The following is a 72,089-nucleotide window of genomic DNA, read 5'->3' as shown; positions in this document are numbered from 1 at the left end:
TATATTAAAATATGTTTAAAGACTAAATTTTTTTTTTATATTTTTTCAATTTGTTTACTATTTATTAAGATAGTTTGAAAAATCGCCGATTTTAGTAAACAATAAAAAAAAAACTTCTGAATCATTGAAAACTGTGATTTTCAAATCATTTTAATAAATAAATAAAAATTCAAAAAAAAAGTAAAGTTTGGTTACAAAACACATTTTAATATAGATATCATGTTAAACGCGCAGTTTGAATCAATTATTTGAACTTTGAAAATTGTAAAACCGAATTGATAAGACCACAGTTCAGAAACTGCCATTTTGATCCAAGTTAATCTCTCTATTAATTCCAAATTTAATTCCAAGCTGAGCAATATGAAAATAGTGACAATTTTGTCTTAATGTCACCTCTTTCATCAATTACAAATATCATAAAAAGAGTACAAGAAGGGGGGCACCTGAAACAATAGTCATGTCTTCTTATTCACTCTACAAACAATAAAGACAACGTAAACACCTTCTCTCAACTGTACTTCAATAGTGCTTCATGTTCCCTGAGTCCTCGCTATCACATGAATTGTTAGGAGTTTTCACAAGATACCTAGCAATAACTAGCAAAAAAAATGAGGAGGGATCAAGTTACAATAATTTTTGAGTTACAACAAGTTATAACAAGTATTTTTTACATTTTAAAAGTCCAAATCGTCGATCCAAATCGTTAGATGTGATCTCTACAATAAAATGTGCTTGGAGACCAAATTTTACATTTTTTGAAATTTTTTTACTATTTATTAAGATGGGTACAAAATTCAATGATTTGAATTTGACTAGTTTTTGTACCCATCTTAATAAATAGTAAAAAAATTTCAAAAAAATGTAAAATTTGGTCTCCAGGTACATTTTATTGTAGAGATCACATCTAACGGTTTGGATCGACGATTTGGACTTTAAAAATGTAGAAAATACTTCTTGTAACTCAAAAATTGTTGTAATTTGATCCCTTCTCAAAAAAAATATCAATTATAGCGAGAATCAAGTTTAACTCGGTGGCCAAGGCAAAAAAAATTAATACAAATGTCACATATTTGAGAATCGAATCTTAATCTAGTGACAAAAATAATGAGACTCTGAGTAAAAGATCACATGTTAGAAATCCCAATGAAAAATTCAGATATTAAATAATTAAATGACTTTGATTTTCAATTTTTACTAAAATAAAAATCTTGCATGTTGGAAATTCAACAATAGACGGGCTTATGAAAAATGAAGAAGCATAAAAGAAATTAATAAAAAAAATTTTATAATCATAGCAACCATTACAAATATGTCACTATCAGCAAGGATAAAAAGTAACTATTATTGAAGCTACATCAACAAAAATTGTTATTTCTGAGCTTATCGATCGGTATTACTGACAGTTGTATGTGCGAAGATATCATCAATAAAAATCACTTTTAATTAATTAACACGACATTGTATTAATAAATGTGAGTCATCAATTAGGTGTTGTTAAACTCACAGAGACTTTTGATGAGCTTAATTTTAAAAATTATCGAATTAATTTCAAATAATAAATTTAAAATGTTGAAATCGATCTATTTCATGAGTGAGGTGTTTACATACATATTTATAAATTTTCGAATTAAATTAGTATAAAGTTGAGCAATAAAAAAATAATAAAAAATAAAAACACTAAAATATATTTATAAATCTTTTTTGTTTTGTTTTTAAAGCTTGATTTGATATCAAATAAATTCCAAAATTTACGTGAAGAAGATCGATTTCAGTTGTTTAGATTTATTTTTTTAAATTAATAAGATAAATTTTAGAATTAAGTTTACATAAAGAAAGAGTCAGCCATTTTTCACACTTCGATTAGTTATGGACACATTAACAGCGTTTATAGCAAATATTTGTATTATTCTGTTGATAAATATTTTAGAACAAACATACAATTACTGTCTAATAATAATAGAATGGGGGTTTGCTATTATATTCAATTAATTGCCAGACAAAATCTCTGAGATGTTATTTCAGCCTAGCTTTAATATCTGACAATAGTTCCCACAGCATAAGTCTGAACAAGAATAGTTATTATTTGTCTTATTAGAATAGTTAAATCTCAAGATTCTTAGAAATAGTCTATTCTAATAAAACAAAAAATTTGAATTCACTATTTTACCTATTCTAACCCAATCAAACACCAAAACAGACTATTATGAATAGCCTAATCTCAAAAATAACATATTCTCTGTCCAACCAAATATATCCTATATTAAAAACTTAAGGACACACATTGATGAGGTTGGACTTCAAAATTACTTGTAGGTAATATTTACTATTGGGATGTATATAAGAATAGAGGAGGGTTCAAATGCCTCCATTTTTTGTGTCTCCATTATGCCTCTATTTTTAAAAACTTTAATAATTCAAAATTTAAACCTTAAATGTCAAAATAAAACCGTTAGATGTGATCTATGTTATTTTCTTTATGTGCCAATAAAAAAATTATCACATTTTGATTTTGCTTTTATGTGAATCAGTAAGTTAAAAAAATCAACATCTATAAATTATCCATATTAGTATACATTTTTACAAGCTCAAGATGACAACCAAAACAAAGTTGAAATGCCATAATTTTTTACACGTGCATAGATAAAATGATGTAGTTTATATCCAACGGTTTTATTTTGAATTTTAAGTTTAAACTTTGACTTATTAAAGTTTTAAAAATGGAGGCATAATGGAAGCACAAAAAATGGAGGCATTTGAACCCTCCTCGTAAGAATAATAGTGTAAGAATAGAGTAATTGAAAATAGTAGATATGAATAGAGATAAAATAGTGATTTTCGGATTAGTGTGAAAATAATATTAATATTATGTTATTCATATTAGTAAAAATAATTTTTTTAATTTACATTTGGAATAGTGAATAGTAGTGACCGGCAAATAATAATGTTAAGGTGGTACTAAAGAAGATGAAAGATAAACAAGTTGAAGTGAAGTTTTAGATAAATTGTCATGATGTGAAAGTTAAAGTAGCAGTTTCAATTTCATCAAATTAAAACTTTAGTAGTGAAAATTTGATAAAGAAGTATTTTTTTTCTCTTCACACAAATATATAGTTGTTATTCCACAATTTACAAGTAACAACATAATAGCGATGTTTCAATTGCTTTGAATCCAAACGTACACAAAATAGATTTCTGCTCGACATGATAATACATGAATATGATGTTTGGGTTGGTATTTATGAGGTTGGTACATATAATAATAATAATAATAATAATAATAATAATAATAATAATAATAATAATAATAATAATAATAATAAAAGAGATTATTATATTACGTTGATACACAACTATATACTATTTGATTTCTAACCAGGGTTCTAAATAGCGTGCTATAGCGTTTTTGGATCATAAAAGCCATGATGCCATCAGCGCTATAGCAGTACAATATGATAATAACGTCATTTTTTCGACTGTTCCACTATGATGCAATAAACGTTATTTAAACCTTTGCTCTAATCATCACAGATTGACCGTTATCTAGATATAACCCTGCATCCAAAATAAATTACAAACAATATATATCTTTTTTTAATCTTCCGGGTTTTACAGATATACCAAAAAAAATGGCATTCTTTAACATATTTAAAAAGTTGTTCCTCATATTCTAAAAGTCAGTTAAACTACCAATAAAAATGTAATTGCATATATCTTCTATACACTGGCTTCATCTAGAAAGAAGAAAACAAAAATGATAATGAAGGAAAAATATCTTCTACTTTTCTCAAAAGGAAGGGGCGAACATTATTAGGTCAAAAAGCCCCTTTTTGTTTTCTTAGCTCCATCAAAAAGCTTAAATTCTGATTTGCTTTTCGGCCCCATTTTCTGATTTGATTGATTGTGTATGCTCAGAATCAATTTGGCTGCTCTCCAATTGCTTTAATTCACAATTTCACATTTGAAATTCTTGAATTTTCTATTGAACTATTTTTGTCACAATCCAAGAAGAATGTAGTATACCAATGTGATTGGTAAAGCAATCAACATCCCGAATATAACCCTGCAATTTTATAACAGTTAAAAAAAAAATCCACTGATTAATTACCGAAAATTTTATTTTTACCATCTTATATAAAAAAAAATTAAACAAAATAACCATTATTTGATAAGAATTCCATTTTTTACACGACAACAGTTTCAAACTGCGGAAAAAAATGAAGTATCCGCAGTTTGAAAATGCGGGCGAATTTTTTTTTCTTTGCTTAAAGCCGTTGCCTTGATTTTTATGGGCCCAATAATTTTTGAGCAAAAAGCAAAACGGAAATGTGTCCGCAGTTTTAAACTATAGACACTCAATTTTTGTTTGCAGTTTCAAACTGAAGTCGTCAAAAATGGAATTTATCAGAATTTGTGGTTATTTAGTTTAACTTTTTTTTTAAGATGATAAAAATAAAAATTTCAACATTAAGTACAAATTGATGTTTCTTCTTGAAAAAAGAAAAATATAAATTCATTGCAGCATTTTATTAATGGAAAAATTATATGAAATGGAAAGTATACTTACGCAGTGCTAAGAATGGCTGGATGAACATTGTATTCCTTTGCAAAAACGAATGGCACAATGCCTTGGGGAAGAGCAGCCTAATCAAGGTAATTTTAAATGTCATAAATCAAGTTTATATCTTAATTTGAAAAGTAAAAATATAAGGAGATACATGATAGCAATTGTGTTCTGAAATATCAGATTTGAAAAAACTTAAGAAAATAATATATTTTTAAACAGATATGTAATTTAAGTTGAATTTATTTGTTGAATAATAGATAAAATGGATATAAAAATAAAAAATATAATTCTTCAAGTGTTGTATACAATCGTTTAGACTGATTAATCAGCCGATTAGTCGTTGGCGGTAATCAAACCGTCACGGATTTTTACAAGTAATCGGCCAATTATTTCCATTATTTACAACACTGATTTCTTCTTATAATTTAGATATGTTGTGTATCAAATTTGGTGAAATTAAAAAAAAAATAGTTATCCTTCAAAATAAATATAAAGTATATCTCATTCTATACCAAAAAAAAAATATTTCTCTCTTTATAATGTCTTATCTGATCCCAAAAGACACCTACAGTGGATTACATCTTTCTATGATTTAAAAAGAAAACCAAAAGACAGCAATTACTGCTATTTTAGGAAATAATCAGAAAGTCATTCATGTGATGTGATCATGTCTGAACTTCTGACCGCTAGCGCCCAAACGGTTCGCTAGCGATCACTTATAGCCACACAGCGGCTTAACAGTTACTACCACAAAATGGGGTCTATTAGTCTGATTCGAACCAACTACTCAGACTAAAATTAAATAAAAATTTGCAAAACAATTAAATGTAAAAAAAATATATTTTGCATCCATCCATCCATTATTATTATTGAAAATCGTTGATTTAAAAAAAATTCTAAAAAAACAGTAAAAAAATTGTAGAATTTGTAAAATTTGGTCTCCAAGCACAATTTAATATGTAGATCAACTTCAACGGTTCAGATTGACATTTTGAACTTTGAAATTAAAGATATAGACGTGAAGTACCGTAGCCCCATTATAACAAGTGCAGTTGTGTAGGTCTATAGTTCAAAGATCCATATTATATTTGTAAAAAAATTCCTATACTAAAGATGTACTGTTAATTTTTTTTTTAAAAAGAAAAATTAGTATTTACTAGTTACTATAATACTACTTTAGAGTAGAACTAGGGTGTTCTTAAGTTTACCAAATCCTTTGTGTACTCAATTCTAAAATTTATTGTATTGACTTCAAATAATAAATTTGAACTATTAAAACCCATCTAACCTACCTTATGAATGATGCTCCTACATGTGAAAATTTTAAACTTTCAAATTAATATTGTATAGGATCAAATGGTTAAAAAGATATTTAAAAATAAATACATTAAAATTAATTTATAAACCTTTTAATTTTGACCATTTAAATTTATATTAAATTAATTTGAAAGTTTAAAATTTTCACATATAGACGTATTGTAAGGCATATGGATTTCAATAGCTCAGATTTATTATACGAAGTCACAATAAATTTTAAAATTAAGTGTATAAAAGAAAATTGATGACACCTTAGTTCTACTCCTATTTAGTAGAATTTTTTTTTTAGAAAATATAAATTAAAAAAATAGATTTTATCAAACCAACTTGATTGCTTTGTTTTTTACAAAAATCATAAGAACCAATATGCCATTTCGGTCCTTTTTTTTGGGACCGAAATAGAAATTCGGTCCGAGTCGTTTTCATAGATTTTGAGAAAAAATATGTTGAAAAATTGTGAAAAATATCTTGGACTGAATTGTCATTTTGATTCCGAAAAAAAATTAGACCGAAATGACGCTTCAGTTCTTATAATTTTTATTAAAAAAAAATCATGGGTTTCATAATTTTTTTTTTAATTTTTGAATATAAAAAAAATTCTATTTAGTATCCGATATTATTTTGCAACGAAATGAAATAAAAGAAGAGCTGGCCTTGCGAATAGTACAAGCTACTTAGTCCCCAACCAATAAGCTCTTGCCATGCACCGATGTACCTAAAACCTTGTCGGCTGATCCTTTGGGAATTGGGACACCTTGTAAATATATATATATATATATATTTTCCTTAAAAGCCATTGGATGGTTTATCCGTGACCGTGGCATACAAACAAACATGTAACATAGTAATAAAATCCATGATTTTTTAAAATTTGATAATAAAATTTAAAATTTCTTTTTTATATATAATACAATTATAATTCGGAAATTATTTGTTGTTTATAATAGTAATTACATATTAATATATAAATATGTATAAATAAATAAATTGACGAATAATATGGAACAAATATTGTATTGTTCGAACAATTTATCACATTCAGGACATAAATTTAATTATAATAAAAAAATAATAAACTATATTCTCTGAGAAAGATAGATAGAAGATCATTTAATTATAATAAACTATATTCTTTGAGAAAGAAGAGCGATTTAAATATTTGCGAGCAATATTACATGTATATAAAATATTTTTTTAAATATTATGTATTTACCTGAACAATTGCAATATGTAGCAGCGTTCCGCGTAATCCGATAGCAAGTGAAGCTGCAGCCATGGCAGCCGGGCCGACAAAGAACCGGACTCCCATGGCAAAAGTGGCATTAGAGTTACCACACGCAATGATCTTGGGTTGGAGCGCCATAAACAATCCTACAGAAAAGGAGGGAGAAATCCAACTAATAGTTAGAGAGGTACAAAAGTTGTAAAGGGGCCAAAGGGGACCATGTGTTGAGCATTTTTTTATTTTAACCTTTTATATTAGCCTTTATTCACGGATAAAGTGTGGTGTTCCACTTTTTCGCGTGGCTTAAATAAGGCGGGTAAGGGGTAATTATGGCCATGTCCGGTTAGAACTTAGAAGTGAACATGGATCATTGGAATAGAGAAACAAAATTTGGGACCCACCTAGACTGAACATGGCCATTCCAAGACCAGCGTCGGAGAGTATGGAGATAGACTTCTCAATTATCTTTGGCATTGTAATGTGCCACCTGCCCCATTTCAATCAATATTATACAATGGCATTTAATTAAATTCAAATCCAAATCCAAAAGGAAACAAAACAGCAATCATAAAAAAAATGAAATAAATGGAGCAGTAATTTTACTAACCGGAAGGCAATGAGGGACCAGACAAGGCCAATCAAGCTGGAGTAAGTGTTGGGATTTCGGATCAGTTTACGCCAGACCATGATAAGGATGAGCCTTGTCAGTACACTGGCTGGAGGCATCTGATGCGTCCGATCCTCATCTGACGGTCCTCCTCCTCTTGGGTGTAACTCAGCGGTTGAGCTGGAGCCCAGCTTATACAGTCCCTCAGGTACATTCTCCCTGTCACCTTCCCCCGCCTCTTCTAACCTCTTATCACTTCCTCCGTTAAAACTAAAGTCACCTCCGTTTTCCTCACCGCCCGGTGCTCCCACCCCTATACAAAAGAAAAAAGAAATGCCTCTATTAAAATTCTTAGTTATCTGACGGTTTAGTGCTTTCTCTCCCATCATATTTTATTTTTGTTACTTTTATTGGTAAATATGTTACAATGATGCTCTATATCACATCTAGATGTCGTATCATGCGACCCATGAAGGAAAAGACATTAGGCCAAAATTCCATGAAAGCCGTATCTTGTCAACACAAAAGCCACCGTGAATTTCGCCAAATTGTCAAATTAATTAATTGATAAACAAATAAACAACACAAACACCATGAAAAACAATATAAAAAATTCAAATGGGCATAGTTTAATTAAGAAAAAATCGCAAAAAATGATCAACCAAATCTATGTCGCCTCACAAGTCACAACACATTTTGCAAATTGAACTAGAGAAAAAAAAATGAAGGTTATCACCTTTGTTGGAACCATTAGGAGGGAGCTCAGCCGGGACCACCATGCGGATCTCTTTCGCGCCATCTCGGCCTGACATGGCAAAATCTCGACTGCCAAAAACCGGCAATCCTCCGACTTCTGACACGGGTGAGGTGCTTGAACTCCACACAAACATGTGCAACTCCTTTGTATCATGATTTGTTGGCGCTCCTCCCGGCTTTTGATTGCTCGCAGCAGGCTCCCCCGGCTTTTTCACCGGCGTCGGTGGGCCCAGAATCTCAGGCACTTGTACTTGTTCATCAAAGTTAGATGGCCGTGGTGTGGGCCCGTGTGACGACTGCACAGAGTACAAGTCCGTTGAGCCGAAGTTCGAGTGTCTAAGTTGGCCTGTTGGTGGTGGTGGTGGGCCCCCTACCATGGCGAAAAAATCTGCATGGTTAAAATTTGACCCGCGTGGAGTTGGGTTACGTGACGAGCTTAAAGAGTAGATCTCAGCACCAGTGAGATTCGATGGCCGAGGTGTCATGAGAGAAAGAGACCGGCGTGATGCAGAGGACCGGCGCACCGTGACATGGATCTTTCCGTCGCCTGCTACCTCAGCATCTGTTTGAAGCATATCAAGACCGCCATCTAACGATACCACATCCGGGTCGATTCGAAACGATACAATGGAAGCGGCGGTGTCAGGAAACTGATCAGCTATCAGTAGCTTCGCAGCACGATACTCGAATAAAAATAACAAAAGAGTGTACCAAATAATGCATTGTAGCACCACAATTTGTACCATTAGCGTGCCGCTATACGCGCCGTACATTGCAATTAGCAACGGGATTCCCATGACGAGCGTGTTCGGTAAGGTTGAAAGAGAGAAAATTGTAATCGACCAATCAAGCGAGGTGGCGTACCGTTTCGGCGCGAGGTAGGACCATGCGACTAGACCAACCAACACCATTAGCTTTTGCAATGTGTCGGCGGCCACAAACCGGAGGTTCATAGCATACGGGTCGTTTGTCGAGATGAAATGGAAGGAGAGAAGTGGTACGGCGAATATGGCAACAAAACGGTTGATACCGGAGCATTGGTCGGGTGAGAAGATTCCCCACCACTGTACCGATCCATAAGCGAGAATCATCGCTACATATAGCGGAACCACCGCCGCAAGAACGGTGTACAAGTCGTGCCACGTGATCATTTCCTTCTATGATGGAAGAATTAATATATACTATTTCTCTTAGCTTAATTTCTTCTTCTTTTTTGCCTCTGCTCCTGTGGTGTGTTTTCTTGTGAGTTTAAATGGAGTTACACATATGCTGTAGCTATTTATACACAGAAGCTTGTTGAGAGATACAAACAGGGTTCAGACTTGAGAGTGTCTGAGTGAGTAATTGGAGTGGGGGAGGGGTGCGCCGAATGAAGAGAGAGAAAAAAATTTAACCAATCCTTGAACCGCTAGCTGTATGTATGCACCTCTGCAATTCTCTTTTAATTTCATGGTTATTAAATTGGTAGACTCATATTTAAAAAAAAATAAAAAAAATCATGTTTGGTTGTTACTTACATCTAAATTTAGGAAAAATTATAATACTTATTTATTTAACTCTTTTTTATTTTATATCTTGTTTGATAACTTAAAATTAATCTATTTGAAAGGAATAAGATATTATAAAAATGAATCTATATATATATGACAGTGAAATTTACAGAAAAAAATAAATATGAAATAAGTTAATCTATTTGAAAAGATGATATTATTTATTTTTGACTTTACTTCATCTTAATTACTTCTATATTACTCTTTGTTTAACAAATTAAGTATGAAGCACGAAATTTACTTCACCTGATCTTATTTCACAATCAAACATGATCTAAGTTCCAATTTATGCATTTCCCTTTATTTTCTTATTTGAATATGAACATTGCATTAACTAAAACAAACAGTAACAAATTTGAAGGTCAGAACTATTGACTTGTTACTTTTGAGATTTATTATCAAAATTTACACCAACCAAAACTTCCAATATATATAAAAAAAAATGCAGAATTCAGATCAAGTTCTACTGTTTAGATTTTGAAAAAGAAGCGGATCTGGAGTCTGAACCCAACAATAAAGAAAAAAGGAGCTGGGAATGTTTGGGCTAGAAAAGGTAAATTAATTTGGGGTCTGTAACTTAGATTCTTCATCTTTTATTGCTTTAGGTGAGATATACCTATGATAACTGGGCCCATTTTGTTCGGCTGCCGATTACACAGTAATATACAATGAATTTATATTTTTTATTTGAGAGGGATCAAGTTATAATAATTTACATTTTTTTAGATTGGTAAAAAGACACTTTAGTCAAAAAAATTTAGACCATCGGAAAGTAGTGATTTTTTACTAATTTAAAATAGTTTTTTTAAACATAGAATTGGATGTCCAAGTATATTTTCATATGAAAATTAATTATGTTTAATAGTTCAAATCGACAGTTTGAATTTTACAAATAAAAAATAAATTTGTAGCACAGATCAATCCGTAATTATACAAATTACCATAGCCTCACTCACAATGCTGAGACATTATTTTTTAATCTTATTTGTATAGAAATAATCAATTGACACTCTCTAAAGTAATTTATCAAAATAAAATCTAATGAGATATATTTACAAAGAAGCGTATATATGTATTATTTTAAGAGTAAGGCTACGGTGCTATGTTCATTTTCAAAATCCTAACGGTCGATCTAAACCGTTCATCTTGTTCCCAATATTAATATGTGTTTGGAGACCAAATTTTACATTTTTTGAAAAAAATTTACTATTTTTTTAGATAGGTAGAAAATCACTTGATCTAAAAAATTCTGCACCATTCAGATATTTGATTTTCTACCTATCTAAAAGAATAGTAATTTTTTTTCAAAAAAATGTAAAATCTATTCTCCAAACACATATCAATATGAAGAACAAGATGAATAGTTGGATCGACCATTAGGATTTTAAAAACTCGAATATTGAACTGTAGCACCGTAGCCTTACTCTTATTTTAAATAAGAAAATTCTTACTTATTGAGAGGGTCAATATTTGTTTTTTTTTGAAGAAAATAAGGATATATAAATGCAAATATTCACACCTGAGGGGATCCAGCCGTTAAATATCACTTTTAGGACCCAAATACATTCGTTACCTAAATTACAGTTTTTTATAATTATTATTTATTTCATTTACTTGAATTGGACTTGTACAAAGAAATTATTAATTTTTCAATAGTAAACTCATATATTTCATTATTTTCCAATTAGAGATGAGTAAATCGCTCATAACTCGGGACTCATTTATAACTCGGAACTCGTTCATAATTCGCTCATTAAGAACTGAGTTATATGAATCCTGCCACATTCAATCCCAAACTGTATCAAACTCAAATATATTGATGTTGTTCTAGTTTCTAGGAAGATCAGGGTGTATAGTTTTTGTGGAGAACAGGGGTTGCAGGCTCTTTTTCTTTCAATAATTTTGTGGATTTCTTTTGGGGGAATTTGTATCAGATAAACTTTATCATACTGCCTGAATGTGAGGTATGTATAACACAAACCAGAGTTTTTTTTTGGAGAATTTGTAGTCTTGCAACAACACTAAACACTCATGTATTTATTAATGATAATCTACAGTTTTTTATTGTAAAAAAAAACAGAAGATTAAATAGTTTATGACAATTTGTTAAATTCTATAACTCATAACTCGTGACTTGTTCGCTAAAAGTTGGTTAACAACTTACTCATTAACTTAATGAACCAAGCATGAGCATACCCCAATTTACTCATGCTCGCTCATTAATCACCCCTATTTCCAATGTCTAGCTTGTTAAATTAATACATGTTGTTGTCAAAACAAATGGTGTTAATTTTACAGCATAATTTTACTGAACTTTTGAACAGATTTACCGAAATTAGTAATGATTTTTTTTTTTTTACAAAATAGAGAATCCAACAGGTATATGAGTGCAAATTTTAACAGCTAATTTTTTACTCCAGCAGAGTTGAGGTGAGAGATTTTATTTATTTATTTAGACTATATTGACCTTGCTTCAGAAGGGAAGCTGCTTTGAATCTTTCAAATTTGGAAAATTATGTACAATAATACCAGTGAACATTAATTACTTGAAAGTTCCATTAATGATTTGACCCCATAAGGTAACATATTTGTGCATTTGTTTTGACTTTTGAGTCACAGCGTGTCAAAATCATGTAAAGATACTAACAGAGGATTTTTGGCTTAATGCAGCGCTTATAATATAGAATCAAAACAATGCTGCATATTGTTCATGAGCTGTATGAAGCCAAAACTACTCTGTTAGAATATTTACCCTCAAAATCATGGTCCATTGTTGATATTTCTGAAATAATATTTGATTTTTCTACTTTGTCATAGAAAGGTAAATTTTTGTTCACAATTTTCTTGTTATATTCCTCCTCATCTAGTGTTTAAATAGAAAAACTAGACGTGTCGTGCTGTACTCGTGTTGTGTCACGCTCATAACCAGACGTGTTGTGTTTAAACATGTCGATTTCAGAAAAAAGTAGAGTAAAATGACGAATATTACGAAAACTACACATCAAACAGATATTGTGTTGTGCCATATACTTAACCGTGCGTATTGACATATATATTCCACTACAATTTTAAGCATTTTTATCTCAAAAATTGATTGTAGACAATAAATAGGGTGCGGATTAATATTCAATGATATACGCACAATTTTTCTAATTTGAAAGATTCAAAACAGTCTCTTTATTAACCCTTCTTTTGAAAACAATAGTCTAAAAAAAAAATCTCTCATCTCAACGCTGTTTGAATAAAAAAATAGCTGTTAAAATCTGCACCCAAATATATTGACCAAGATAACAAACAAAATGAAAGTTCCAATGAATTACTAGTAACTGCAATATGACCCCACAAAATTTACCGAAATAACATGGCATGAAAAATATAAATCAGGACCTTAGAAAGGCTTTGTAAGAAAAAAAAAAAAATCAGGACCTTAGAATTGGTAATTTGTTAATATGAAAATATTTACTAATGTCCACAAAATCTAAAAAACAAAATCAAAACTTCGGAAATAAAAAAAATTACACTTTGTGTATGTTTCAGTATTCTATCAAAATATTTTTAAGTATTTTTATGTTTTAACAAATTTTAGAGAATATTTGTAAGTAGCAAACAAAAACTGAAAACATAATTTTGAAAAAAAAAACATAGGAAAATTAGATGTCGTGCTCATAATCAGATGTGCTGTGTTTAAACATGTCGATTTCAGAAAAAAGTAGAGTAGAATACAACTAATATTATAAAAACTACAAATCTAACAGATATTGTGTTGTGCTATGTACTTAACTGTGCGTGTTGACATATATATATATGTCCCACTCGCCGTGCTCTGACAGTACACTACAATTATGTTTTAGGTATTTTTATCTCAAAAATTGATTGTAGACAATTAATGGGGATACGAAATTGCGGATTAATATTTGATGAAATGCGCACAATTTTCTTAATTTGAAAGATTCAAAACAGTCTCTTTATTATATTTTTTTTTGAAACAAAGACAATATAGTCTAAACTCTAAATAAATAAAAAATCTCTCACCTCAACGCTGCTTGAGTCAAAAACTAGTTATTAACAAAACATCCAATGACTAATCGGCCGATTAATCGACCTAAATAGCCGTTTTTTACAACACTGATTAAGATAACTAACAAAATAAAAGTTCCAATGAATAACTAATAACTGCAATACGGCCCCACAAAATTTTCCGAAATGATATTGCATGAAAAATATAAATCAGGACCGCAGAAAAGCTCTATAAGAAAATTAAAAAGAAAAAGAAAAATAATGTAAATTAAGATGGCCATGCAGATATAACAAGCAAATATGTTGGTTTTTTGTTTTTTTAAAGTAGAACTAATTTTTGTGATTTAACGGAACAAGCACGGCTCTGTTGGATTTTACAAAAAAAAAACTCCACCGATTTCCTGAATTGGTAGAGGGGAAAACCAATTCATCATATTTCACAAAGATGTTGGAATTTTCTTCCTCTCTGAATCGGTGAAATTTTTTTTTTTATAAAATCAACTGCTTTGTGCTTTGTTGTTTCGAAAACAGAACTTTTAAGCTTCCATCATCAAATTCTAACTTTGTTTTCACTTGTATCTATTAATTATAGTTAATTTCTGTATTAACTGAAAAATTATTTACCAACAATAAAAAAATTTAGAAAATTTACATAAATCTATACGAATAAACAGTTTTATTTAATGGGATCGACTAACAGTCCCCCTACTTCAGTCCCCTATCTGTCCCCCGCACTAAAAGACAAAAAAAATAGTTAAAACGTGTTAACTACCACTAAAGAGCAAGATTAATGCTATCTTATTAATAGTCAAAACGTATAGTATTCATACCTACGAATTTATAGTATTCATACTTATTATCATAACTATTTGTCATATGTAAACACAAGCTGGAGGGGACCAGTAACAACCAGGGGGACCGCTGACGTCTTGTGACAGCCTGGATTGGGGACCGCAATCGTCTGAAAGCGACATTTGCCAAGATTGGAGACCACTACAGTGAAACTATATATCATTCATATCTAAATATAGAAGTATTCATATCTAAACAAATGAAGTATTCATACTGACGATTATGAAGTATTCATACATGTTTGAAATAATTTATACAATTCAAAATTCAAAGTCAGATTCATCTCTCACCCCACCTCTTTCAAGAAGTATTCATACTGACGATTACGAAGTATTCATACATGTTCAAAATAATTTATACAATTCAAAATTCATTATCAAATTCATCCCTCACCCACATCTTCCAAGAAGTATTTATATCTAACATGAAGTATGCATATATAACAAATGAAGTATTCATATTTAACTAATGAAGTACTCAATATATAACAAATGAAATATTCATATATATAACTATTCATATCTAACTAATAAAATATTTACACATGACACTAACAATATTCACATCTGACACTAATAATATTCACACTTGCCCAGATTGGGACCAAGAAATATTCTCAACATACTAGTATGCATATCTAAAACAATGAAGTATTCATATCTAACTAAAGAATTATTCATACTGACGATTACGAAGTATTCATACATGTTCGAAATAATTTATACAATTCAAAATTCAAAGTCAGATTCATCTCTCTCATCCCACCTCTTCCAAGAAGTATTCATATGTAACATGAAGTACGCATATCTAACAACTGAAGTATTCATATCTAACTAATGAAGTATTCATATGTTGCATTGTGACAACCTTCGCTGGGCTAGCATGGACCCTCTCCAATGGTGCACCACGCTCTCCCCGCCGAATCTTGACGGTGCACCATGCTCTCCTCGTCAGATCTCGACGGTGCACCACGCTCTCCTCGCCGGATCTCGACGGTGCACCACGCTCTCCTCACCGGATCTCGACGGTGCACCACGCTCTCCTCGCCACGTGAGAAGATTGAAGATTGAAGAGGGTAGATTTTGACCACGTGAGGGAACAAAAAAGGAAAGTTGTTAGGGGGACAGATAGGGGACAGATTCAAGGGGGACAACATCTTTACTCTTATTTAATAGATAATAAATAATTATAAACTTTTCACTTAACAGTTAACACAGACACAATTTTATTAACCAATAAAAAAACAGAAAAGAAAAAAGTTTCATCCAATGCACAAAAAACCTCAAATTTAAACTGATAATAAAATTCTCTGGAAAAAAAAAATACTGATAGTGACAGTAACAGGCTGATGTCGGATTTCTATTTTGCAAAACCTATACCCGGTTATTCACAGAAATAGTCCAAACATGCTGGTGACCAGGCCTGAATTTAATTTCTTGATTCCACTTTGGTAGAACAGAGTATGTCATTACTCAACCCAACCTGGAAAATTTGGAAAAAAATACAAAATATTCCACATAACATTTCACATTTTAGTATGTTTTTTTGATGAAAAATATTCCGTGTATTATTAGAGAAAAATAATAAAAAAAAGTCAATTTAATATATTATGCATTTTGTTACATACATGAAAATATCGAGGTCTTAACATAAGGGAAAAGAGTGTCTGATGGGCTTCTATGTCGTCCGATTTGCTTCAAGATCCGTGCACATAGTTTTAATATTCATGCGAATTAAACATGTACGGACTTTGAAGCGAATTGGACGGCATAGGAGCCCATCAGATACACTCTTTACACCTTGATATAAAATTGTGTTATTACAACGTTGAGGTCATTTACATTTCCTCAATATCTCTCTCTTTCATTTGATTTGATTTAGTACGTTCGATGGTGTCCTCTGTCGTCCGATTCATTTCAAAATCCGTGCGCATTGTTTCAATATTCGTGTGGATAAAAAAAGTATGGATCTTGAAAAGAATCACACCACAGAGAAGCCCATTAGATACACTCTTTAGTATCCTTAACATAAAACTGTGTTATTACAACGTGGATGTCATTTATATTTTCCCAATAAATCTCTCTTTCATTTGATTTGATTTAGTATGGCTGATGGGCTCCTCTGTCGCTTGATTCGCTTCAAAATCCGTGTGCATTGCTTCAATATTCATGCGGATCACACACGCATGGATCTTGAAGAGAATTGGACAGCAGAGAAGCCCATCAAATGCACTCTTTACTCGATGTCATTTATATTTCCCCAGTAAATCTTTCTTTCATTTGATGTGATTTAGTACGTCCGATGAGCTCCTCTGGCGTTCAATTTGCTTCAAAATCCGTGCAAATTGCTTTAATATTCGTGCAAATCAAACACGTACGGATCTTGAAGAGAATCAGAGAGTAGAGAAGCCCATCGGATACACATTTACTATTAACATAAAATTGTGTTTTTACAACATACGTTGATGCTGTTTACATTTCCCCAACAAATCTCTCTTTCATTTGATTTGATTTCCGTGAACTGATAGAGAATACTAGCTACCAAATTATGATTCTCCCTTCAAATGATCTTGGGCTCCATCTTATTTTGGCAATTTCCTTTTGATCACATCCTCATCTATCAGTTTCAAAGTATGATTTGAAGCCGTATATATTATCTAAATGATTAGCAAGACAGTTATTCCATATCTTGATTGTACATGTAACATGTGGCGCTCTGTCATTGGTTGGTTAATTAGCACTAAAAATGTTTTTTGGGGGAAGAGATATATATATATTGGTCGTGTAATGCTAAAGATTTCTTGCCTAGCTCGGCCACAAATTGAGATATCAGATATGTGGCATTATTGCCAATTATTTAGTTGTGTTTGGAATTGATTTAATACAGAAATTAAAGCAAGTTTGGTGGTCTATCACATGTACATCCAGACCAAACAGATATTTCTAGATTAATAATTCAAATGTTATCCAAATTTATTTTCAATTGTTACCAATAGATTTGTGTCTGTGGCTGAGACTTTTGCTAATTCTTATTTGCAACTTAGTTTTAGAAGACAATTAACTGGTATATATATGAAGGAATGGTTAGCTTTGCAACATAGATCCTTTCATTTTACTCTATCTGACCAATTAGAAAATATGATTATATGGCGATGGTCCACAGATGATAACTTTACCGTTCATTCCTTTTATAAATGGTTATAATATGGGAGAATGCCTAATTATGAATATAACACTATATGAAAATCCCATATTCCATTAAAAATTAAAATATTTTTGTGACTTGTTCGAAATGACAAGATTTTGACTAAGACTAACTTAGTAAATAAATGTTGGTAAGGAGATACAAAATGTGTATTATGTGATTAAATAGAGAGTACAAATCATTTTTTTGTTCAATGTTCTTACATTTGCTTAATATGGAACTGGATAACTGAGCATAATAACTTTAGTTATAATTGTCATACTTTAGAGGATTTATGGTTGATTGATGCTTCTATTCCTTTAAAAGGATAGACTATTAATTGAATTATTACGAGGGGCTGTGCTATGGATTATTTGGTTAGAACGAAATAAATTATGTTTTAACGATAGTTCCCCTTGTTCTATTAGAGTTATAGGTGCTAAGATTATTTCTTTTACTCAATTTTGCTGTCAATCTAGAGGTGATAATTATTTTCTTAAATTAAATCTTATAATGCCTTTTGATGTTAAGGATCACCCAGATCTTCTTCTGTTGGAAGAGGAAAGAAGTCCAGAACCGACCCAAGCTTTGGACCTCCTGGTGCAGGGTTCTGGGGATGGCAACCCCCCATATTCAATGTCTGGAGACGAGGAGGATGAAAACTTATTAGATCTGTAGTACTTAGTTTTATGCATGTTGTGATGTTTTTGTGTTTTCTTCTGATGTTGCCTTAGTTGTGGAAATGTTATGTTTTTTTTGGTTTTTTTTTTAATTACTTTGTTTTTACTTTTGTTTTGAACAGCTGTACAGACTTGCTGTATTTGATTTTGATATCAATTTTAGGTACCAAGTCATATATGCAATGGTTTTTGATTTCAAATGAAATCGGTGGTAAATACAACTATTTTTCAAAAAAAAAAAAATTCAAATGTATTCCAATATATTTCTTTCAAGCATTATTGATCTCCGAAAAAATATTGCACATGTTAATTTTCTTGAATTTATTAATTATATTGTAAATGATAAAAAAATTTGAAAATGTACAAGTTATTTTAATACGTTTATTTTTTTTTATCATTTTTAAAATTTTTGCATGTACATAGATCACTCGTAATGTATATCGGTTTTAATAGTTTTGGTTCGTTATTGCTAATTTTAAGATTTTTTTTCGAACCGACCTCCTTTGAACCATAGATTACAAACTTTTTTTTTAGCCCTGGTTTCAGGGATGGACCCACATATGTCCAGGACGGCAATTTCCACCCCCTGGATTTTCAATTATATAGAAATTTATAGGTCGGGATCGAGTTTGTCCCCCTTTGAATATTTTTTTACCTCACTTTGAAATCCTAATTTGTAATTTGAGTTAAATTTATGATTAAAATAAAAATAAATTTTTTAATTCTGATTGATAATTAAAATTAAAAGTTAGAGCATTATTTTTTTTTATCTAGTATTCAATTAGTTAATAGGTTGAACCCGATTAACTATTTACTTGATTCGTTATTTTTTTACCCTCCGTAACAAAAATTCTAGATTTATTCCTGCTTAGTTCTTTTATTTTTTAAATTTACATAGCCGTACGTTCATAAAACCGCACATGTTGGCAGAAGGAAGGAGAGGTTCGATGAACCTCAACCAAAAATGATAAAAGGTAACGAATAGCGATCCATGGGTCCACTTGGAATGGTGCAAATAAAGTGAACCATGTCCTGTTCTCTGATATAATAGAAAGCCTTTTGCATATGGTATTAACTTGGTGAGAAGATGGGGTGATAATTTAAGGCACCAAGTGAACATGGGGTTGTGGCCTAGTCTACTCATTAATACTACCACACGTGAAAATAGATCAATCACCTTTAATCTGTGCTAGCTAGTTATATCTTAGTTGGGAACTCTCATATTTCTTTTTCAAATAAAGTTGTAAGATGACATCATACAGCTTTAATTTTATAATTAGAGAAGATGCGCAAGGACACCTTTTACCTTTTATTTTAAGAGATAAAAAAATTAATGATTCGGTTCCATCAAAATATTTGTTTCGGATCCGATAGCGAAGTCATGTTTTGAAAGTCAATTAATTTTAATTTTTAATTTTCTAAATTTTTGTACTTGTGTCTTATTTTTTTGTATAGTTTAAAATAAAATATTATGGTAACGTAAAATTGATCTCATTCATGCGCATTTAATTGATCCTCTAGTTTGAAAGTCTGACTTCATTCCAGTTGAGATCGAATTAATTATTCAGTCTCATTCTCAATTGGGGTTGTGAAATTCACAGACCTCAACTCTAAATCCTTTTCTTTCTTCCATCTGGGCCCATTAGGGAGAGACTAATCGGTCTCATTAATTAGCTGGACTTTGTTGGAGCTGAAACCAATAGTTAAATTCCACCTATTTATATATTGATGAAAAAGAAAGTAATCAATTCCTAAAAATAATAAAATTGCAAGAAGGATTCCTTTCCACGCTACCTTTTTTCAATTAGCGAAAGGGCTTTTGCTTTTTGTATTTGAATATTGTGTAAAATTATCCAATCGGTTTTGTTATTCCATCCATAGAGCGTTATCTTGATCAAATGTACTGTAAGTTATTCTTCCACTACTATCCTCATGATTATCTTTTTTGGATAAGGCTAAGGTGCTATGGGTTGCCTAGAGACCTACGGTGCTACAGTTCAATATTTTAGTTTTCAAAATTCAAACAGTTGATCCGAACCGTTCATCTTGTTCTTTATATTAATATGTGTTTGGAGACCAAGTTTTACATTTTTTTGAAATTTTTTTTACTATTTTTTTAGATAGGTAGAAAATCAATTGATCTAAAAATTTTGTACCATTCAGATATTTGATTTTCTACTTATCTAAAAAAATAGTAAATAATTTCCAAAAAATGTAAAATTTGGCATCCAAATACATATTAATATGGAGAACAAGATGAACGGTTCGGATCGACCATTTAGATTTTGAAAATTCAAATATTAAGCCGTAGCACCGTAGGTCTCTATGCAACTCATAGCACCTTGGCCTTACCCTATCTTTTTTTTTATATTTTGTATCTTCCAACTTAACACGAACAGACTTATTCCATACAAAAAGTTCTCTCCCTAAGTGATTAGTGATAAAATGTTCTTCTAGTTTCAGTCATATCATGCCTATCAACTACATGTATACTATTGGAGAAAGAATGTGTTTAGATTTGTAGGAGGCTACTGAGGAACATAGTGACAATTTAGTTATTCGGGAAATATTTGGTGGGATCAAAAGTTCGTAATTCAGGAATAATTTAGGTAGAATATGAGAAAAATTCAGACAGATTTGTATACTTACTTACAGTCTAGCGAGCAAAAGAAAAAAAAAAAGATTTAGGAATAATTCAGAAAAAAAATCGGAATTTTTTTGAATTATTCACAAATAATTTGGGAAAAGCTTGCGAAATCAAATAATACAGGGATTACTTCGGATCAGTTTAAATCCAAATTATTAGCGAGTAATCCGCGAATCTTGTCACTATGCCGAGGAGTGATTAGTTGACAATAAAAAAATATAAGTTTAATTCGATTAACTCGACCAATCCGATATACAAATTTGTAAATTTAGAATTTAATTGGTAAATATACATAAATACACTATTTTTTTAGAAGAAATAATGATCATATATTTATTCCCTTATCTGATTGATATGGGTAAACGAGTTACAAGGGCTTGATAACTGCTAAGTTGGGGAAATTAAAGAAAGCGATGCTCACAAGTCACAACAGTTTGAGCATCAATTAATACTGAAAAGAAATAATAAGAGAAAACAAGAAGCAAGCAAATAGAAAAGTAAAATGCAAAACCCAATAGACCAGTACATATGTGTTGCCGTGTTGGACTATTGCTTAATTCTGTGGGCTGACTGAGTCTATATGTTGACTACACAGTAGACACCATGCATTCTCTCCCTAGCTATCAGATTAGATTGTCAACAGTTAATAAATATTCTGTTAAGAATCATCAGCCATAAAAAAAATCTAACCCTAGGTGGAACCTTGAGTGACCATATATATATAATCTACAGTAGTCAATGAGAATTAATTACCGTTGCTGACTTTGAAATTACAGCTAAGGTAGAAATTAAGATGTGGCCTCAACATGTGGTGCTGTACCTGTATCGATCTGTAACGTCTCCTCCATTGCCTTCCACGCAACTACATAGCGACCGCGTGCTTGACATTAGTAAGAATGTAAGATAGTGACCTGAGAGAGAAAGAGAGATTGCTTTATTTCAATTTTAGTGTACAGACAAAAGCGACGATTTTTCAAGAAGTAAAATGATAATTACAGTCTCAGCCCAAATGCATGCGCATCTTTCATTTGGGCCTTTTGGAAATGTATTCCCAAGCAACTGCGGGCCCATTTGGAATCTCAAGTAGAGAAATATTTTCTCTACTTCTATTGAAATGCTTTAAAGTGACTGATTTGAAAGAAAACACAAAAGAAAATAAAAGAAAAATAGATATGATAAACCCCTGTAAAGCTAAAATCAAGCCCATGAATTAGTATTTCAGGGAAGGCCGTGTTGCAATATAAAGAATCCATATCCTCCCAGGTACCGTATAAGGGAATCTTTTACAATTACTAAATCTCACCCATTCAAACTAGCAAACGGCTGGAATTACACAAATTAAAATATCATGTGCCTCTCACGTGCAAAAAAGAATCACCCTCTCCAGTCTCCATCCCTTCTCTCTGACTCCAAATTCGATCAGCGCATTTCCTCCGATGCGGCTCCACCCTCCCGTTCTCTTCAAGTAGCACTTGATCAAGCACCTCGTAGTGCTCCTCTCCGCCTTCTCTGTCTTTCTCGTTGCATCTCGACTGAGCCGGATTGCTTTCTCCCTCTCTCTCGATCGTTGTTTGTAACTTGCTCCTCCACCTAAGCACTCTGCTTCCTCGCACTCTGCTTCAATAGGTGTGTAACGTTTTTTAAAGAATTTGTGTCTAATTCCTCACGGCCTGTTACAATTGTAGTCATTTTTGCTTAATTTTCAGAAATTGTTAAGATCAAGCTATCAATTTTCAACCCGGAGGAATTAAGTCTTAGGTATGTCATTTATCTTATGTTTTTTTAGTGAATTATTTTACATGTGCAGAATTTCTCTGCTTGTTTAGCTCACAATTTGCAATTTGATTGGTTCATGTCAATACAGTTTCTCACCGAAAGGAACTTTTGAGATGAAACTTTTTTCCCCAATCTAGCAATTAGCCCTCAATATTTTGTCTTGGAAGCATAGTAGCAATTCACTTATTAGCTTCATATAGATAAGCAATAAAGAAGAGATGTTTTTTCAAAGCTATACATTTTTGGTTGACAGACATCTGATACAGACTTTGTCATTGTGCAGCTTAATTAGAAGAGATGTATATTCTTTTCATTGATTGCATAATTGTACAAACACTACTAGATTAATATATTTATAAGTAATAATATTAACTTCAATGAAGATCTAATGTTTCTAATAACACTAGGGATTTTTCTTGACATGCATTTACATGGTTATGCTGCACTATTTTATGATATAGTGCACATCTATATTATCTATATCGTGCTATTCAATTTATTGGTTAGGTTCGTCTATTTCTATTCTCATTTGTATATAAGTTTCTTTCCATTATTATACAGTTTAATTCAACAGGTGAATCAGAAAATGACAATCTCAAACCTAGTTAGTTGTTTTTGTCTGCTCCTATTTTGTCAATGTTACATGTGGATAATTTTGTCAAGTTTTTATGAAGATCTAATATTTTTGCCTTGCTCCTACTTTAGGCTATGATTGAGTTGATGGAGCAAATGGATACAATAATAGATTACTCTCTTCAACATAGGAGGAATTTAATCAAGACTGTTACAATATCAAGGAAAAAGACTTCCTAAATTCTAAGCAAATAAAAGCATGAATAAGATGCTTGTGGCAGTTGAAGGATGTGGTTATGCGCATCGATAAACTCTCTAACCTCATATTTGTTGGATTTTCTATTTAATTTCAGTACCAATCGAACCATACAACCAGTACGTGTTTCCTGTCGAGGTTGCAGCGTTTGATCATCTCGATTATCCTTTTTACGAAAACCCTCATTCGAACATACAAATCCCCTTGAAGTAATTCGACCATCAATGTGACTACAATTGGTATAGTGCTTTCTACTGGTGAAACCTATTTTTTCCCCATACTTTTTCCAAAACTCCCATCCTTCTTCATCTGATTCAAATTCCATACCTACTCGAGGAATCCACTCTGATCCACTATTAGCTTCCATGCTTAAGAACATATAAGAAATTGGTTGAGGACAGTGGAGATGTTAGGGCTATCTTGGCTTAGGGAACGAACTCAGGTGACATTGTGGCTTTGACGGATTCACGAAAGCGGGCGGAGATGGCTTGACGGAGAGGTTATGGTAGAGGAGAAAAAGAATCTGGGTGTAAATAGGCGGGAAAGTGGAAGTCGCTCCTAATTCATCGAATTGTTTGGAGTCAGAGAGAAGGGATGGAGACTGGAGAGGGTGATTCTTTTTTGCACGTGAGAGGCACATGATATTTTAATTTGTGTAATCCCAGCCGTTTGCTAGTTTGAATGGGTGAGATTTAGTAATTGTAAAAGATTCCCTTATACGGTACCTGGGAGGATATGAATTCGCAATATAAATGGACTACTGCCCAAAACAGGATGTTAAATCAGTTGAGCAAAATTCTTGGGATTATCACCAATGACAGACTGACAGTAAACACAAATTGCACCAGAATTTTTTATTAATAGAAAATAAATTATTAAAATATCGAGATTCAATACCGTTTGCATTTTTTTTTTTAAACTAAGAAGAACGGGGTAACAGAACCCGTCCTTGCGGACGGACCAACTGAACCCGTCCGGTTAACAACAATTAAAGAGCTAAACTAACCAACTAAACTAACCGAAAAAAAAAGCTGGACGGGGAAGTCCAACCCGTCCGAGAGAAATAGAAAACGACAAAGGCGCACCGCGCGAAAAAAAAAAAAACCGGGACGGGAAAGTCCAACCCGTCCGAGAGAATGAGGGACGGCTTAACGCATCCCGTCCAGTGAAAAAAAAAATTGAGGACGGGTTAAGTAATACCGTCCCACACCCTATTACAACCTTCCCCCGTCCCTCACGCCTTCCTTCTTCATTCTCAAACATTCTCAAACCAGTTCGGTTCGGTGCTTCAGTGCTGTGCTCCACTTCGCCTCTTCTCGGACGTAATAAAGCAGTCCGTCCAGATTCATGATTTCTACCTGCATGCATTGTCGACCACCTTCGTTGTCGGCCCCCTTCTCTGTCGGACTCGCCTCTCCCATCACTCAATCAAAGGTAATTTTTTAATATATAAAATTAAAATAAATTAATTGATAATAATTTCTAGTTTAATTTGTTATTAAACTGTTAATTACAGTAAATTTTATTAATTTGTTAATTGCACTTTGAAAAAATTGATAAATTAGGGTTTTTGAGTTTAGAAAATTTAATTCATTTGATATGGTATAAATTAATTTATTTAAATTAGTCCATAGCATAGAAGTGATAATGTTGATAGCATTATTGTAATTAATTTGTAGACTCTTTTGATATGGTATAAATTAATTTATTTAAATTAGTCCATAGCATAGAATTGATAATGTTGATAGCATTATTGTAATTAATTTGTAGACTCATTTGATATGGTATAAATTAATTTATTTAAATTAGTCCATAGCATAGAATTGATAATGTTGATAGCATTATTGTAATTATTCTTGAGATTAACTATGTACTCGCAATTATTAGATATGAATAATTCATAGTATTATTTTGACAATATTTTAGCCTAAAGTTCATAGTTCATTCATTTTGAATTTTTTAGCAATGCAAGTAATTTAGATAATGCAGGTACTTATTTTCGTAATCTATTACAAAAATGAATTGAATTAATTAGATCTCAGGTTTATTAGTTTGTTAAGTGTATTTTGCAAGAAGTAATAAATTAGATAATTTATTCATCTCGTATTTTATTTATTTCTTAATTTATTTATTCTTGTGAGTTTTAGAGTTCATAGATAATTGCTTAATTTAGTAATTTATTTAATAATGTGAGTGGCTAGTAAATTTAGATTGTTATTAATTTTTTCAAAATGTTATGTATGCAGAATGTCAAGCAGTCGTGATCAGTGTGGCCCTTCACATGCTGCAGCTGTATATGGTGATTCTGGTTTTGATTCGTCATGGTCAGCAAGTAATTTTAGCAATTTATTATGGATGCCGCATGACCAACATAAGGTCTCACGAATCCCTGATGATGTAAGTTATTCCATGAATCATTTAATTTTTTTTTTTATAAAATGATATAACTATTTGAATTACAATATTTTTATTTTAATCAAATTGTATAACATTGACAGGATTACAGAGATGTAGGAGTGGACCCTCGAGGTATCTGGACTGGGATTGAGTACCACGACCTTTGCAAACCATTCTTGCTTAGACTCGGTTTGTATCAGGTTTCTCAAATGGGTCACATGAAAATTGATCCATCACTCCTCGCTGGTCTCGTGGAGCGATGGAGACCAGAGACTCACAGTTTTCATCTTCCCGTGGGAGAGATGACAATTACGCTGCAGGATGTTTCTTGTCTCTGGGCGCTGCCGATCATGGGGTTACCGGTGACGGGTTCTTCAGACCGTGCTTGGTATAAGGATTATTGTATTCTGTCTGAACAGACGGTGACAACTCGTTCACATTGGGATAAGGATGCAAATAAAGGTCTCGCCTCGGTGTTTGTTGTGTCGGATAGGGTTCAAAGAAACTGGGACCCGCATAGTTACCACTATATTTTGAAATTACAAGATAATAAGAAATGATTAAGTTTACCGTACCATGCCCTTGGAGATTGTTTTAATCCGTAGATTGATTTTTTTAACCTAGAAACAAGGTTAGAAATTCCTTCTTTTTTGTGACCGGGGTAAGGACATATAAACTTCCTCCTCAAGCGTCCCTTGGAAAAATGCATTTTTTACATCCATTTGGTGTAATTTCCAATTCTTATTAACCGCAATGGAAAAGAGAATTCTCACCGTATTCATTTTAGCTACGGGTGCAAAGATTTCATGATAATCGATACCATATGTTTGGGTATAACATTTGGCTACTAATCTAGCCTTGTACCGTTCTATAGTGCCTTCACAATTATATTTAACTTTGTACACTCATTTGCACCCAACCGGTTTCTTATTTTTTGGTAATTCACACAACTCCCAAGTTTGATTTTTTTTCTAAGGCATGTAGTTCCTCTTTCATTGCTTTACACCAATTTGGATCCAATTTTGCTATCTCATAATTGGTTGGTTCTTCTATTTTTGACAAGGAGTTTAAAAATGCATAATGACCATGAGAAATATTATTATAGGAAATATAATTTTGTATGGGATATTGTACCGAATATGTGACAAAATCCCTCAATTTTGTTGAAGGTTGAGGTTGTCGACTAGATCTTCTTAATGGTATTTCTTCCGTTTGGACTGCTCCATAATTCTCATTTTCCTCGGTTTCTTCCGATGATTGCTCATCTTCTTCGGATTCTTGATTACCTATCTCAACATTTTCAAGAAGAATTTCTTTTCTTTTTGGATTAGTAACACAAGGTATAACAAATTCATTTGACAATAATTTATTAGAGTGGTTTTCTTCACTTTTATTATAAATTGTTTCATTTTCTAGGAAAGTTACATCTCTTGAGATGTAGAGTTTTTTTGTTTTCGGATCATAGCACTTAAACCCCTTTTTTTCAAGAGAGTAACCAACGAAAAGGGTTTTTATTGAGGTGAAATCCAATTTATCTATTTTATTTTTATGAACAAAGCAAATGCAACCGAAAACTTTCAAATGATCGATATTCGGTTTTTTATTATAAAGTATTTCAATTGGACATTTAAAATCTAGAATGGCACTAGGCAACCTATTTATTAGATAAGTTGCGGTGAGAACGGCTTTCGACAAAAAAAATTTTGGAACATTATTTTGAAATAAAAGTGTTCTCGTCATCTCAAGTAGATGACGGTTTTTTCTCTCGGAAATACCATTTTGTTGGGGAGTATAAACGCAAGAAGTTTGATAAATACCATTTTGTTGGGGAGTATAGCCTTGTACCTAAAAATAAATAAATAAATTGAAGCTCCTAAAGTGTGAGCTCTTTATTTTTTCTAAAAAGTGCCTATGACGAAAATACCCTCACGGGTCTGAGGCCTTTATTTCTCAACAATGTTCCTCCAAATCATGCTAAATGCCTACTTATTAAAGTATATAGCGTTTTTTTTTTTTTTTTTTTGATAAGTGATATCTATCATTTTTCATGCTAAATGGTTATTAGAGCTGTCTTTTTATGAAAAGTCGCAGATTCAATTTTCGAAAATAGTATCTAAAAGATATCGCAGTGTGTCTCTATTTGATTTTTTTTTTTTTTTTGCTTTCCTTTTTTGTTGGAAGCAGTAATGAACATCTCCAAATAGAAGTATAAACAACAGTTCTTAGTTACTCCAAGATAATAGTACAGAAGATCAACATAAATATCGTACGAAACCTCAAGTAAAAACCCTGGGGGTGGCTAAAGTTGATTAACTCTGCTACTTAAGCATGTTTTATTAAGAGAAAATATCCTCATAAAAAAATAACATATTTTCTTTCTATACTCTTTTATTTAGCTATTTTAAAAACAAAATTGACAAATATATACGCTCATTTTAAAAAACAAAGATATGATAATGAAATAATGCAGGTCCTTCATGAAGCATAATAGCTCAACTATATATATATATATATATGCACATACGCGATTCTTTTTTTAAAAATAGAATCAATTTTAATTATTTTAATAACACAAGCACCATTAATTTGATTTTTATAGAAAACTAACTCCACCGATTCCTAAAATCGGTGGAGGGAGAATTTAAATATTATTCCAAAAAAATGCTTTGGTCAGTTTTACTTATTCCTTCCTCCATAAGCAACATGAGGAGGGGGACCCAAACAATACAAAAGAAAATAAAAGAAAAACAGAGACCGTAAACTACTAGCCAACCCCACTTTATCTAGTTTTATTCCAAAAAAAAAAAGCGTGGCCCAAATATGACAAACCCCTGTAAAGTGAAAATCAAGCCCATGAATTAGTATTTCAGGGAAGGCCGTGTTGCAATATAAATGGACTACTGCCCAAAACAGGATGTTAAATCAGTTTGAGCAAAATTCTTGAGATTATCACCAATGACAGTAAACACAAATTATAAACTATAACATATGATTATCTGCTTATCAGAAAATTACAATCTTGGTACAAAATTCAAACTACGAGTTTATACGGAAAGTATACACAGATTATAGACATAATATCTGATTACACAATATTATAAGTTAAATCATAATTTGAAAAGAGTCTACTCTTATCATCTACCACCAGATAAACCAGAGAAAGATGTCATTGTAGAGGGGTGTGATATAATATAAGAATCAAACCCTTCATTCTGAAGCATTGCAAGCATGCTAAAGTTCAATTGTATTGCTGATAACTCAGGTAGGGGTGCGTTTCCTTCCAAATATTGCACTACTTGTTGCATGCTCAGTCTGGCACTAGGCAGTGGATGTGAGCAAAGTAAACCAAGTTTTAGCACCATATCTACCTCCTCTACATTATAACATTCGTCTAATTTCGGATCCACAATATCAGCTAAGGATCCAAATTTCCAGTGTTCTAACACCTGATCAACTAGAATCGTTCGCTCACCTCCTGCACCGGGCTCTACTGGCCTCTTACTGCAAACAACCTCTAACAAGAATGCACCAAAGGCAAACACATCAGTGAGAGGTGTTGCCTTCCCAGTTCTCGCAAGCTCTGGAGCAAGATAACCCATTGTACCTACCACATGGGTTGTTTGAGGGTCAGTACCATGATCGTATAGTTTTGCAAGTCCAAAGTCACCTAATCTACCATTCAAATCACAATCTAATAAAACATTACTTGCCTTAACATCTCGGTGGATGACGACTTGCTCCCAATCCTCATGGAGGTATAAAAGACCTGATGCTACTCCTTTGATAATTTTGAATCGTTGGTTCCAATTAAGAATCGGCTTTTCATGACCATACAAATACTTGTCAAGACTCCCATTTGGCATGCAATCATATACTAAAAGGAGCTCCCCTTTACGCCGACAATAACCCAATAATTGAACAAGGTTTCTATGTCGGAGCCGGCCAATACTCACAACCTCTGCAATGAATTGCTTGATACCTTGCTTGGATTCGTGTGAGATTCGCTTGACTGCAACTTCCAATTTTGACACAGGTAAAACCCCCTTGTAAACTTTCCCAAAGCCACCACTTCCAAGCAACTTTTTTTCCTTAAACCCATTGGTTGCTCGGTACAAATCTTTGTATGAGAAGCGATGTGGACCAAACTCAACTTCCCAATCTTCAAGTAGTTCTGCATACTTGAACCGCCTCTTCATGTGGAGAAAAAGGAAATCAACTAAAATAAGAACAAAGGCAGCTAAAGCGAAAGGCAGCACTATGTGTAAGACTTTCGATCTGCCTTTGGAGGTTGTACGAGGGAGCTTTGGTAACTTTGATAGGTCAATGGATGGTGCTACTCCATTTTGTTTGAAGCTCCATCCAAGAATGTAGTGAGAGCAATAGACAGAGCCAGTGGAAGAAGAGAAACCAATATACATAGAATCGTTCAAAATTGTTGAGAGATTAAATTTATAAGAGAGTAGAGGTTTTCTTGGCTTAGACATTCCAATAGGAGATAAGGCAACAGTAATTTGTGTCTCTTGGCTATCGTATTCAACCCATACTTGCTTCGGTTTACTACTGATAAGGCTCAAATTTTGAAAAGCACCTGAATCGTCAGCATAATAGCCAGCAAAAGCAGATTTGGTTGACTTCAAACTATTTATATCAATGCCAACATGGTTATCATTTATATCTTGGAACTCAGAGTTATATATAGTGTCAAGCTCAATCGCAAAAATATGATTGCTGGGATTGCCGTTGTTTTGAATATTGAGGAGGCCCAAGTATTGGCTTGGCAAGGCAGAAGAGAGATTCTTCGAGGGGGAGATGAAGAAGGCAATCCCATGGCCGCTGAGATCAAGGTCTTCCGAAGTAATTGCGAATACAAATGTGGTTGAGAAGGAAGAGGTTGTACTGCCGAAGCGAATTGGAGAGGGATAGAAGGAATGACCTTTCATTTGAGACGTGTCGTTAGTTAACCTCAAAAGGCCATTCGACTCGATGTACGCTACACCATCTAGGGTTAGATTTGCACCGGTGAATCCATTGAATGTAAATTCCACTTCTTGGCTGACTGAGAATGTGATTTTTAAGAGGAAGAGAAAAGTCAAAGCAAAGTTTTTCATGAGCATGACTAAAGAAAGAAACAAATTATTTGCTTAGAAGATGAGAAGTTGTGGATTTGAGAATATATAGTGAATGCAGAAGCTTAATTCTACTTGTACAATTCAGCTTACTTATTTCTGGTCAAGCACATGTTCTTGTGTAAATACTAATATTTGCTTGAAATTCGGAATATTCAGCATGTTCACACAGAAATATTGAATTAGAAGTAAGCTTAAGAGAGAATAAATGGGCACAGAAAACTTTCCAACATCAAACTATTTACTTTGAAGTACTGATGGAAATTGGTGAGTTAATGGACAATTATTGAGTGAGATTATGTTATTTTATAATGCATAGATCAGTATGTGCTATGTATTAATATTTTTATTTTTGAAGTTCAAACAGTCGATTTGAATTATTCAATATGGTTTTCTATATAATGTATTTCTAGATCAACATTTACATTTCAAAAAAAAAATTACTATTCTTTTAAATGGATATAATATTACTATTTTTAGATCATCAAGAATTTTTAGATCAAGTTATAGTCTACCTATCTGAAATATAGTAAAAAACGATAAAATTTGCCTTCAAGTATTTTGTTTTTTCATATGAAAATTATGTTAAGAGCTTTAGATCGACTGATTGAACTTTCAAAGTAAATATATAAATTCATAATACAAACCGATCTGTTTATCACTAACTGTTGTAGCCTCAGTCATCCATTATAATTAAAGAAATTTCCTAATGCTAATTGGTTGAAGTTGCAAATATCAAGATGAAAAAATATGAACAAAAATGAAATAAAATCTTATATATAAACAATCAAAGTGGTTCCAAAAGTCAAAATATCTACATAATTTTGCTAATCATACATATACACAATACACACCGATTTTTTTATTAATATCCAAAAAATAAATAAAATTTTAAAAAATATCCAAATTCCGATTGAATTTCGAAAACTACCCAAACCAGTTATCCAATAACCGGATTTGGGACAAATTTCCGGTCAACAGTTGCCCGGACTCAAAAACAACAAGTCCGGTTAATGGTTAACCGAATTTGTGCATTTTGATTTAAAAAAAAAACATAAATTTCTAATTTTTTTTTGTATTAAAATATTAGAAATATTGAATATATTTCTTTGAAAATAGATGGAATACAATATAATTTGATTTATTAGAAAGACTTCAACAAATAATCCGGATCAATATTTTTCAGACCAGATTTTTCGCGACTGTAAGAAAAATTAATATATTTCTTTATGTGCTATTGGAAAAAAATAAAAATAATTAGATTTTGAGTTATTGATCCCAGTTCAAAAGTCACTTCTAGGTAATCCAAAAAATATTGTGATCCTTCTAGTACATTTAATTTATAAAAAGTTGTATTTATTTTTGAAAAAAATCAAAAACTTTAATTTATTTAATGATTGTTTTTCAAAAAGAATTATAAAAATAGATACAATTTTTTATAAATTAAATGTACTAAAAAGATCACAATATTTTCTGGATTACCTAGAAGTGACTTTTGAACCGGGATCAATAACTCAAAATCTAATTATTTTTATTTTTTTTCCAATAGCACATAAAGAAATATATTAATTTTTCTTACAGCCGCGAAAAATTCGGTCTGAAAAATATTGATTCAGGTTATTTGTTGCAGTCTTTCTAATAAATCAAATTATATTGTATTTCATCTATTTTCAAAGAAATATATTCAATATTTCTAATATTTTAATAAAAAAAAAATTTAAAAATTTCTTTTTTAAAAAAAAAAATGCACAAATCCGGTTAACCATTAACCGGATTTGTTGTTTTTGAGTCCGGGCAACTGTTGACCGGAAATTTGTCCCAAATCCGGTTATTGGATAACCGGTTTGGATAGTTTTCGAAATTCAATCGGGATTTGGATATTTTTAAAAAATTTATTTATTTTTTTGAATATTAATAAAATAATCGGCAATACACATCACTGAAGTCACAATCAATAGGTTTATAGTTTCAAGTTGCGACAGAGAAATTGTGGACTAGTCCTTTTTGAAGCTCTTTCGTTCAAGCCTACTAAAATTGACCAGTCATGCAGATAAATAAAGACTTATTGAAGAGTTTGGCTAGTATAACATCAGTGTCATTTCAACTTATATAGCACTAACTCTAAAACCTATTAAATCGACTTTAAATAGTGAATCCAAACCGTTCAAACCGATCTACTTCATTAGTTGTGCATTTACATGCAAAATTTATAACTTTTCGAATTTATTTAGTATTAAGTCAAGTGGTCAAATGTGTGAGTTTTTAAGTTAATTTTAATACATTCATTTTTCAATATTTTTACCGCTTGATTTGATACTAAAATAACTAGAAAATATAAAAAAAAAATTGTATGTAAACCAATGTTTTAAATAGCGTTTATCGCGTTATAGCGGCCGGGTTAAAAAAATTGCGCTATACCCAAATAGCGGCGCTATAGCGCGAAATAGCGCGCTATAGCGGCGCTATTTGGACATAGCGCCATAGCTTTTATGGAAGAAAAACGCTATAGCGGCGCTATAGCGCCGCTATAGCGCGCTATTTAGAACATTGATGTAAACACATCACTCATAATGTAAATTGGTTTGAATGGTTTGGATTAATCGTTCGAAGTCGATTTGATAAGTTTTAGAATTGGTGTTATATAGACTAAAATGACACTGATATTATATTAGCCAAACTCCTTATTGAAATAATGAATTGAATGTACCTTATTGAAATAATTTTTGACTTAATGCTGAATCGGAACAAACTACTATCGCACACGTAATTAGCTGAAAATTTTGTACATATATTCCGTTAACTTTTTTGATGAAATGAAAATATTCTGTTAAGATTTTGGACGAAAAAGTATAGAGTGATTTCATTAGAAATGAAACAAATGATAAAGTTAAGTAACTAGAAAGAAACAAGTCAAATTTATATGATCAATTCGTGACAAGTGATAAAATTTAATGACTCCAGCAAAATTGACCTTGCAAACCTTATACGCTTAGCCAGTTAACCCTAATACCAGTAAATAATCCTAACTTAATGTGTCTATTTAGGGATGCAGAGTTGTCAGCATTACCCCTAAAAATTGCATAAATTTGGATTCAATTGGGTTTAATATTGTTCTAGACTTGATTTAGATTGTGCAGGATTTTAATTGGGTCAATTTAAGTTGGTTTGAGGTCGTTTGGACTTGATTTGGGTTCAAAATGGCTTGAAATGACCTATTATGTGAAGGGTTTTTAGTCAACAAGGTTACAAGGGCATATTTATAAGTTATAGGTCTAGTTTGAGTTTCATTAGATTCCAGCGCCATTTAAGAAAGTTTCGAGTTTTCAGGCGTTAGGGACCCATTTGTAAGGCTTTTTCATATTCCAGGGACCTATTTGTAAGGATTTTCTATTGATAACGTTTATAATATATCAGTTGCTCTGCCTCTTTTTTCTTTTCTCCTAATTATTCAGTTTGACATAACATTCTGGGCATATTTTCTCAATCAATTCGTCAAATAATGTGAGTTTGACTGGTTTCGTCCATATTTACTGTTGAAACAAATATCTACCATTTATTGAAATAATTGTATTCCTTAATCTGAAGATTTCTTTGTGAGCTCATTTTATTTTGCTCCAGTTCCTAATTCATGCCAACTTTTGAATTCTTTGTGAAAATCTCATTGGGACAAAAGACTGATATCCACAGAAATTTACCTTTTAAAATTTATGTTACTTGTATGTAATAATGATTTCAACAATATTTCTTGACAAATACTTAATATCCAGAACATCCAGTGACAAAGTTATTCCAAAAATGGCAGGTATTTCGACAGTTAAGTTTAAATCTAAAGTTCTAACTCAATTTAATATGTTTCATTATAACAACAAAACAGTTTATTTAGACCAAAAAAAGGGCCGAACTCTTCGATTCTTTCCAAACAAAAAAACCGTAAGGTTTCCTATATGTGGAAATAAATGAACACTAATTACCATTTGAGAAGCAACTATTTGCTATTAAGAGGCTTCACACTTTGTAGAACAAAATTTGAAACTAGGTACCAAACAGAGTGAACAACTCCCTTGGACATTATTTCAAACGACTCCTTAGCGGCTTTTTGATGCTTCTTTCTAACATTTTCATCACCAAGAAGCATTTTTAGGCCTTCCACAAGTTCCTTTAGTCCTTTGACCTGAAACATAAATTTCTTAAAATTTCTCATAAGAATCAATTTTATAGGGAATGAGAAATATATGATAAAAAAGAGCACTGACCTGTTTAACTGAAAAAGGGTTAATTTGTCGCATCTCCATTAACATGTGGTGGAAATGCCCGACATGTGGGCCTGCGCTTGGCATTTATAAAATTGCAGCTAAGTAATTGCAGAACATTTTTGCATTTATTTACATATGTAAGGTACGTTTTTGAAATTAACAAAATTTATATCATGTTTACAGTAAAACACCAACCCGTTAGACTAAAGTGATGAAAGATAGAATTAAAATTTACATCAATTCTTTATGCTATACATTTTCATGACTTTCAATTTCCTCTTTTTTTTTCTTTTTTTTTTTGAAATCCCATGACTTTCAATTTTCAATAAAAGAAAAGGGAGCAAGTCAAGCAAAGTCTAATTAGTTTTCCAAGTTTTCACGCACATGCTGTTAAGCGAATTTGTCAAATTAAAAAAAAAAGAAAAAAAAAGCACCTTAGAGGTGTTTCAGTAAATCTTTAGTTGATAAGACAAAAAAAAATTACAATTCTAGATGCTATTTTTACAACCACACAAAAGCTCTGATTTGACTGCATGAGAAATGTGGCACATAGTTGCAACAGCAGGCATAAGTTGCAGTGTACATCACCGAAGAAAGAAGAAAAAAGAAACTACTTTTTACAATTTGTTACTAAACGACAGTAATATAATAATAAATGAGTGAGGCTATGGTACTATGCATAGTGCATATTAATCCATACAATAGATCAATATCTTCATTTTCAATCCAAACAGTCGATCTGAACTGTGTGAAAATGAATTTGCAGACTAAACTTAACATTTTTTTGGACCTTTTTTTACTATTTTTTTGACATAGGTAGAAAATCACTACTTTTCAATGGTCTAGAATCTTTAGATCAAGTGGTTTTCTACCTATCTAAAAAAATAGTAAAAAATTCCCAAAAAATATAAAATTTGACCTACAAGTACATTTCAATACAAAAGATCATGTTGAATGGTTTAGATCGATTGTTTGAACTTTCAAAATGGAGATATCAATCCATAGTATGGGCCAATATGCGCTATGCATAAAACAGTAGCATCACTCATAATAAATTTATGTTTATAGAATATATACACTACAGAATGAGTCTGGTGTTTAATTCATACCTGTCAAAATAGCACAAGCAGCGGCAGCTGCTTCTGAGACATTGTGACCACATAAACCAGGTAAAAACGAACCTCCTATGACAGCAACTCCACTTGCTCTGTAAAGCACTCTCAATTCCCCTGCATAAATTTCTATGTTTCAGTCATTATTCACTTTTTTTCCCATTCTTTTGGTAAAAAATAACATTAATTTGAGATAGTACAGTCAATTTGTACCAAGTGTATCGACCACATATATGCATGTGCTTGGGCTAATTGCTTCCTTCTTTGACCTAATTGCAACATTCACCTCTTGTCTTTTCAGTTCCTGCAATCTTTTTTTCACAGTTTAAAATGCATAGCATTTAACTTAGATGCAGTGAAAGAACTCAACTGTTACAACATTATTTATAAGCAACATTTTTCTTGTAATGAGTCCTGCTGAGTACCATTTAAATGTTATGAAACATATTTGATTAAACTAGAAAAATATTGAAGTTTCGCAAAAGCACAAAGTTTTCTGCTAAAAGATTGAAATTGCCATTGCAAATGCCACAATAGCACTTTATGAAAACAGAAATTTTATGTTACCCTATCTATGTTAGCTTCGCCAAAACTACAATTAAGAGTATGTAGTTATGTATATTATTTCAGCTTGGTATATACACTGACATACTTAATTGAGAATAAAATATGGGAAACACGAATATAAGCAACAAAGGAGTGAGACTATGGTACTTTGCCAAGCACGGATCGTTCAGTGCTATGGATCAATATCTTCTTTTACAAAGTTTAAAAAAACAATCTGAACTGTTCAACATGATCTCCATATGAAAATATACTTGGAAACAAATTTTTACATTTTTTACAATTTTTTAACTATTTTATAGAAGGTTGAAAATCAATATTTCTGGATATCTTTAGATCATGTGATTTTCTACCTATCTAAAAAATAGTAAAAAAATTCAAAAAAAATGTAAATTTTGGACTCCAAGTACATTTTCATACGGAGATCATGTTGAACAGTTCAGATAGATTGTTTAAACTTTGTACACGGATATATTGATCCCTAGCATGGACCATTCCGCGCTTTGCAAAGTACCATAGTCTCACTCAACAAAAGCAAGATAAGAAGATAGGAAGAACATACTAAACCGGTTCGGTATCCGTCTTGAGGATGCCGTGTCACAAGAATCAAAAGCAATTCGGGGAATATCTTGATCAGCTCATTATGCGCTTGAATCATAACTAATTAATTAAACAAGACACTTCAAATTACTCAATGAAAGATGATAACAATTGAATTGAAAAAAAAAAAGTGGTAGGGATCTACTATGTTATGTACCTTGTTCTTCACCACTGTGGATAGATGCGGCCAACCATGTAGGCCGATTCGAAATCTGATCCATAAGATCATCCAAAATCGTTTTCCTTTCTTTCTCTTTTATTTCATAATCTCCAACAGCTGTAAGATTGCAAGCATCAGATCAAAATAATTATTACTATGACCGCCTCGACTTGAGTTGCCAGAAACTCAAAATTAGTTTTGAGTGAGGCTACGGTAATATGCATATTACACAGCGGTCCATGCTATGGACTCGTATGACCAATTTTAAAGTCTAAACAGTCATCTGAACAGTTGAACATCTTCTGTATGAAAATATACTTGCAGACCAAATTTTACATTTTTTTAGAATTTCTTTACTATTTTTTTAGATAGGTAGTAAATCACTTGATTTGAAAATTCTAGACCATCCAAAAGCAGTGATTTTCTACATATCTAAAAAAATAGTAATTTTTTTTTAAAATATAAAATTTGCTCTCCGAGTACATTTTCATATGGAGATCAAGTTTAACGGCTCAAATCAACTGTTTAAACTTTGAAAATGGAGATATGGATCCATAGCACGGGTCGATCCGTAATATGCATATTACCATAGTGTTACTCATTAGTTTTACCATATCAGTGATTTTCAAGAAAATGTTATGGGACCTACCATACTTGAGATCACTGGCAAAATGGATAATGGTCGGTGAAGCACCCAACAACTGATACCGCAAGGCCTCTGTATTGCTCTGCAAAATGTGCATTAAAATTTGCACTCATCTTGTTCTTTTCATTTTGAGATAAATAATTAAATATATGACATGAGTTGTTAATTCATCCCTACCAGTGGAGCAATAAGAGAGAACTTGGAAAGCATCAGAGAAATTAATGGCAGAGCAAGAGGAGTTGACCACCGCATAAACGATTTACGAGACATTCGAGCATTTAATAATCCCAATTTTATCTGTAATAATACAAGTGAATGTACGTTAAATGGCTTACAAATCACCCCACTTTGTAAAGTATATTAAAAAAGGAATAAAATAGGGAAAGAGAAGAACCCACTCCTTTCTGAGCAGCATACAAAATGAGATTAGGCCAGAGCTCGCTCTCTATTAGAAGAATAGCACATGGATCCCAATACCCTATAAATCTCTCAACTGCTGCGGGGGTGTCAATTGGCGCCATCTGAAATATAACACCATCTGGTAGAAGATCTTTGACAACTTCACTGCAATATTCAATTTATCCAATGCAATTTTAGTGGATTTTTTTATAAACTATAAAAAGAAAAACGGATTTTAGGGAACCAACTTGATTGATAGGTTTTTTACAAAAACCAGAAGTACAGAATAGGTAATTTCGTACCAACCATTTACTTTTTTCTGTACCAACGCACTGAAAAGTTTCACAAATTTTCAGCATGAACTATAACACAAAACGTGAATAACATTTTGGTGGCAAATAGGCTATTCGGTACCGAAAAAAGTAAATGGTTGGTACCAAATAGCCTATTCGGTACTTCTGGTTTTTGTAAAAATCCAACCAATCAAGTTGGCTCCTTAAAATTCTGTTTTTTTTATTTATTTATGGTTTATAAAAAAAAATCCAATTTTAGTATTTAGAGAGATAAATAAAAGTAGTATATAAATAAATAAAAACAATGGCATACAAGGCAGAAAAGGTGGTAGTGGTCATGAGTATTACAAAAGAGGAGGTGGGAACTGAGAGGGAGTAGTGGTGGCGTACAAGGGGCAGAGCAGCTAATGCTTCGCCCAACGACACAGCGTGAACCCAAACTAGCGGTGTACCAGGTGGGCGTACACCAGGAGCAGCGAATGGAACTTTCTCTGCGTTTCCCTGTTTACGCCACCACCTCCTCCGCCTCCTCCACTCCACCAGATAGTACAGCGCTGGCGCCGCTGCTCGCGTCACCGCCCGGTATATCTCGTACGCTAACCTCCCTCTCCATACACTATTCATCTCGCGCTTCTTTGCTTCGGCTGGAGGCGAGTCATCAGTCACTGAGGTGAAATGCAGAAGTGGTGAACATTTTTAGGTTTCTCGGCCCAAAAAGGTAAATATGGACTTTCTCTATTGAAGGCCCAATATAATTGCAGAAGCGGTTAACAATTTTAGGTTTCTCGGCCCATAAATGGAAATATGGAGTTTCTCTATTGAAGGCCCAATATATTTTGTTAGTTCGTTTCATGAACGACCAGTGGACCATTAATCCATTATACATTTTTTCTTTTAATATTTCATTTATGTATTTTTCTTTTTGCCTGAAGCATTCATGTTTACTCACATTTTTACGCATTCATTCAATTTAAATGGAAAGCAAAACTCTGTTTCTATTTTGATAGGGAATTTAGAATAGAAACTAACTGTTTTTCTTAGTCTAATTCTACCAGATTATGTGTTGTAATAAATTAATCCCTGGACTGTAGTTGATGAGGGCACAACGATATGTGGTTAGAATCAAAATTAATCTTAAGGACAGCAAGAATGCATACATTTAAATGATACTGGATGGAGAATAAAATGGAAGGAAAATACACTATTTTGATGGAGATCGACATCCTAATTGTCAATTAATTGCTCCTCTTTAAAAGAAAAGAAAAAGAAAAAGAGAGAGACTTTGCAGATGATAATTTTGAATTGAAGCCCCAATAAAAATAATTAACTAGAAACTTAGGAGGTACAAATCCACAATATAATAAAAAGAAATGGGAAGCACAAGTCAAAATGACAACGCAATTTTTATGTGTCTTATTACTTATTATTGTAATTATTATTTTTTGTAGAGTGTGGAAGCAATTTTCAACTCGATGGACTAGAATTTTAGGCAATATTGAAAAAAAAAAAAAAAAAAACGAACATTACCTGACTAGGATTCAAATAATTCATATCTCATTATGTCTCACATCTTATATTTTCGGATAGTTCAAAAATAATAATTTTGTATTTATTTAAAAGATAGTGAATGTCATAAAATATAAAATTTGGTTTTCAAAAACATTTAATATGGAGATTACTTTGAACGGTTCGGATTAGCTCTTTAAATTATAAATAATAAATTTTCGGGAAAATTGTGAAAATGCCACTCCAAAACCTTCAAATTGTGAAAATGCCACTCTAAACTTTGAAATTGTAAAAATGCCACTCCAAACTTCATTAATTTGTAATTTTGCCATTTATACTCAATTCTTATACTGTTTTTATTAAAAATTAATTAGAAAAATGCTGTTTTGAAATACGTATTTCTGTACCGGGTTGTGCAACTTTGAAATACGTATTTCAAAACAATATTTTTCAGTTAATTTTTAATAAAAATAGTATAAGAATTGAGTATAAATGACAAAATTACAAATTAATGAAGTTTGGAGTGGCATTTTCACAATTTCAAAGTTTAGAGTGGCATTTTCACAATTTGAAGGTTTTGGAGTGGCATTTTCACAATTTTCCCTAAATTTTAATATGGAGATCACTTTGACGCGTCCTAAACAAGGAATGACTTTTAATTCGATCTCTGAAATATACTTTTTTTTTTTTTGCTCAAAAGAGCCCGTACCAAAAAGAACAATTAATATATGTGAACTTGTTCTCATATCAACCAGTGTAATTTCCCCAGAATCAAAGCCTATCACAGCTGAACTAAACGTTAGATGTCACCAATGAGGTCTAATGAGATAGCGATGGCCAATGGCTCTCCAAGAAACAACGACGAATGGAAAGGGCCGAGATAAAAGAGAGAACCACGAAAAAAAAGAAAATATTATAGGATTTCAAAGAAGAGAAAGATTTACCATAGGGGGGACAATTACTGCCGCACTAGATTGACATTGCGATACTGTGAGATTTGTAGAGGAGAAGAAAAATATTCGAGGGCGACTGGAAGGAATTCACGTCCCCTCGGGTTACCGGACTGAGTACAATTGAATCAGACGGTTCAAAATAGTTATATTTAACTTGACACGAATCTCAAAGCACAAATAATACTGCCCCCTTTATCTTTCCGAGCCAGGACTGGCTGAGAATAAATCTGGGCCGTTGGTTTCAATTGTGTTGAGTCAAGTACTGGGAGGATACGGATCCGACTGGAAGACGATCCAGTGGCTCTAATCCACATATTTTATTTTAATTAAAAGTAATTGTTTATTATCCAGCCAACATAATGCCATAACTAGGGAATTTTTTTATAAACCATAAATAGAAAAACAATTTTTAGGGAACCAGCATGATTGTTTTTTTTTTTTTGAAAAACCACAAAGACCGAGTGGAGCATTCGGTCTCCACTTTTTTTTTTCTCCTCACCATTTTTTTCAATTTTTCACAGATTCGGCCACATAAGATCCAAATAATCCTTTTATGTATATGTATAGAGAGTGACTTGAAATTTTAAAATCCAAAAAGTCGATCCGAACCGTTCATCTTGTTTTCCATATTAATATGTGCTTGGAGACCAAATTTTACATTTTTCTGAATTTTTTTACTATTTATTAAGTCACTTCGAAAATTATTGATCCAACGGTGGCTTAACAAAACAGTAAAATTAGCAGCCACCGTTGGATCAACAATTTTCAAAGTGGCTTAATAAATAGTAAAAAAATTCAGAAAAATGTCAAATTTGATCTCCAAGCACATATTAATATGGAAAACAAGATGAACGGTTCGGATCGACTTTTTGAATTTTGAAATTTCAAGTCACTCTCTATACATATACATAAAACATATGCCACACCGTTTGCCGCACGGAAAAGTTGAAAAAAGAGTGAGACCGTGTGGAGCATTCGGTCTGGAGAAAAAAAAAGTGGAGACCGAATGCTCCACTCGGTCTTTGTGGTTTTTCAAAAAAAAAAAACAATCATGCTGGTTCCCTAAAAATTATTTTTCTATTTATGGTTTATAAAAAAATCTCCATAACTAGAGGTGTTACTTTTATTTGATTACTCGTATCTAAACTGAAACGGATCCAAATCCAATTAATTTTGATAATATATAATTTAAAAAATATAACCGGCTAAATTATAGATACATATACAAAATTAAAAATATCACGTTCACTTTTTGCCTTTAAATTTTTGAAGTTAATTAATTTCTTTTTTGATCACTTTGTCTACCATATATCTGCCTTTCTGCACATATCATTGAAATTTATTGCTCTCTTTGTTGATTGAAAAAAATTAGTATTAATATTCTATTCATGGATTTTTGGAATCATAAAATAAAATCACCATCTCCAATATTTTAATTCCTAAAATTATCTCACATTCAATATTTTGTAGCATATTTTTATTTATATTATAATGATATATTATGTGAGATGTTTAAGAAATTATAATTATATTTCAAATGCTTGTGAGTTGCAACATGTATTCGCTCCGGATCCGGATCCGAATCAGACCTGACAATTCACAAACAAGTTATGGATATCTAGCAGCCACTGCCAAGAGTTAAAAAAAAATAATTATGGGTATCTATCTATCCATAACAAAAAAAACTGGACCCGGTATATGTATGGATAGATAGGTATCCGAATCCAAACTCTTTTATTAGATCAAAATTCAGACCTATACACTTTTAAGATACAGATCCAAATATAATAGTATCCGGACCCTATCCGACCCGATAACACATCTAATTTTAAGGCTGATTATAATTACTTCATCAATGCAAATAAGATTTCCCAGCTTGATATTCTACATCCATTTTTCTTGAGATAAGTGACTACGTACGCGCTCAAAAAAATAATTATGAAATTAACATTTCCAGTGCATTAACCACAAAAAAAATTATTTCTTATGACATGATTATTATAATTATGTACATGAATTAATATAATTAATCTTAGTATTTCTAAAACAAAGAGGAGAAATCAAATTCAAAGTTTGAATAGAATCTAAAATAATAGTGTAATACTGTTTGAGGACTGATAATTGTAATTATGTTTATGAATTATTTTTGTTTGAAAAAAATAATTTATCGAATAATAAATTAATTTTGTTACAATATCTGAATAATATCCGTATTCATGAATCATATTTGTTAATATCTGATTCGTATTCGTATTTATATTCATTTAATATTCAATTCGTATTTGTATCCATTTAATATCCAATCCATATTCATATCCATTTAATATTCTATCCGTATTTAAAAAAAAAAAAAATTAGAATATAGTTTTACCACTCTCCGATCCGTTTGCACCAAGCAGTGTTTTAAAATGCGGCCGCATGGACCGCATATGCGTATGCGGTCGGCAGCCGTGCTCAGAATGCCCATGCGGTTTTCCATGCGGTTTTGACCATGCGGCCGCATATGCGGTCCGAATATGCGGTCATGCGGAATTTTCCATGCGGATTAAAAATGCGGCCATGCAGTTTTCCATGCGAATTCAATGGTCTGAATTTGATATTTTTTGTACCCATCTTAATAAATAGTAAAAAAATTCAGAAAAATATAAAATTTGGTCTCCAAGCACATATTAATATGGAGAATAAGATGAACGGTTCGGATCGACTGTTTGAATTTTGAAAATAAAAATATGTTCATTTTACAAATAGGTCCTTATGTCCATAGAATCCTTTGCCATATATATATACGTGAATTTTTATTTTAAAATTGATCCGCATATATAAATCCGCATGAAAATCCGCATATGCGTCCGCATACCGCATATGCGGTATTCTGTGGCCTTCCGCATGCATAAACAAAACCGCATTTTAAAACACTGGCACCAAGCATAATAATAATAAATAAATAAATACATAAACAAGGGGCTGAATGACTGTTGACTTTGTGCTTTCCAAGAAGAAGATATTTTGATTCCAGAGTGCGTGCTCAGCCAATGGCATCGGTGATCTTGTCGTCGATCATATCCGTAGTCAGCAAGCTCACAGGTTCCTCATCGTCATCATCCACTACCGCCGATGAACTGCAGGGAGACCTGAGGCATCTCAAGCGGACGTTACTGAGAATCCAAGCTGTGATAGCCGACGCGGAGGAGAGGGAGATCAGAGACGAATCTGTAAAGCTCTGGCTACAAGAGCTCAGGTCAGTTGCTTACTTCTCAGTTCTCACTATGTTATGTCTGAATTTGTTCAGGAGGTTTACTAATTAATTCCTAATTTGTTTTCGAAACACTGAGACTGGGTCAGTGGGTCACTGTCACTGGGACTAATCATGCGGCTTCAGCCAAAATCAGATAATTCATTTCTTGAGAATTTGGTCACTACACGCTATTATGTTTAATTTTCATAGACCAAATCCAAATTTCCCCCAAATAGAGAGAGGGCACAAATCCCCCCCCCCCCCCCCCCCCCCCCCCCCCCCCCCGTATCGCGAGTTGGTACGAATTGTGGTCCCATCGGTGTAGTCATATATTAGAGCACAGCCATGACCTCGTGCAAAGACTTATTTATAATAAAATATTTCGACGTTCTACATCTTATTTGATAGTTGTATTTTCCTTTAACGAATTGGACCTCAGAAAGTAATAAAAGTTTGTTGGTATAAACATTGAATAAATAAATAAATCTGTATCTTCTACTATGTAATCTTATGTCTGTGTTAGAAAAATAGATAGAAACTCCAATTTATATGAAATAATATGTACAGGTACCTTTTTTATCTTGACAATTAGGATCATGATAATTATATTTAGATTATATTTTTTGTCTCTTTTTCTTAACAATTTGAACTGCATGATAACAATAATTTATTGAAATTGAATCATTTTTGAAAGTTTCGTCTCTTTCATGTAGCATGTTTTGTATATTTTTCTTCTTCTTGAAATGTCATAGAAAAAATGTATCCATTAAACTAACAACTCGTGTTTATTACTATATTCATTGCGACTCATTTAAACTCTTTCGTTATACATTATATATAAAAACAAAATTTGATAATCGAAACGGGTCTAAGCAACGGGAGACTTCAATAAAATCATAGTAGAAGAGAAACTGTCCGATTATGCAAAACCTGGCATAATGCTGAATTTAGCAATTAAAGAAAAAGCTCATTTTTGTTTTAAAAGATAGATGCTATTGAACTCACGAATGGAGGCAGGTTTCAGTTTTTCTTTTGTTCATTTCTATGCTGTCAACTTGGTCAAGTGGTTGTTGGGAATCATAAAGGCCAAACAATTATGTCTTATCTAGAGATCAAACAATTACATCTCATTTAGGGGTCAAACACTTACACTCCGGAGAAGAAGAAACAATTTCCACCTTAACCTAAGCCCGTCTTATGCCACAGAGACCCAAAAAACATAATCTTTAATGCGGAATACAATATCTGATTCCATGTCGCTTGCCATGACATATCAAACCCTAGGTTGGAGAAGCAACTGTCTCCGTGAGCGCGAGACAAGACTCTTGCAAGCTTTTCCTTTCATGCCCTTTTGGTTGAATCTTAGATTAAGTCTTCCAAAGTAACAAGATCGCCCTTGAGAATCCTTTCCAAATTTATAATGGATTTCTCCTCTCAATTCTTTGATGGTGGAAAAGGGAGAAGGCTCTCAAAATTCTGTCTAAGAATAACATCTTTTAAGAATTCTGAGTTGAGTTAGTTATCTTGTGCCTTGGGGACCCATCTATATATAGTTTTACACATCTGGCGACATGAGTGCGTCCGCACTGAGGTCCAGTGCGGGTGACCCACCCGCACTGGGTCAAAAGGAGCGTCATGATAACCGCCTTACTTAGCCCCGAAAATAGCAGTGCGTCCGCACTCTGGTTCAGTGCGGGTGAGCCACCCACACTGGACTCAAAACAGAACTTTCAGAAAATTGACTAACTCCTCAGTGCAGGTGAACCCCACCCACACTGGAGCTCACTGCATCCACAGTACGCTCGGACTTTTTTCCTGCGTTGTTGTGAAGTTTCCAAAAATTGGCTAGGTACTGAGTGCGGGTGCACTCAGGTCCAGTGCGGGTGGGCTCACCCGCACTGGGCTCCCAAAAGCCTCCAAAAATTGGCTAAGTCCTGAGTGCGGGTGGACTCACCCGCATTGGGCTTCCAAAAGGCTCCCAGAATTTGGTTAAGTTCTGAGTGCGGGTGGGCCACCCGCACTGGGTTCCAAAAAAGTAGTTTTCTTAATTGCAAATTTCAGAATCAGTCCATCAATGATTTGATCTTTGTCCAAATTGTTCTACACACTTATGGACCACATTCTATTGAATACATTGATTGTCTAATATCTTAAATCCATATTAGATCACTTTAATTGTGACAATCATATATGACAGTAAACAATTCATAATTATATTACATATATGCTCAACGTTGGATTATGATCCAACAATCTCCCACTTGAGCAATATGTTATACTCTTTTAATTATGTATTGTCAACCTTATGTGCGTACATACTTTTCTGTCATCCTTATGTATTCCCAAACCAATTCCGTCCATCAATTACATTAGCAAAGAACTAAAGTAGCTTTCGTCACATTTATTTTAATCATGACTAAACCATCAATAATCACAGTACCAACATAACCAAATGACATGAATCATGATGTGGATGTGTAGCATAGAAATTATACGCAATTGTGATCTTACGTGCCAATTTCTAACTAGGTCTCCCACTAAAATCTTGAAACCGAATTTCATAAACTTGTTGAAAATGCAAAATTCAAATAAACAATTCGCAAATCACATACTCAAATGTAAGGTCCAAATAAACTAAATTAGAGACAGAATGTATATAACAATCCTTTTGCAATGCCATGCATATAACAAAAATAACTTGTTTTATTATCCAAAATTACAAAATAGAACATCAAAATAAACCAAAAATTGGACTCCCACTAAAACTGAATTTCCTCAATAGCAATTACCCCCATATGAGCAACATGTTCTTCAAACTTATTGGGTGGTAATCCTTTCGTAAGTGGATCCGCTAACATGGAGTCCATTCATATATGTTCTATTGTCAACTGACCATTCTGTACTCTTTCTTTTACAACCAAGAACTTAATGTCAATGTACTTAGACTTTGATGAACTTCGGTTGTTGTTTGCGTATAGCACAGTCGAATTATTGTCACAATACAATTTTAGTGGTCTTTCAATAGACTCTACTATACGCAGCCTAGTGACAAAATTGCGTAGCCATACACCATGATTCGATGCCTCATGACTTGCTACAAATTTTGCGGCCATTGTGGAAGATGCTATAAGTGACTGTTTAGCACTCTTCCATGAAATAGCCCCTCCAGCTAACATATAAATGTAGCCGGATGTAGATTTCATGCTATCTTGACATCGTCCAAAATCAGAATCGGTATACCCAATGACCTCTAACCTGTCCGATCTCTGATACGTGAGCATGTGGTCTTTTGTTAGCTTCAGGTACCTCAAGACCCGTTTGGCTGCTTTCTAATGATCCAGACCTGGATTTCATAAGTATCTGCCCAACATGCCAGTGATGAACGCAATATCTGGATGCGTACACACTTGTGCATACATGATGCTCCCAATGACTGAGGCATATGGATACTTTTGCATTACTTTATTTTCCAAATTATTCTTTGGGCATTGGCTGAGACTAAATTTGTCTCATCTTGCCACAGGGGTATGTCCTGGTTTACAGTCTTGCATGCCATATCTTTTTAGAACCTTTTCGATATAATTCCTTTGGGATAAACCTAATATACCTTGAGTTCTATTCCTCAGTATTTCAATCCCTAGGACAAATGATGCATCACCAAGATCTTTTATCTCAAAATTCTTCATCAGAAATTTCTTAGTCTCATGCAACATATTTATATCATTGCTGGCAAGCAATATGTCATCCACATATAAAACCAGAAACACAAACTTACTCCCACATAATTTGAGGTATATGCACTCATCCACAAGATTTGCCTCAAAACCAAATGAGATAATCACATTGTGGAATTTGTAGTACTATTGCCTAGACGCTTGCTTTAGCCCGTAGATGGATTTCTTGAGTTTGCATACCATAGACTTTGCGTCTCCCGACACAGTTTTCTGGTTGCACCATATAGATTGTTTCCTCAATATCTCCATTGAGAAACGCAGTCTTAACATCCTTCTGATGAAGCTCCAAATCGAAATGTGCAACTAATGCCAATATAATCCTTAAAGAGTCTTTCAATGAAACTAGAGAGAAAGTCTCTTTATAATCGATGCTTTCCTTTTGTGTAAAACCCTTAGCGACAAGACGTGCCTTATATTTCTCCACATTACCTTTTGAATCCCTTTTGGTTTTAAATATCCATTTACAACCAATGGGTCTCACTCCTTTAGGTAATGGGACAATTTCCCAAACATCATTGTCAGCCATAGATTTTATTTCCTCATTCATGGCATCGATCCACTTTTGAGAGTTAGAGTCTTTCATGGCTTGTTGAAAATTTATGGGGTCATTTTCTAACATACCAACATCAAACTCATGCTCTTGAAGGTAAACTACATAATCAGAAGATATTGCAGACCTTTTCTCTCTAGTGGACCTTCTTATTGGCACTTCTAAATTTTCTTGAGGATTTCAGCATTGTCTTGAACAATCTGGCCAACAACAGCATCATCCAGAATTTCTGGAATTTCACTTTGTGCTGTTTGATCTTGTTGAGTTTGGTCTTCAATAATGGTTTCGTTTTCGATAATTGTATTTTGAGTTAAAATGGGTTCTATATCCACAAACTCTCAATACCTGTGGGAATATTTTCACATTCCTCTTCAAATTCAAAATCCATTGTTGTATCTCCCCCACACAAACTCAACATCCTCAAAAAATTTTGCATTTTCCGTCTCAAAAACTGAATATTCTGTGGGATTGTAAAACTTATAGCCCCTTGACCGCTCGGGATACCCAATAAAATAACAACTAACAGTCCTTTCATCCAGTTTCTTTTCTTGAGGCCTATAAGGCTTTGCTTCAGCTGGACATGCCCACACACGCAAATGTTTCAAATTAGGCTTTCGCCCATTCCACATCTCATATGGAGTTTTGTTAGTTGCTTTAGTGAGCACTCTATTTAGAATATATGCTGCTGTTTTTAAGGCTTCACCACATAGATTCTTTGGTAAAGTAGTACGACTAATCATACTTCTTACTATGTCCTTAAGCGTTCGATTGCGCCTCTCAGAAACACTATTCATTGCCGGTGAACCGGGCAATGTATACTGAGGCACAATCCCGCATTCATCTATGAAATGTGCAAAAGGCCCTTTACACTGTTCACCTGATCCATCATATCTGCCGTAATATTCACAACCACGGTCAGATCTAATGACCTTAATGCGTTTGTTAAGTTGTAGCTCAACTTCCGCTTTGAAACTTTTGAACATGTCAAGGGCTTCCGCCTTTTCCTTAATTAAATATATGTAGCCATATCTTGAATAGTCATCTATGAAACTAATAAAATACCGGTGACCATTTCTTGTAGCCGTTGGAAACGGACCACAGATATCGGTATGAATTAATTCCAAGACTTCCGAACACCTATTGGCTTCATATTTTCTGAAATTGGTTTGTTTCCCTTTTATGCAATTAATACAATCGCCAAAATCTGAAAAAATTTAAGGGTTGAAGAATGTCATTTGACACAAGTCTTTCAATTCTATGTCTAGAAATGTGACCTAATCGCTTGTGTCATAATGTAGCCGAATTCTCTTTAGTTAATTTTCTTTTCTTACTATTTGTATCCACATGCAAGGTTTCAATATATGAGCTATTGACATCCAAAGAATATAGATTATCACAAAACAGAAAGAAAACCAGAACCAACTTGATTTGAATCATGAAACAAACTAAAGTTTCCATTTCCAAAAGTACTAGTAAATCCATACTTATCCAATGCAGAAATAGAAATTAAGTTATGTCTAAAAGACGATACAACAAAGGTCTCATACAAATTCAAATAAAATCCTGATTTTAACAATAATCTATAAGTGCCAATAGCCTCCACCTCAACTTTATTGCCATCGCCCACAAAGATGAATCTCTCATCATCACTTGGCTTCCGACAATTTAGGCAGCCCTGCAAAGATACACTTATGTGAGTAGTTGCAGCTAAATCTATCCACCAAGTATATCTAGATACAGAAGATAAATTAACTTCCTACAAACCATAACAAGAGATTTACCTTTCTTAACACGCCAAGTGTGATAATTATGGCAATGAATCTTCTTGTGTCCAACTGCACCACACAAGTAACAGGCATTTTCCGAAGTGGCAACTTTCTTGCCCTTATCCTGTTTCTTATTGGTGGTCACCGCAACATCCTTATTATTCTTAGTCTGATCAGATCTTTTACGCTTAACTGAAGCCTTAGACTTGGAAGTAGTAGCAACATGGGCACTTTCTGTCTTAACTTGTTTCAGTCTTTCCTCTTCTTCCACACAATGGGAGATGAGTTCATTGAGTGACCATTTGTCATTTTGACAATTGTAGCTTACCTTAAACTGTCCAAAGTGTGGAGGAAGGGATATCAATACCAAGTGCACCAAGAGATCATCAGAGATCTCCAACTTAAGTGCCCTTAGTTTTGAAACAATATTAGACATCTCCATGATGTACTCCCTAATACTTTCTTTATCTTTATACTTCATTGAGACAAGTTTAGTCAAGAGTGCACCAATTTCAGACTTTTCATTTCTTGACAAACCTTGTCTCAACTTCAGCAAAAAATTCCTTAGCATTAGTAATCGTATCAGAAATCAAGCTTCTAAATGCCTCTGGAATGGACCTTTTTATAATAATTAGACTCACTCTATTAGATCTATCCCACTTTTCCTCAACCCTTACTTCTTTTTTGGTTGAGGTATCTGTAATTTTGGGATAATCCATTCTGAGTGCTAAGTCTAAATCCATGACACCGAGAGTTATCATAACACTCTCCTGCCAAAACTTGAAATTGGTACCATTTAACATCGGAATGTCTTTTAGGCTGGTAGTAATGCTAGCTGAAAAATATGAACAAAAAACACACAAAACAACCACGATTTAGCAAAATAAATTCTGAATTTTATAAATTATGTTCAAACAAAGGCTAAACTTAACCATCTTAACAAAGTATCAGTTTTCATTAATTGATTACCAGAGGGCAAAAAAAATTAACTTCTTATGATACTTTGGCGCAATAATAAAGTATTGATGATTCAATAACATATTGACAACATGCCTTCCGGAGGGCCGACATTATTGACATATCTATTAATCATAATAATCATCACTATACTTTAATATTACTAAATTGTACATAAAATTTCAACAATCATTATCTTCCGGAGGGCCGATGAATGATTGTTTCCATTAAATGTACACTTAATTTTCTTTTATATAATGAATTTAATTAATCTTATCAAAAGAGGCACCGGAGGGTACAATAATGACTCAATTAATCAATTCAAGATATATATACAACTACAATGCCTTTGTAAGAATCATAATCTATACCAAATAACATAAAATAAAAACTGAAATTAATACATGGTCTAGAGAGAGTTTTAAAATTGGAAGCACCTTAAAATGACCTTTCAAAATTAGAAGGATTTCTAATTTTGTAATTTTCGTTTCAAAAATTTATCTAAAGAATAAATTTTCCAAAACCCTAATTTTCATGACTACTTAAAACGCCAAATTAATGGCAGCGGAATCTTGTGTGGCCAAGATAAGCCCCACCAGAACTCCAAGACCAAATCTTGATTAGGATTTTTCGATTTCAAATGGAAATCTTCGAGCAAACCCTAACCAACTTAATATCTTAAAACTAAGTAGTCATGATATTAATTTAAAACATCTTTCATGCTTCCAAACTTTAATTTTCAGAAAAAATCAAGAAAAAATCACGAAAAATCCGAAAATCGACGAAAAAATCAATTCCTAATTCTCTCTAGACCTTAAAGATCTAATCCTTCGGCATAGGAAGGCTCTGATACCACTTGTTGGGAATCATAAAGGCCAAACAATTACGCCTTATCTAGAGATCAAACAATTACATCTCATCTAGGGGTCAAACACTTACACCTCGGGGAAGAAGAAACGATCCCCACCTTAACCTAAGACCGTCCTATGCTAAAGAGACCCAAAAAACATAATCTTTAGTGCATAATACAATACCTGATTCCATGTCGTTTGCCATGGAATATCAAACCCTAGGTTGGAGAAGCAACCGTCTCCGTGAGCGCGAGACAAGACTCTTGCAAGCTTTTCCTTTCACGCCCTTTTGGTTGAATCTTAGATTAGGTCTTCCAAAGCAACAAGATCGCCCTTGAGAAATCCTTTCCAAATTTCCAATGGATTTCTCCTCTCAATTCTTTGATGGTGGAAAAAGGGAGAAGACTCTCAAAATTCTGTTTAAGAATAACCTCATTTAAGAATTCTGAGTTGAGTTAGTTATCTTGTACCTTGGGGACCCATCTATATATAGTTTTACACTTCTGGCGACACGAGTGCGTCCGCACTAAGGTCCAGTGCGGGTGATCCACCCGCACTGGGTCAAAAGGAGCGTCATGATAACCGCCTTACTTAGCCCCGAAAATAGCAGTGCGTCCGCACTCTGGTTCAATGCGGGTGAGCCACCCGCACTTGACTCAAAACAGAACTTTCAGAAAATTGACTAAGTCCTCAGTGCAGGTGAACCCCACCCGCACTGGAGCTCACTGCGTCCGCAGTACGCTCGGACTTTTTTCCTGCGTTGTTGTGAAGTTCCCAAAAATTGGCTAAGTACTGAGTGCGGGTGGGCTCACCCGCACTGGGCTCCCAAAAGCCTCCAAAAATTGGCTAAGTCCTGAGTGCGGGTGGACTCACCCGCACTGGGCTCCCAAAAGGCTCCCAGAATTTGGCTAAGTTCTGAGTGCGGGTGGGCCACCCGCACTGGGTTCCAAAAAGACAGTTTTCTTAATTGCAAATCTCAGAATCAGTCCATCAATGATTTGATCTTTGCCTAAATTGTTCTACACACTTATGGACCACATCCTATTGAATACATTGATTGTCTAATATCTTAAATCCATATTAGATCACTTTAATTGTGACAATCATATATAATAGTAAACAATTCATAATTATATTACATATATGCTCAACGTTGGATTATGATCCAACAGTGGCAAGTTTCATCTCTAGTTGGATCAACTGTGTTTTTTTTAAGGTTGGATCAACTGGGTTTAATAAGTTACATCATATATGTAACCATCTTTACATTGATCAGATCTCCCATTGAAGAACTCATTCAGATGTTGGGTCTGAAACGGAAGGGCGTACCCAGTGCCGAAAGCACATGTGGGGTCTGGAAAAAGGAATTTCTAGGCAGCCTTTCCCTTACATTTTTGCAAGGAGTCTGATTCGAACCCAGGACCTCCAGGACACAAGTGGAGACACTCTACCACTACGCCAAGCCCGCCTTTTGGCTTGCTGTTTTTCTTTAACTTCATAAAAAATTTCTGTTCCAGAAAACTTTTTAGCAAAAAAGTCAATTTATAATTTATTCCCCTTTAAAAAAAGTGTCAATTTATTAAATTTTTATGTACTGATCTTATTTTTTCTTTTATGCTTGAGGATCTTACTCTTTGCTCAAAATAATCCTGACATTTTGATTTTGTGTATTCTAGGGACGTTGCAGTACAAGCAGATGATGTCCTCGATGAGTATCACTACGAGTTGCTACGCCAGCAAGCCATTCAGGAAATAGTCACTAGAAAGTCTGATATATCTATTGGTTCACCAGTGATGTCAGCAGATTCCTCATCATTAGAAAGCATAGAAAAAAAGATCAAAGCCATACGAAGGATGTTTGATGAGATTGAAAGGGAGAGGGATGCCCTTCACCTACGAGAGTGTGATGGTGAAAGACGACATAATGCTAGTTGGAAGCCGGTGCCAACAAGCTCTTTTCTTAGTGATTCAAAAATATATGGGAGGGAGGAAGATGAGAAGGAAATTGTCAAGTTTTTGCTAGGTGATGATTTGGGTGACAAGAAGGAGATAGTTAAAACATTGCGAGATGGTAAACCAGATTTTCGCTCAATCTCAGTTCTTCCAATATTAGGAATTGGAGGCCTCGGCAAGACAACTTTAGCACAACTTGCTTATAATAATGAATCTGTACGGAAATTTTTTGATTTCCGGGTGTGGATCTGTGTATCTGATAACTTTGATGTTGTAAGGATAACCAAACAAATGGTTGAATCTTGTACTGACCACCCCTGTGACGCCACTGAACTAGATGAGCTTCAGAAAATTCTTGCCAGATTATTGAAAAAGAAAAAGCTCTTGGTTGTGTTAGATGATGTATACAATGAGAGCCCAATTCTATGGGAGTTCCTCAAAGCCCCCTTTTCTCATGGGCATCTTACCAAGGTGTTAGCAACTACACGGAGTGAGCTAGTTGGGAGCATCATGCAAACTACATCCCCTCACAGACTAAACCACCTAAATGTGTCTCATTGCCTAGAAATATTCGGGCAATTTGCAACTCGGCCTCTATATTGGCGACAACCATTTCATCAAAGCAACAACAATAGATTTGAAACTATTGCTCGCCAGATAGCAGTGAAATGTAAAGGATTGCCTTTGGTGGCGAAAACCCTTGGAAGTCTTCTCCATAATGAGATTGATGAAGACAGATGGAGAGAAGTTGCAGAGAGTGAACTCTGGGAGTTGGAGGATCAAGGGAATGATATCTTGCCTGTTCTGAGATTGAGTTACCATAGAATGCCAGCTTATTTGAAACATTGTTTCACATACCTTTGTTTGTTTCCGAAATCATATGTTTTTCAAAGGGATTATGTTGTGAAGCTTTGGATTGCACAAGGATATGTTGTGACGAAAGGAAAACGCACTTTAGAAGATATTGCCTGTGCATATTTTGATGAACTGATCCAACGATCAATGCTTCAACCTTCACAATTTTCCAAAACTAAGAATGAGGGTTTTCTCATGCATGATCTTATCCATGACCTAGCTGTACATATTTCTGGAAATCGTTGTCTTCCAGTGGTGGATAACAAAACAGTTAATATAGGTACTGATCTGCTCCATGCATCCTTTGTTCCGTCAAGGGATCAAGTCATCCTGGATTTTTATGCCTTGAGAAAGGCTCGACATCTAAGAACACTCTTAGTACCCATGTCAAGGCAGATGCAAGGAAGTGTATATGATGTACAAGATTCTATGATTTACAAGGAGCAACTGGGTATATACAATTCTACCGCTACCAAATCGCCAATCGCACTCACCTACATCCACAACAGTGGAAATGAAGCACTGAAGGATTATGCGGAGATACGTGGTAAATGCAATCTGACTACCAATTTGCAACTAGACAACAATGGTGGATATGATATTTCAGATTCTATGATCCAAAATTTCCAATGTTACAACAGCAGTGGATATGAAATACCAGATTCTATGATTGATATGTTTCAACAGCTGCGTGCATTAGACCTAAGTTATACAGGTCTTCAGAAAGTTCCTAATCGGATCGGTGAACTCAAACATCTGCGCTATCTTGCTTTTAGGGAAACCAACATTACGGGTCTTCCTGAATCTATATGCAAGCTTTACAATCTACAAGTGCTAGACTTGGATCGCTGTGAGAATCTACGCAAACTCCCAAGAGGGATGAAAAACCTTACTGAACTAAAGCACCTCAAAATACCTATTCTAGAAGATTCACATTTTTGTATGCCAAAGGGTATGGGGAACTTAACAAACCTTCAAACTCTATCAGCATTCTATATTGGAGGAGATGTATATCACTGTGGGATACACGAGTTAACGGGGTTGGTGAATCTCAAAGGGGACTTGAAGATATACGGATTGAATAGAGTTCTTGAGCAAACCTTTCCAGATTTGAGTAGACTGAGGTTGGTAAAAAAATTGATACTTTACTGGGATGTTGGGAGCTCTGACAAATGTAACTATGGGGGCATTGAAGAGGGCCAAAACCTATACACTGATGCAGCTTCTGTACTCGGTGGTCTCAAGCCTCCAATTAACATTGAAGAATTGGTTGTAGATGCCTTTGATGGGTCACAGCTATCTAGTTGGATGGGCAATTGTTACTTCTTCAATTTGTCTTCAATTAGTCTCGATTTCTGCAATAGTAGGTGCACTGACCTCCCACCACTGGGTCGGCTCCCTACTCTAAAACACCTCTCAGTTCAAGGAATGGATGCATTGAAAATAATTGGTCCTGAGTTTTGCGGATGTACTTCAACGGTTACCAGGTGCTTTCCAAGGTTGGAAACTTTGGAATTTTCAGATATGTCGTCATGGGTTGAATGGTACACTTTACATAATGATAACTTCCCTCGCCTTACTGAGCTCACTATTAGTTGTTGCATCCTACTTCTGAAACTGCCATTCTCATTATCTTCCTCAATTTGCACACTCGAGTTACAAGATTGTGATAGTTTAAGCTCAATTCCCATGCTCCCTTCACTAACATCATTGATATTACGGGGGCGTTGTCCCTTCTATTTATGGTCACGTTCCTTGTGCTTACCGGAACTCAACCACCTACAGATCTCTTACTTTCGTTGGCGTACTCTGGAGTTCTTTCCAAACTTGCCGATGCTCAAAACAGTTAAGTTGGAGCACTGTATGAATATTGATGAAGTAATCGGACTGAAACACCTGAAATCTCTTAAGGTTCTGAAATTGCACGCATGCCCTAATCTCAAAGTTGCTCAGGAAGATGTGCAGCACTCTAATTGTTGTGTTTTTTATGAGTTTTAGAGAGTTGATTTTAATAAAAATCTTTTCAACGGTCAAGCTAGCTGTAATATTTACACTATAAGCCGCATTTCTATTTATAGATTTACAAGCCTTAATAGCCGTTAGAAATAGAACTAAAAATAGAATAAAGTGAATATGCCTTTTTTTCGCTGTTTCTAGTCAGCACCTGAAATCAAAGGAAAAGAGAAGATAATAGAAGAAGGGTTGTATCTCCAAAAATCCCAATAGAGTTATGCTATGTGTACTCGAGGATGGGATCTCCAACAATGTGGAATATATTATCTCCAACAGTTTTCTTTTCTCAATGTATAACAATTTGAGAAAGAGATATACTTCATCTACTGTTTTTTTTATTTTTTTTTATTTTTAATCTTCATTGTATTTACAATCACATATATATAGGCAAGCCAGTAGGCTAATCAATCACTTACAGTATGCTAATCCATCATCTAACTAACACTTAACCATAGTTCTAACAGTACCATAAACTAACTATGTACCTAACAATATCTTGTTGATCAGTTACTGTTGGTCTCCTTGTCGCTAGTCCGCATCTTCTGATGATTGTCTGTAAATGGGCCTCTCCAGTACATATCTATTACAATGGTTCTAGATTTTCTTTTGATTTTAGTTACTCTGTACCAAAGTACTTGGATGACTCAGTTTTTCTTTTCTTTTGAATGATTGTGAAATTATTTGTCAGAAACAAAATGTACCAAGCTTAAATATTTGATCATCTTATATTTACTTCTTCTTTTTCTCCATGAAGCAGGCAGTGCTGTTAGGTTTCCGAAATAATGTATGCACTGCTGAATTGCCTCCAACCCTGATTTTGGTTCCCTTCTGCCATTTTAGCAGTTCCAAATTCATTTTTGCATATAGACATCTTAATAATATTCGTTATAAATTGTTGGATATTCTTTTTTCTGCATTTGAGCTTAAAAATTATAGAATCATGTTTTCCTGAATTTGAAATAATATTATACAGAATACAGATAAAGCTGCATAGGATCCTAAAATTTTATTCTAATCTGAAATTTTATGAAATACTCTTCCTTTTTAAATCAACAAACAAAATATCCCTCCCAAAATTATTAACTAAATGCTCCCATGGGCCCCAATTTTTTCTCTCTTTTACCATCGGCTAATAAGGGAAAAATCGGTGAAAAATCGTTTGAATCAGCTAAGTCACCACTGTTCAATCCGGTTTTTCTCCTAAAAAAAGGCCATTGCATAACTCGATCAGAAATCAACTCAATCTGGTCCAATTCCGCTCTGACTCAGCTGAGTTTACCTTTTATTGTTATGAGTTAAATGACAACTATTGTGCATTCTTCAATTCGCATAGGAAATCATGTTCACGGGTCCAGTATTCGCATAGTAAAAATTTTGGGTTCTTCTGTTTGAAGTGTTCTAATAAAATGAAGAATATTTGAGATGCTATTGGCTTTGGGAGCACCAGTCGGCAACCTAGCTGGTAAGAGACCAGCAAGATTAGAAAAAGGAGAAAGATAGGTATCAGCCGATTTCACATCAACCAATTAGTCTTTAATACGTCTTTCTAATTCATCATTCTTGATTGGCTTGTAAATGCAGGAGCTAAAGAGTGTGAAAATGAGCTGTTACAGGTAGCGAAATCAGGGAAGATATCTCCAGGATTGTTAGGCGTCTATAATTGACTAATTACAATCATATTTGTTATAGTATTTGTGTATATTTGATCTCTGTGTAATTATATTACTAAAAAGTAAGAAAGGAATATTAGGAAAGAAATATTGATAGCATCCTGTGTTCTATAAAGGATGGGTTTTCATCTTGTTACGAAATGTATCAGAAAAATTGAAAAATAAATAAAATCTGGGAGGGAGGTTTGGGGAGTGTGGTGTTCTATGGTGCTTGATTTCTGATTTTGTGACATGGTATCAGAGCACCAAGGTTAGAATCCTGATCCACAATGACTCCCTCTTCTTCACCAAAAAAAATCACTGACCAAACTGAAACCACTACTCTACTTGAACGGCTTACTCAACTTCTCTCACAACCACTGCCTCTCCTAACTCCACAAGGGGTCCAGCAGCCCCAGGCAGTTCATGTACCGGCAACCTCAGACCATGGGATTTCTCTTGTCTCGGTAAAACTAACCGGGCAAAATTATGGACTCTGGGCACAGGTGGTAGAAATGAATCTCGCGGGCAGACAGAAACTGGGCTACATCAACGGTAGTATATCTCCTCCGCCTTTAACTGATGTGAGCTATGCTAAATGGTTTGCTGAAGATTCGACGGTCAAGGCATGGCTAATCGGCTCCATGGACCCCACTCTAATAGGTAACTTTATTAGATTTCCTAGTGCCAGAGATGTTTGGAGGGCTGTGGCCACTGCATACTTTGATGGTAAAGACAAAACCCAAGTTTACAACCTTAGGAGACAAGTGACTCGACTCAAACAGTCGGGTAAACCAATCGAAGAATATTTCAATCTCTTGCAAGGTCTCTGGCAAGAGATCGATTTTAGGCGCCCAAATCCAATGGAAACCCCAAAGGATATAGAAACACACAACTCTCTTGTGCAGGAAGACAGGGTTTACACTTTCCTTGACGGTCTTGATGACAGACTAGACAACGCAAGGGCAGAGGTACTCCGTATGGAGCCTTTCCCTACGGTTGAGGAAGCGTTTGCCAGGATCAGACAAGAAGACGCGAGGCAGACAGTGATGCTCGAAAGAGGTGCTATCGATGCATCCATGGCGATGGTGGCTAGGGAGGCCAAGGCACTAGAAAAGGAGGAACAAGCTGATGCGAAACTGACTCTGACAAAGCACAACAGCCAGTCTAAGCCACGGCCTTCCTCAGGCAGCTGTACACATTGTGGCGGGGCCAAACACACCAAAGAAACCTGCTTCAAACTACACGGGTACCCTGACTGGTTCAAGGACCTGAAGAAGAAGAAACAACAAGCCAACGACAACAATCAAGGAAAAGGCAATTTGGCAACAGGTAGCGATCTCTCCCTCGTTCCATCAATAAATGGTGAGAAGGTAAAATCGGCAAAAGGTAACTTTTTTGACTATCCTCAACAAAGGGCTGCAATTTATTTTAATTGTATTAAGCAGAATATGGATGTGAATAGTGGTATGGCTTTCAGCACTTGTGACCAAAATGATAAATCTTGGATCATTGACTCTGGCGCATCAGACCACATGACTTTTTTACAAGAAGATATTATAGAACCTACTAAACCTAGAAGAAGGGAAATTGTAAATGCAAATGGTAATTCAAGTCCAGTAACGGGTGCAGGAACAGTGCATATCTCTCCTTCAATAAAGCTTTCCAATACCCTTCTTGTCCCATCTTTATCTACAAGGCTCTTATCTGTGGGGCAGATTTGTGAAGACCTGAACTGTGTTGTACTAATGTACCCGAATTTCTGTCTTTTTCAGGATATCCTCACGAAGGAGATTATTGGGCGTGGTACTAAAAAGGGGGGATTGTATCACCTAGAAGACATGAATGGTGGAAGTGCTCTCAATACTACAGGTCTATCTACTAATTGTAAGAATAAGGTGCTGATTTGGCACAAACGTTTGGGTCATCCGTCATTTAGTTATATGAAGCATTTGTTCCCAGAACTGTTTGTAAACTGTGGAAATTATAAATTTGAATGTGAAACATGTATTAAAGCTAAGAGCCATCGTGTGTCTTATCCTCTTAACTTGACTAAGTGTAGTTCTCCGTTTGAATTGTTACATTCCGACGTGTGGGGACCGGCTCCGGTTACCTCGAAGAATAGGAACAAATGGTTTATTTTGTTTATTGATGACTGTACCCGTATGACCTGGCTTTACGTCCTCAAACATAAAGATGAGGTTGGTGAGGTGTTTAAAGTTTTTTTTAGAATGATACAAACACAGTTTGGACGAGCTATAAAGACAGTTCGAACTGACAATGGAGGAGAGTTTGTAAACAAAAACCTAAAAATGTTTTTTAATGAAGAAGGTATAATACATGAGACATCATGTGCCGGAACTCCACAACAAAATGGAGTAGCAGAGCGGAAAAATCGGCATGTGTTGGAAACTGCCAGATCCTTACTTTTCGAATACAGTGTTCCTAATCACCTTTGGGATGAGGCTGTGACGGCATCTGTATATTTAATCAACCGAATGCCATCAAAGGTATTAGATTTCCAAACTCCACTACAAAGACTCTCTTCTTTCTTACCAATTCCGTCTGTTTTAACACTGCCACCACGAATATTTGGGTGTATAGCCTATGTTCATATTCCTAAAAATCAAAGAACAAAAATTGAACCATGTGCGGAGAAATGTGTTTTCTTGGGATATGGACCGCACAAAAAGGGATATAAATGCTACAACCCGACATCAGAACGATTTTATGTAACCATGGATGTTACGTTTCTAGAAACAGAGGGATATTATCAGACCAACAAAAACCATTTTTCGGAGGAGAATAATGAGGAAAATTGGTTTCTGTTCGGTTTACCAGTAACACCGGGCTCGGATTCAAGTCTCTCTGATTCCGCCCACCTTGAGTCAGGTTCTGATTCCAGCCCATATGACCTTGTTGCCAGTTCGGATCCTACACAGACCACACACGGCCCAGGTATTTCTCTTGACTTGGGCCACTCGAGCAACAACCCAACCCGAGTCGAACCACATGATCCAACGGAAAGGGGTCTGAAAATGTTTCAGAAGAAGTATGAAAGGAGGAGACCTGTCGAGCATGAACAGAACACTACTGTTGAGAATAGATTTCAAGTAGACTTTGATGAAGATGAAAGAGATGTGATACAATCCCCTCCTCAACCACAAGGCCCAGCTCCAGAGGATATCCAAGAGGTAAATAATTCTGACTCAAACTCAACTAATTCTAGTTACAAGTTGCCTCACAGGATAAATAGGGGAAAGGCACCAGACAAGTTTAAACCTGGCGAATGGGATAGGAAGAGGTGTACTTATCCGATAAACAACTATGTGAGTTCGAGCCATCTACCAGTGCAGCTGAAAGGGTTTGTGGCCAATGTCTCTACAGTTCATGTTCCAGAAAGAGTAGACGAGGCAATGAAGGATCCAAAGTGGGTCAAAGCAATGGAACTTGAAATGGAGGCCTTGAAGAAGAATCAAACTTGGGAACTAGTAGAACTGCCAGTGGGAAAGAAGACGGTGGGATGTAAATGGGTTTTTTCAGTTAAATATGACGCAAATGGGGCTATCGAACGGTACAAGGCACGACTAGTCGCAAAAGGATACACTCAGACTTATGGTATCGACTTTCAAGAAACTTTTTCTCCAGTTGCAAAACTTAATACTGTTCGAGTCTTACTTTCTCTTGCAGCTAATCTTGATTGGCCACTACATCAATTCGACGTCAAGAATGCTTTTTTGCATGGCAACCTCGAAGAAGAAATCTATATGGATGTTCCTCCCGGGTACGAATATTTGGAAAAAAAAACCAATGGTGTGTAAACTAAAAAGGTCACTTTATGGGTTGAAGCAATCACCGCGTGCATGGTTTGGGAGATTCAGTAATGCCATGAGAAGTTATGGGTACAAACAAAGTGACTCAGATCATACCTTATTCCTGAAGCACGACCAAGGTAAGATCACTGCTCTTATCATTTATGTGGATGATATGGTGATAACTGGAAATGACAGACAGGAAATGAAGGACTTAGAGGAAAGGCTTTCGAAAGAATTTGAAATGAAGAATTTGGGAGGCCTAAAATATTTTCTTGGAATTGAGGTTGCACGATCAAAAGAAGGGATTATCCTGTCTCAAAGAAAGTATGTGTTGGACCTACTCGCTGAAGTAGGAATGCTTGATTGCAAACCGGCAGAGACACCAGCAGTACAGAATCTAAAGTTGGGAGAATACCCAGATCAGATACCGACCAATAAGGAAAGGTACCAAAGATTAGTCGGAAAATTGATTTACCTATCCCACACACGACCTGATATAGCATATGCTGTTAGTGTGGTAAGTCAATTTATGCATTCTCCAAGTGACATGCATATGGAGGCAGTAACTCGAATTCTCCGATACTTGAAAGGATCTCCAGGAAGAGGAATCCAATTCAAGAAACATGGACACCTGAAAATTAGCGGATACACCGACGCTGACTGGGCAGGAAACGTGACTGACAGAAAATCGATGGCAGGGTACTTCACATTTGTTGGAGGGAACTTGGTCACATGGAGGAGTAAAAAACAGAATGTTGTGGCTCTCTCAAGTGCCGAATCGGAGTTTCGGGGGATGTCAAAGGGCTTATGCGAACTTCTATGGTTAAGAAAACTTATGACAGAGCTTGGGTATGAACCTAAGGAGGAGATGGATTTGTTCTGTGATAACAAAGCCGCAATAGACATATCACACAACCCGGTGCAGCACGATCGAACCAAGCATGTTGAGGTGGATCGTCACTTCATAAAGCACAATCTAGAAGGAAAGATCATTCGGTTTCCACATGTAAGATCAGAAGACCAGTTGGCAGATATTTTGACCAAGGCAGTTGCAACCAAGATCTTCAACAGCTCATTAGGCAAGTTAGGTATGATAGATATCTACCAACCTACTTGAGGAGGAGTGTGAAAATGAGCTGTTACAGGTAGCGAAATCAGGGAAGATATCTCCAGGATTGTTAGGCGCCTATAATTGACTAATTACAATCATATTTGTTATAGTATTTGTGTATATTTGATCTCTGTGTAATTATATTACTAAAAAGTAAGAAAGGAATATTAGGAAAGAAATATTGATAGCATCCTGTGTTCTATAAAGGATGGGTTTTCATCTTGTTACGAAATGTATCAGAAAAATTGAAAAATAAATAAAATCTGGGAGGGAGGTTTGGGGAGTGTGGTGTTCTATGGTGCTTGATTTCTGATTTTGTGACAAAGAGTAGATGCATGAGATACCAATTGATTTCACATCCATGTGTATGTGTGTGTGTTAAATTATTATTTTGTCTCTTGTTTTACAATTTGAGTTCTATCATTGTTATTGGATGCTCTACAGTCTACATTGATTTAAAATAATAACTTTCCTCCCGTACAAACTAAAATATTGAGGTTGAGACCTTTATTAATTATTTCGTATAATTTTATTTTAAAAGAGAGGTTGAAAGATAGGAGTACTTCAAAAATTATAAAATATAAAGCAGGCAATTGCTAATTTTTAGTTTATAGGCCACTCATAATTAACACCTAGATCCATCCTTGCTAAATAAACAATGCCAAAAAATGAAAATATAAAACTCGGTTTTCATGATATTTTCATGATTATATTATATTAATCGGCTCAAATTAATTATTGACTCTCATAAATTGAAACTTAAATTTGAAATACAATTAACTCACCTCAAAATATAATCCAAAAGAACTATAAAAAAAATGTATGGATATATTTCTGTTTTTAAGGAGCTTGAACTTTCTTAATTATTTGGAAGTTTAAGATAATCACTTGGGTTGGTAAATAACAATGTTGAATTCTTAATCAATAAAATAATTTTCAAATTAAGTTGAAAAAAAATCAACCGAGTTTAAAGCTCAGCTAATTTTTACAGGGTCATAGTTGACGCGACCCAAATTAAGCAGGCTTTTATGGGCTGCGCTTGTGAAGTTCTAATTTAGATAAAAGCCCACACACCCACATTATTTTCTGTACAAGAGTGTGGAAGCAATATTCAATTCTATATACACCGAAATTTTTACAATATTAAAAAAAATTAATTAATTTCAAAAACTACCCGCTCTATAATGATATTCGAAATCTATCCAAGCCGAACTTTTTTTTACCGGTTTCAAGTCAACTTTTCAGTAATAAAAATCCCAGTGCTTGCCTTCCAAAACTGATGATAATTTTTCCGATTTCTATTACCGATAAAAAAACACCGATTTTGAAATATGCAGAATTCGTATCCTCTGCATCAACTCAAAAAATAATCTTTTGAGTTAATGTATTTGGACTGCTTAATAAGATCCGTGCGGACTAAATTCACACTAATATTAAAAAAAACCTCTAAATTATAAATTGTGGTCAGATTAGCTCCGTTTAAAATCAGACAACCGACACGTATTAACGCACACGATGCGGACTCCAAAAGAACACCGGTTTCTATAGCCTCAGAAAAATACCGTTTCACATAAATTAAAGTACACGCATCCCATAACAGGTTTTGAAGATCTCGAGGTGGAATCACTTTATTTATTTAATTCGTTTGACTTTGATTGCTAATGTTTCCCAGCTGCTCATTTTTACATGAGGAGGGTTCAAATGCCTCCATGTTTTTGTGCCTCCATTATGTCTCCATCTCTCTCCATCATTTTCAAAGTTCAAACAGTCGATCCGAACCGCTCAACTTAACTTCTAAACTAAAATATGTTTGGAGACCAAATTTTATATTTTTAGGAATTTTTTTTACTATTTTTTTATTTTTTTAGATAGGTACAAAATCAGTAAATCTGAACCATCTAAAAACAGTATTTTTGTACATATCTAAAAAAATAGTAAAAAAATTTCTAAAAATATAAAATTTGGTCTCCAAACATATTTTAGTATGGAGGTTAGGTTGAGCGGTTCGGATCGACTGTTTGAACTTTGAAAATGATGGAGAGAGATGGAGGCATGATAGAGGCACAAAAACATGGAGGCATTTGAACCCTCCTCTTTGTACAATTGTATCAAACATTAGGCCCTATTTGTTAGCATGGGTTTACATAGGAAATGGCAACACGTCTCTATATGTTTCCACAAGTGTTCGGCACCTTAGGATATATCCAACTAAATTCCCAACGAGTTCTCGATGGATTCATTTTTCTTCTTCAAATAGCTAGTACTGTTGTGGTGGGAAAAAGTAAATTGAGTCAAAGCTCCGTTTTTATTTCCCAATTGACGCACTTGATGCGAAAACTAATAAATTAGCTGCTTCTTGAGTGATTAAGCTATTTTATTATAATTATTAATATCAAATTGGATATAACTAATAGTTTAAAACTTTAATGCTTCTTGGCTTGTCCTTAGAACCATAGCATGTCAAAAAATAAAATATATATTATTTAATAATTATTAATATCTTAATTTTATTTGTTTATAAATATTTTCTTAATTTATTTGTACTCATTTTCTTTTTTTCATTTAATTATGAAAGTATTTATATTTTATAAAATAATAATTTATAAGTAAAGTTATGTTATTTTTTAATCTATTTTATGTAATTAAATTACTAATAATTTTATAAATAAAAATAATTGCATAATATCAATTATTTAAAAAAAAAATAAGGTTTTCCACAATTAATCTCACGGTACAATCGAATACTTACATTTTGTACGTACCCATATATGTGGGTTCCCACTTTTTCAAAAGTGAGTTTCCATCTCCATTAAATCTCATTCCGCATAATGCCGTGACAAACGAACATGCCCTAAAAAAAATATGAAATTATACAATCAACAAAGAGTTGGAAGTTGTTGGATGGGAGAAAGATTTCCGTTTCACACTGTCAGAGAGGAATTAACAGCATACCTTACACGTGTCAACAAATGTTTTTTTTCAAAAAAACTGTTCGACATAACAAAGTGCCAAAGTCTGCTTTGACATTGCTTCAATGAACATAGTTTCCGTCAATTCCCATTCTTAGTAACCGGTAAAAATATTCCCGGACCAATAGAACCGGTAAAAAAATATGGGTCCCGGTAATAATATCTTCGATCTTCGGTTCTAGAAACCGGTAACTTTTTCGCCGGTTTTGGAAAGACCAGAACTGGAAATAATACTACCAAAAAATTTGCTTGAAACCGTTCAATTTTTTACTGAATTTCGAATTCCAACGCAGTAGGATAGTTTTTAAAATTAATTAATTTTTTTGGATATTAATAAAAATTTCGTCTATATATATACACGGCACGGTCAAAAGTAGAATAAATGGAATGATATACATTAGAAGTGTTAAAAGTGCTGACATTTTATTCAATTTTTTCTTTTTGCTTGTTAATTTTTCCTTCTTGTGTTAATTAAAAGTGTTAAAAATATTAATATAAGAAGTCAATTCCTATCCTTAGTAACCGGTAAAAAAATATGGGTCCCAAACTTAGTAACCGGTAATAATACCTTCGGTTCTAGAAACCGGTAACTTTTTGGCCAGTTTTGGAAAGACTAGAACTGGAAATAATATTATCAAAAAATTGGCTTGAAACCGTTAAATTTTTTACTGAATTTTGAATTCCAAAGCATAAGGATAGTTTTTTAAATTAATTAATTTTTTTGGATATTAATAAAAATTTCGTCTATATATTTACACGGCATGGTCAAAAGTAGAATAAATGGAATGGTATACATTAGAAGTGTTAAAAGGGCTGACTTTTTATTCAATTTTTACTTTTGCTTGTTAATTTTCCCTTCTTGTGTTAAAAGTGTTAAAAATATTAAATATTAGAAGTCAAACCAACTAACTACTAAATATTTTTTTTTTTAAATATTTATTCAGTATTACTTCTTATTATATTTTTTTTTTCCTACCACCCTCAAAAATCAGAATTAAATGAATACCACCCGAATAATCAGATTTCAGATTCCACCACGTTCGCACCGTAGATCTGCGGACGGATCGCCAACCCGTTCGCGAAATGGATCTGCGGACTGACCCGCTCGCGTGACCCATTCGCACTGTGGATCTGCGCACCGACCCGTGGATCTGTACACTGACACGCTCGCATCATGACCCGCTCGAGTGACCCGTTCGCACCGTGGATCTGCGCACCGTGGATCTGCGGACGGGTCAACCTATTCGCACTGTGGATCTACGCACCGACCCGTTCGCACCGTGGATCTGCGGACGGGTCAACCCGTTCGCAGATCCATGGTGCGAACGTGACGGAATCTGAATTCCGATTTTTCGGATGGTATTTATTTAATTCTGATTTTTGAGGGTGGTAGGAAAAAAAAAACGGAAAAATATTTTCTTTATGCATCATCAGACTTACAAGAAAAAAAAAAAAAAAACCAATCACTAGTATAAATTTCTTCCAGTAAACAAAACTGTTAATTAAAACTATTGAAACAAATAAATCTTTACAGAGACAAATTAAGATCAAGACCATTATTGTTTTCTACTTCATGCCTTTCCATATTCATTGTCTCTTTGACTTTTCCTTTCCCTTTCTCCTCTCTTTCCCTTTCATCTCCTTCAACTCTATCAAAATCTTCAAGACTAAAAGTCGGTTGCCAGACGGGCTCTAACACCGGCTTCACATGTCGCTGTTGCTCTTTCATGTCTTTGATTTTTACCAGTAATCTGTAGAACTTATCCATCTTCTCTTCTAACTCCATTTCCTCTCTTTGATTAGACATTGTCTCCTCTCTGACAGATTGTCTCTTTGATCTCTTATTCTTTTCAAATTCCATGGATGTTAACTTCTCTTTTGAATGAGAAGGGGTATATATGAAAGCAAATTTTGGTAGGCAATTCAAGGACCAGCAATTAATGTCTATTTATTATATGTTGAATTCAAAGACCATATGACATAAATTAATGGGTTAAAATCTCTGAAATAAATAGTTTTGACCTTAACATTTGCCTGGTCCAATTCACTGTTCGAGGAATAATATATTAAAAAATTTAATTTTGAAGGGTTTTTAATTCATATTAATTAATTCTGAGGAGTTTGCCCAAAATATTTTGGTAATTTTATTATTTAATTGGAAAAAAAATTGTAAGTAATCACTGATCTCAGCAAGTTTTTACAAAAATTTAAAATAAAAAATAATTGACTTTTAAATATACATGCAGTGGACCTAATTAAATGATCAACTAAAAAAATAAAATGAATTCTAAATTAATGTTATTTTAACAATTAGTATCAAAATTTACTTTGAAACAAATGACCTAACAAGGACCTAACAATGCGGAACTAAATTGGTTGCATGAATTTTGAAAGACAATTTATATAAGAAATAAAGTTGTATACTTGCTCTGAAAAATCATAATTGTTTATTGTAGTGTTGTAAATAACGGTACGCGGTCGTCGGACGTATAGAGTATCGTCAAACAATTAATTGAGAATCGGTTATAATTGAGAATAATCAGTCGATTAATTAAAAAAATATATAACGGTTTGATCACCGTCAATAACTAATCAACTGATTAATTGACATAAACATATGTTTTTTAAAACACTGGTTTATTGCATAGCATTAGCATCATCGATCTTACTTTATAATTATATTTATATTTAATTCAGAAGGGTATTTCGGTCAACATTAGAAACGACAAACTCATTGTATAATATTTGATGTAACAGTCGCACGCAATTGCGTCAGCTTGATGACCTCGATGCTTTCGTGCCATCTTCCACGTCTTCAATTTGTCAATTTAGGTAAGAACATGTATATAGATAATTTTTTTAAGTTGTAATCCTGACGATTATCTTTGTCAATTAAATACATACATAAAAGGTTGTAGTAAGCAAATAGCTCTTTTCGGCCCTGATCGGCACGCAGGGTTTGCCGATTTTTTTATTTATATCCATAAATTAAATCAAATTACAAAAAATAACCGAAGCACCGTTGAATTTCGAAAACTACCCAATCCGGTTACCCAGTAACCGGATTTTTTTTTTCCGGTTACCCAATTCCCTAAATTGGAAAAAATGTCCGGTTATTGGATAACCTGAAATATGGTTTTGGTCCAGTTGTCCAATAACCGGTTTTTTTTTTTTTTTAAACTCATTTTTTTATAACCATATGCATATGTATATGTATATGTATATGTATATGTATATGTATATGTATATGTATATGTATATGTATATGTATATGTATATGTATATGTATATGTATATGTATATGTATATGTATATGTATATGTATATGTATATTTTTCTATAATTTTAAATTTCAGATTTGATTTACAATTTTTTTTTGTGTAAATTTGATAAATCTAAATACGAATTTTATTTTATATGTATATGTATATGTATATGTATATGTATATGTATATGTATATGTATATGTATATGTATATGTGTATGTGTATGTGTATGTGTATGTGTATGTGTATGTGTATGTGTATGTGTATGTACACGTACACGTACACGTACACATACACATACACATACACATACACATACACATACACATACACATATACATATAAATTTATTTGATAATTGAAAAATTGGTTAGGTAATTATTAAATTATTATTATTATTAATTATTATTATTATAATTTAGATACGCTGTGTATTATACTTTAGACCACCAATTATTAATTATTATTTTTGGATTATTTTGTTTGTACCATTCTAGTAATATTTTTTTATTAGAAATGGTCCAACTTTTTAATATTATTATTTAATCAATTTTATTTAATTTTATTAATATAATTTTAAAAAAAATATGTTTATCAAATGTTACAATTTACAACCCATTAAAATATTAAATTTACAGTATATTATTGGTCTAAATAAATAGATGGTGGTACGACATTTTTTTTTCATTGTAATTTTATATTTAATTACTTTGTATATTAAGCTAACTTTAACATAATTGATTAAAATCAATACATAACATAACATAATGCTATACTATTCACAAAAAATAATTAAATAAAAAATTATTTATAACTAAACTAAACTAAAACAATCAAATAAATATACATATTTTAAAATAAATAAAGATTTCTCACAATTAATCCCATGATACAAACGAACACTCATTTTTTCATATTCCCATAATTAATCCCGTGCATTCCATACCCGTGGGTTCCCACTTTTTCAAAAGTGAATTCTCATTCCCATTCCTATTCCCATTCTGTAATCCTGTGACATCCGAACACGCCCTTCAAGTTCTTATAACACTGTTTCACATTTTGCATATTTGAATTGTGTTTCATAATTCGTACTTGTGTTAGCACCAAGAACGCTTGAACAAGAAATACTATATATATTTTTTTTTTATTCTTGTTGGAATTGTTCATTATGGTTATGGTCTTAATAATCGCTAACAATATTTCTATATATTGAGATAGCCGAATAATCTAATTAACAATTTCAGTATATATATCTCAACCATAGGATTTGATTGCTAAGTTATATTCCAATGTTAAAGTCACAACTTTTTAATAAAATAATTGTGATGCAATGATCAATAATACCATGATATT

At 33.7% G+C, this 72,089-nt stretch overlaps 5 protein-coding genes across 8 annotated transcripts; 1 reads left to right on the top strand and 4 right to left on the bottom strand.

The window, feature by feature from the left end:
- Positions 1-3,690: 3,690 nt before the first annotated feature.
- Positions 3,691-9,787, bottom strand: LOC144548521 (auxin efflux carrier component 3a-like). 2 transcript variants are annotated; one of them, XM_078297210.1, is made up of 6 exons: positions 8,450-9,787; positions 7,714-8,026; positions 7,508-7,593; positions 7,095-7,252; positions 4,565-4,641; positions 3,691-4,060 (listed from the first exon to the last, which is right to left on the bottom strand). In XM_078297210.1, the coding sequence occupies exons 1-6, from the start codon at positions 9,618-9,620 to the stop codon at positions 3,994-3,996; spliced, it is 1,872 nt and encodes a 623-aa protein (XP_078153336.1). In that variant the 5' UTR covers positions 9,621-9,787; the 3' UTR covers positions 3,691-3,993. The 2 variants fall into 2 exon arrangements, with proteins under 2 accessions (XP_078153336.1, XP_078153337.1); XM_078297211.1 differs by lacking the exon at positions 4,565-4,641 and having other exon boundaries at positions 3,759-4,060; positions 8,450-9,739.
- Positions 9,788-29,474: 19,687 nt separating this feature from the next.
- Positions 29,475-31,552, bottom strand: LOC144548559 (L-type lectin-domain containing receptor kinase SIT2-like). Of its 2 annotated transcripts, XM_078297263.1 has the most exons (2): positions 30,380-31,552; positions 29,475-30,004 (listed from the first exon to the last, which is right to left on the bottom strand). In XM_078297263.1, the coding sequence occupies exons 1-2, from the start codon at positions 31,512-31,514 to the stop codon at positions 29,535-29,537; spliced, it is 1,605 nt and encodes a 534-aa protein (XP_078153389.1). In that variant the 5' UTR covers positions 31,515-31,552; the 3' UTR covers positions 29,475-29,534. The 2 variants fall into 2 exon arrangements, with proteins under 2 accessions (XP_078153389.1, XP_078153388.1); XM_078297262.1 differs by having other exon boundaries at positions 29,475-31,552.
- Positions 31,553-35,342: 3,790 nt separating this feature from the next.
- Positions 35,343-40,226, bottom strand: KDTA (KDO transferase A). Of its 2 annotated transcripts, XM_078297264.1 has the most exons (10): positions 39,867-40,223; positions 39,260-39,425; positions 39,039-39,158; positions 38,865-38,943; positions 38,213-38,332; positions 38,018-38,115; positions 37,105-37,195; positions 36,889-37,008; positions 35,780-35,850; positions 35,343-35,697 (listed from the first exon to the last, which is right to left on the bottom strand). In XM_078297264.1, the coding sequence occupies exons 1-10, from the start codon at positions 40,175-40,177 to the stop codon at positions 35,512-35,514; spliced, it is 1,362 nt and encodes a 453-aa protein (XP_078153390.1). In that variant the 5' UTR covers positions 40,178-40,223; the 3' UTR covers positions 35,343-35,511. The 2 variants fall into 2 exon arrangements, with proteins under 2 accessions (XP_078153390.1, XP_078153391.1); XM_078297265.1 differs by lacking the exon at positions 35,780-35,850 and having other exon boundaries at positions 35,506-35,697; positions 39,867-40,226.
- A 4,746-nt stretch (positions 40,227-44,972) lies between these two features.
- On the top strand, positions 44,973-58,248 carry LOC144548640 (putative disease resistance protein RGA4). The gene is made up of 2 exons (XM_078297354.1): positions 44,973-45,250; positions 54,782-58,248. The coding sequence occupies exons 1-2, from the start codon at positions 45,045-45,047 to the stop codon at positions 57,909-57,911; spliced, it is 3,336 nt and encodes a 1,111-aa protein (XP_078153480.1). The 5' UTR covers positions 44,973-45,044; the 3' UTR covers positions 57,912-58,248.
- Positions 50,965-51,805, bottom strand: LOC144548641 (uncharacterized). The gene is made up of 2 exons (XM_078297355.1): positions 51,313-51,805; positions 50,965-51,206 (listed from the first exon to the last, which is right to left on the bottom strand). The coding sequence occupies exons 1-2, from the start codon at positions 51,776-51,778 to the stop codon at positions 51,178-51,180; spliced, it is 495 nt and encodes a 164-aa protein (XP_078153481.1). The 5' UTR covers positions 51,779-51,805; the 3' UTR covers positions 50,965-51,177.
- Positions 58,249-72,089: the final 13,841 nt, after the last annotated feature.

Source organism: Carex rostrata, chromosome 33 (genome assembly GCF_964058835.1).
Source record: "Carex rostrata chromosome 33, lpCarRost1.2, whole genome shotgun sequence".
NCBI classification, from domain to species: domain Eukaryota; kingdom Viridiplantae; phylum Streptophyta; class Magnoliopsida; order Poales; family Cyperaceae; genus Carex; species Carex rostrata.
This window is presented reverse-complemented; position numbering and strand designations above follow the sequence as displayed.

What these genes read in the sequence shown, in the direction of transcription:
- LOC144548640 (XM_078297354.1), top strand. Translation starts at nt 45,045, where the DNA reads ATGGCATCGGTGATCTTGTCGTCGATCATATCCGTAGTCAGCAAGCTC. An exon ending in CTCTGGCTACAAGAGCTCAG is followed by an intron (nt 45,251 to 54,781) that starts GTCAGTTGCTTA and finishes TGTGTATTCTAG; the next exon opens with GGACGTTGCAGTACAAGCAG.
- LOC144548641 (XM_078297355.1), bottom strand. Translation starts at nt 51,778, where the DNA reads ATGAAGTATAAAGATAAAGAAAGTATTAGGGAGTACATCATGGAGATG. An exon ending in CACTTGGCGTGTTAAGAAAG is followed by an intron (nt 51,207 to 51,312) that starts GTAAATCTCTTG and finishes GTATCTTTGCAG; the next exon opens with GGCTGCCTAAATTGTCGGAA.
- LOC144548559 (XM_078297262.1), bottom strand. Translation starts at nt 31,514, where the DNA reads ATGCTCATGAAAAACTTTGCTTTGACTTTTCTCTTCCTCTTAAAAATC.
- KDTA (XM_078297264.1), bottom strand. Translation starts at nt 40,177, where the DNA reads ATGAATAGTGTATGGAGAGGGAGGTTAGCGTACGAGATATACCGGGCG. An exon ending in ACTACCACCTTTTCTGCCTT is followed by an intron (nt 39,426 to 39,866) that starts GTATGCCATTGT and finishes TGAATATTGCAG; the next exon opens with TGAAGTTGTCAAAGATCTTC. An exon ending in TGCCAGTGATCTCAAGTATG is followed by an intron (nt 38,333 to 38,864) that starts GTAGGTCCCATA and finishes GCAATCTTACAG; the next exon opens with CTGTTGGAGATTATGAAATA.
- LOC144548521 (XM_078297210.1), bottom strand. Translation starts at nt 9,620, where the DNA reads ATGATCACGTGGCACGACTTGTACACCGTTCTTGCGGCGGTGGTTCCG. An exon ending in TGGTCCCTCATTGCCTTCCG is followed by an intron (nt 7,594 to 7,713) that starts GTTAGTAAAATT and finishes GAAATGGGGCAG; the next exon opens with GTGGCACATTACAATGCCAA. An exon ending in AATGGCCATGTTCAGTCTAG is followed by an intron (nt 7,253 to 7,507) that starts GTGGGTCCCAAA and finishes CCTTTTCTGTAG; the next exon opens with GATTGTTTATGGCGCTCCAA.